Genomic DNA, 72089 nt, shown 5'->3' on the forward strand with positions numbered 1-72089 from the left:
ATGACAGGTACTCAAAGATAATCAGTTCTCATCGGGTTTCCCTTTATTCCCTGTAAATTCCTTGTTTATACCAAAGATATTGGGACCCTCATCTGAGGCATAATTTCTTTTCTGTGTTTAAACATGGAAGTTAAAGTTGTTAAATAAAGATGGTACTATCTGGCCTGCTTCAACCCCACTGTCTTTGCATGAGAATCCCTTGAAAATCATCCCAAGCCATTCATAAATTCAGGGTTGACTGGAGAATTTGAATTCCTATACACTATAACTGATATCTTTGCCCCTCTACAATACCTAAGGCAATACTATAAGCAAGGTGTTTCCTTATTTAAGAGAATATTTCCAAGTTAGTTGTGGAGACACTAACAATACATTGTGATTGTGGCATATGGTGGTTTTTGGCCCTGTGAATGACAGCTGATTGAATGTCAGCAAGCAGAATTGAGCAAATTTGATGCTGGTGATAAAACATGGTTGTACCAACAACAGCTGTGTCATCCTTCAGGGAGAAGCTCTGGGTAACTGCTGAAAAAGAGAAAGGAATGGTGCAACCCAAAAAGTTCAGAAGCACTCAGATGGTCTGGTAAGTTAGGTTTTGATCAAATAAGTCCTGTAAAATACCGAAACTATGCTTGTGTTTAAAGTAACAAAACATATAGACACTTCTCTAAGAAAAGGCAATGATTTAAGCCAATGCACGGAATACTCTGATGTCTCTGATGTCTCTGATGTCTCTGATGTCTCACAGCCTCCTACTAAAGAATTTAGGGTTGGGGCACCTGGGTGGTTCAGTGGGTTAAGCCTCTGCCTTCGGCTCAGGTCCTGGGATCCAGCCCCACACTGGGCTCCCCACTAAGCAAAGAGCCTGCTTCTCTTTTTCTCTGCCTGCCACTCTGCTTACTTGTGATCTCTTTCTCTGTGTCAAATAAATTAAAAAAAAAAAAAATCTAAAAAAAAAATCTAAAAAAAAAAAAAGAATTTAGGGTTGAATAGGACCCTAATGTGTCCCACTCAGGGGTTTCTCACTAGAAGTACCAGAGGCCTAGTAGCATTTACACTTTTATTTTAGTCTTCTGAAAACAAAATATAGAGAGTAATGCTTAAAAAAATGTTGGTAGGAGATTTCACAATTAGTCAATACTCTGACGTTTAGGTCTATAAGACTTCCAATTTGTGACTAGTTCCTTGCATCTTAAGAGTAGTTGAGCAAAGGGGCGCCTGGGTGGCTCAGTGGGTTAAGCCGCTGCCTTCGGCTGAGGTCATGATCTCAGGGTCCTGGGATCGAGTCCCGCATCGGGCTCTCTGCTCAGCAGGGAGCCTGCTTCTCTCTCTCTCTCTGGCTGCCTCTCTGTCTACTTGTGATTTCTCTCTGTCAAATAAATAAATCTTTAAAAAAAAAAAGTGGGAATTCATTAAAAAAAAAAAAGAGTAGTTGAGCAAATACATGGAAAAAGCTCTTTTTAAAAATTTTTTCCAAGAACAAACATGTCATGTATGGAAACAATCCTTTGCTATATTGACAACCATATAGCTTTGTATTAAGTCAAGGTGAAGTCAGGAAGAGCACGCTCTGAACAACAGACTGTAGTTTTTTTGTTTTTGTTTTGTGAAAACATTTTAATTTCTTTCATTGCTATGCCCCTAGGTAAGTGTTTCTGAACCATAATTTGTCTTTTTCTGAACAGACTTGATGTGTTTTGTGGAAACTGTTTTTGAATAAAAAGCGTCTTCAGACGGGGCAAAAAAACCTTTCAACATTTTTGCAGTTACACAAAAAATTGTATGAGGCACTCAGCACATTCGGTTTGGTCAGCAATTCAGTTAGTCCTTTGGCAACTGACTTGTGTTTTATCCCCCATATGGCTCTGTTTTGAAAAGAATTATCTCATTTTCTAGTCATTCTCTTATCTCATCTGCAATGTCAATTATCTAAATAAAACATCTTAAATATGATGCAAATAGGCAGAATTCTTTCCCCTTCTGAGTCATAGCTATAGCTCTGCTTTTGTGCAATTAATTGGGAGATAAAATTAAATTTTAAATAGGAAGTCAGAACTAAAGATGCCCAGTTTAACCACCAGCTCAACTGAACAAAGCTTCATTTTTATATTAACAAGCATATAGCACGGTTTTCCTCCAGACACCCAAACCCAGCAAAAATGTTTATGTCTCTCTTAAGAATGCTGTGGAACAGATTTATTTAGGCCAGCGGCCTGGGGCAGTGAACTGAGCCCTGTCTCTAGAGATCCAAATTGTAATCCTCATCTCTAACTGGTGTAGGACTCTTATGTAATATGTTTTCGGGGAATCAGTTTTCTTACCAAAAATGAATATAAAGGATGTTAGGATTTCTAGACTCTCTTTTGGTATGCCTAAATACTGGCATATGTAAGGTTAGGAATTCAATGTGGATTGATGAGATATTGTTTCCTCAGATTTATCAATGTTATCATCAGACCTGCACCTAAGGCCTTATCTCTCAGCCCCACCCCACAGAGGTGCCGGATTCCTTTTTATTTCTGGCAAGTCTAGGTCAATTTTTTTCTTAACTCTCCTCCAGAGGGTTTCTTACCTCATTCTCTTCCCCTTTCATTATGTTTACTTCATTTTATTCCTACTTTGAAATCTTTTAGAGCTTACTTTTAGCATATTTCATCCTTGTGAATGCTGTTAAATCTAAAGTCATATTTTGTATAAATCTTTAATAATTGTTAGTGCTCTGTCGCTGCTTTATTCGTTTCAGCTCCTTTTATTTGGTCTTACAGTACACTGCAATTAAGTGTATTTTTGGTGCCTTTCTGGTGACTATAGTGCCTTATGGCCTAGCCTCTTTCTCCTTGCCTTTTTTTTTTCTTTTTTCTTTTTTAAAATATCCACCTAAGTCTTAAAAGTTACTAGTATGACCGTTTCTTAAAAGTGTAGCTTTAAAAGCACAAAATGAATTGAAACCATGTCCATATCTGAAACTGAATAAACATTTGACTTCCTCACTTAAAGTTTTTTTTCCACTGACTCAGATTGGGAAACAAAAAACAAAAAACAAAAACCTTTATGTAGTCATCTAGATCAAAGTCCTACCATTGAGTAGTATGATAACCGATACTCATTCAAACTGTTAGGTGCGCAGGCGTGTCGCTGGGAGGGACTTCACCAAGATGACAGCTGTGTGTTTCTGAGGTCTTTTTGTCATTGGAACTCAACTTTTAATTTAAAAAAAAAAAAAAAGCAAATAAAAGTGTAGGTTCTCATTGATTATACCTACTTATGGGCCAAAAGAGCTGGTTATTATCCAACTCACTCATCATGAATATCATTGTACTTCCTCAAGTACTTTTGGCTTCATTTCCTGTATTTCCTGTTACCTGTTTGATTGCATGGGGAAGTTTGCAGGCTGAGGTCCATCCAGTACAGGGCAGGAAGCATGCAATTCAAAAGGCCACCTAGAGCTGAAGACGGGCTCCAGTTCAATGTTAGGTTGTTTCCCTGAGCTCACTTTTGGGTTCTCAAATATTGCGGGTTTTTAAATCTCCTATTCAAATGCCATTAATTTTGAAAATGTAAACTACCATGGAGAAATACAGTCCCTATGTCCACTGTCATTTTCACAGTGTCTAATGGGTTTACTAGATAAAAAATATTAGTTGTTCTTTAGTCTTCATAATATTTTTCAAATTTCCACTTTTGGTATTGCTTCTCTGGGTCACAAGCAGCAACTTTCAGGGTCTTCTGAGAAATGTTTCCTTCTAAGCATAACAACTGATGATGATAGTTCCCAAAAACAATGTGATTCACCTGGAAAGAAAAGGGATCTGGGAATGAGCCACAGAATGAATTTGACAACTGAAATATAAAGAAATGAAAACTAATAAAAAATTTTTATTTTTGATTTATTAGGAATTCTTCTGAACTAAATGAACAACAGGAATATAGTCTTTGGACTGTATTAAATTTGTCTCCATCTCAAACTAACTTCTCACTTCTTTAAGCTACAGGGCTTTTAAGACTTTTATGACTTCCTTAGGGAGGAAACAAAAGATTTATTTTCTGATGGGTTTGGTAACTGTATTATTTAAAAGAAATAACTCCATATGGCATTTGCTATATTTGATAGACGATGGCTCTCTAACTGATGGTGGTCATGAAAAAACAACCATCACAAAAAGCAAGTCAGTTAATTTCTTAATTAAGTTCATACCTTTGAAAGCAAACTTAGAATACAAAGTGCCAGAAATTATGTATATATTTATAAGCTATCCACCATAATATCTGATAATATGTAATGCCTGATGTTCAGAAAATCCAGATGTAATTAGAAAAAGATCAAAGGTATTTCAGAGTTCTATTATTTGTTAATATTTATTGAATATCCTAGAAATAATAGATAACCAACTTAGAACTTGCTCATGACTTTATAATTTTTTTACCTATTAATCCTCTCGTTTTTTCCATGACTATGACAAAGATAATCTTAATTATATGTATATTATTTTGAAATGTTTTAAAAAATATAACAAATAGGGGTAATTTCATAATAGTGTATTTTAAAGATATTCCTACAAAACCACTGTCATCCTTGTAGGACTTTGGAAATATGATGTTTGAGTGTGCTCACGGTTTTGTAAAGGAGTTGGCCTTGAGCAAAATCATCCTGGATTATCTACAACATTCTGCCAGTGGATTGTAAAGAGGTAATTGAATAACTTGTCCCCAGTCTAAAGATACTTGATGAAGGGACAAGTGGTGGAGGGTCATTCCATGTCACAGTACATAGGAACTACCTATGAAAGAATTTCCTCTTAGGGGTCTATAATCCATAACACTTGGAGTAGGCTGGCCTAGAGAATATCTTTTAAATGCAGATTAGAAATGTATAATTTTAACAATTCATTGGTATTCAGGATCAAACTCACTGTTACCCTATTTCCTTCTAAGAAGCTCTCAATTCCTAATGCTAAAGGGAAAGACATGTTCCTGTTATTCAGTCTTTTGCTCTGTTTATTTTTTTAAAGACTTAACAAGACATGGAGGACTCAGGAGGTTTAGTATGAAAATTACCAAAACACTGAAAATATAGGGAAAACTATTATCAAGATATTAATCTCCATGACATCTAGTAGCATGGAAAGGGGAACTTAAGGCAGAAGAAGACAGCTGTGTGACATGCTACAACTTCATAAGCACAAACAGCATCGGGAAACATTGAATTATTGCCATCTTAATTAAATCACTGTCTTACTAATTGGCTTGCCATTTAGAGGGACCAAAATTAAGCCTATATGAAAATCAGCTAATGAAGGCTTAAGTTCTCAATGGGGCCAACCCCGTTTATAAATAAGAACTTTGTGATTTAAGGGCTGCTGCCTCCTACATATTTTCTAACTAGCTTGAATTTTTTTCTGGTAACAGATTCATTTCCGGAGATTAAAAATGTGTTCTCATTCTCATCCTTTCTCACCCCTGGCCCAGCCTCCAGCTTTCTTTGGCATAAGGTTAAGGAAGCAGAAGGTAATATTTGATAGATGTTTATGGATTTTTCCAACATTATGCAACATAAAATTAGTAACTGGTACACTATTAATTCCTAATTTTCCTAAATAACTCAATGGTAGTCATTATCACTAAAAAGAAAAAAAAATGCCCAAAAGGAATTGAAATATAGCAGAGAAGATTGAAAGGGAGAAAGACTGGGAAATATGATGTTGACCCCAAGTAGAAAGAAAAATGCCATGAAGGGAGTAGTCACTGATTGTGACATCAAAAGAAATGGATGCACTCCAAGGGGGAAACAAAGTGCTTACTTTGGCGACAACCCTGAGCAAAATGATGGTCTTCATATACCCAATGTATTTTGTGGATTTGGTGGTCACTTGCAGTGAGATAATAGAAAGTTTAAGAAGGTTGACCTGAAATTATTTTTGTCACCTCAAGATCTTACACCAAAACTTATCACTTTGTATCTTGTTAAAATAGAATTGGGGAAACCGATCAGAACTTTAACATTTATCATTTTGAAGGTGAATAGAATATAGCAGGGGTGGACTGGTAAGTATTAATATATGGACCTCTGGAAAAACATCCCTGGATTAGTAGCATAGGGTTGTGTAATTCCTCCCACCATGGCTGGTTTCAAGCTTTCAGGGTGATGTCACTGAATGTGATGTTGGGAAGTGCACGAGACACACCATCAGCTTCTTGACAAGCAGGTGGGAGCTGCCTCCACCACCTGTTGAGGCCCAGGTCTCTGGGAATGAGGAGGTGGGGGGTGAGAAAAAGTCTCCCTTTATGGAAAGGAGTTAGAACGCTGAAAAGCAGAGTCATTCTAAAGTGCAAAGCTTATAGGAAGAACACTGCTTCTTGCTTTCCCTATGTACTTTCCTTCAGGCTTCTCTGATAACCAGGGAGAACCAGTTCTAGCCCATAAGCAGGATTTTTGGCATTGTTAGTTGACTGAAGTGAATGACTTATAGAAACAAAGATGCTGATAGCAATATAACCAAAGCAATGGGTGGCTTGTGTTTAAAAAATAACAGATTTGAAATAAATTTTGTAAAAGAATAAAAGGACTTGACAATTTGCAAAAATATCTGTTTATCTCTCTGTATGAACTTTTTACATTGCCTCTTTTGCCATAAACACATTGAAAGCTTCTGACTGAGGACGCGGACAATGGGAGTTTTACGTCCCATTTAACCGGAAGTTGGATTTGCAATAAAGAAGAGGTACCCATATTTTACTTACCAGCTCTGGTTGGAAGACTGATGTTGATTTATGCAGCCATCTTAGCCCTTTGTTTCTATTATCACAAGGGTGCAGCCTCAGGGCCCCGGTTTCAGGCACAGGAGCTAAGCACCACTCTCCATGTTTAATAAGTCTTAGCCAGGTGTAATTGAATTGTTGAAGCTGTCGGGAAATGAACAAGGAGAAGGTCACTTTAGGCAGCAGATACAGGTAGGGTCTCTGCCAAACATTTTGGTTAGCGATGGTTAAGGATATAGGCACTTGGGTCAAATGTTTTGTACCCAAATCCCAGTATTGCCACTTTCAATTCTGACAGCATGGGTATATTATTACCATATTTAATTTCATTTTTATTATTTTTAAGTTGGATAGCAATAGGGAGTATCTCAGAGAGTTGAGGTAATGACTGTGAAGTTACTGTAAGCCCTCAATAAATGTGAGCCGCAATAATAATAATTATTTAGTACAGTTAGTGTATATCTGCAAATGGAGGTTATTTCAGGTGGTCTGAATCCTAGACAATCCTAGACAATCCTAGACAGGTGCTTGAAGTAGTGGAACATTCAAACCATCTGTAGCCATTAGGGCCATAAGGAGATCCAAGTCACAGTCCTAAATTGCTTTGGTGGAAATTATTATGCTTCTTTGTTTAAGACTATCCAGATTACTGGATTCCTGGAGGTTTTGTAAGAAAGGTTAAAAATCTTTCTTAAGGCTAAAAAAAATGTTCCTATTTAAAGAAAGGTTAAAAATCTTTCTTTGCTGATAGCAGAAAGAATTATCAGGTTCTGCTCTGTTAGCATCCTGTGGTTTGTAAGAACTACTCTTGGGAGAAGTCCGGTTTTGGGGAGTTGCCAATGTCTAAAATAAATACTGATTCAGGTAATGGAACCATGTTTTCAGTTTTTATAAGTAATTTTTCCAGTTACTTACACCCTAGTATCATCTGCCTGGTCAATTTATTCTAAGTCTGTGGGTCTGCAGGAAATTTGTTTTTTCTCACCAATGTGAACATAAAAAAAGTAGACGGCTGGTAAAAATCTATCTAAATGCCTTTGTGTAGAGAATCATTTGTGATGTAATTGAGATTTAACTTAGATCATCAGGTATGTCATTGGGTTAGATCTCACCACTCAAAGGGTAATCTCTGGACCAACAACAGCATCACCTGGGAGCTGGCTGGAACTGCTGAATCCCAGCCCCACCAGGAACCTATTGAATCAGAAATCTATATTGTAACAAATTTCCGGGTGATTTGTATGCACATTAAAAATTGAGAAGCATGGTCTTATGTCATAATAAAAGGAAGTTAAATGGCTACTAAGAGAAGCTAGGCATTACCTTTAAAAGGGACATCTCAAACGGTTGAAAAGTTAATAGCTAAGGGGACTTTCTAGGTAAAGTGAAGGTTAAGGCTTGGTGGTTCAATCCTCAGCCTTTATTCCTTTCGAGCTTTTTTGGTTGAATGCTATAAACTGGTTTGGTATTAAACTTCATTAATTCTGCCAAAATAAATTAACTTCCTCCAAGTCCCTTTACTTTTTGTTATTAAAACAAACTACAAGCTAAAAATGAGGAAGAAGACAAAAAGGGAGATGGGGGTTTGTGGAAAGCAGGGGCTACGTATTCATACTTTTGCCTCCCAGTTTCCCCTTGAGAGCCTCAGTGGTTATCCAGACCACAACTTGGATCTTCAGAAAAAATCCTGGTTAATCAGGTACAGAAAATCACAAGAAGAATGCGTCTTGATGGATTGAATTAAATAATACCTTACTTTCATATAATTTGGACTACTTGTGGTTTTCTTTTGCAATTTATGATTTTATTTCCTCTTTGAATTGTTAATATGAGTTGTATCTTTCAAATGATTTCTGACACGTTTCTCTTCCTTCTACCTCCTCTCTTTCCTAATTAAGAAAGAGCTTCCTCAGCCGCAAGTTTACAGTCTGTAGCTGAATTGTAGCAACAGAGAGGACAAAAATGTCTTTCCCGCTTTAATTCAGAGGTAGAGGGGAGATGTGGTCAGAAATAGAAGCAATATCTCTTAAGTCAAAGCAAATAGGTAAGCCTGGGGAAACCTAGATTCTAACCACAAAAGAATTTCTTTACCAAAGAGTGATCTACAATTTTAGGAAGCTGAGTTCTACTCATGAATTGATGTTTCTATGAGTTCTATTTGGCATCCAAACCAATAATATCTGCACAGAATGAGAATGGGTGGGGAACATACACTGAAGAGGGAGGTACCACCACTCAGAGCTCACCTCCAGCTCGGCAGAGTCCCTGGTGAGCTGGTCTCCCTGGCTCTCCTTCCTCCCCTTCCCATTGTTTTCTGAGTTTGTCAGAGATTGTTGAAGGGTTTCCACCATGGATCATGGATTATGTAATTTGCATTACTCTCAATATGGATTCAGGAGAACTGAATCAACAAAATGGCTCCCTTAGATTATTTGAAAATATTCTCTGCCTTTATTTCCTTTATTATTTTTCCTTTAGATGTAATTTTTATTTTTCACATTTTTTGTCTTTATTATTAGAACAGTAAGCGTCTATGGAGCACTGAGGGTTAAGTACTGGTCTATATGCTTCATCTGTATGACATAATTTGATCCGCAAACCTGATTTAGGGGTTGGCTCTGTTATAACTGCTGTTTACCTAAAAGTTAAAGGATTTGCAATGTTAACACACTTGAAAGTGATGGAGCAAGAACTGGGTCCCAGGTGGGTTGACTTTGGTATGCACAATTTTACTCCCTTAGTCACTATCTTTACACTGAGTGGTGGGCTACCTTATCACCAACCTTATGATCATGCAGCAATTTATAAATTAATTATTGTTTGTACAGCAAAAATGAATTTCTCAAGTGAGCAGTAAATGTACCACACTTGCACTTATCAGGTACACCTGGGCCTTCTATCAACTGTGTCTTTGATGAGAGAGAAAACCCAGCCCAGCGGGTACCTTGCTGCTCGCATCACAGTCTTCCAAAGTGGCTGTGGTGTTTTCAATGGAAATGCATTTGCCCAAGGCCACATTAATAAGCTAGGGAACAAAATATAAAATATGCATTAAGAAAAAAATATTTTAAAGTAGAACAAGACATTCAGAAAGCACAGACTATAAAACTATAATAAGGTTAAAAGATAGTTAAGTTGATAGCTTAGCATTACTTAGCACTATACGATTTTATTGGTTGCTATCTCTAACAGAGACATAATGTAATCTTGCTAAAGTACAGCTTCAATCTGTCAATTTAAGCCTATGATTCAGCCTCAGAGCCAACAAACAGAAGCTTTTGATTAACCCTTGCCTGGAATGCTAAATAGAGAATGAGCAAAAGGTAACATGAAAAGTAGTTATTTTCTTGTCTCAAGTTTTTCTGATGCATACATTAAAAGTCAATGCACAGACTTGCAATTTAATCAAGCCAACAGTTATGGGCTCTGTTCCCGGTCTGACCCCTTCAAGCAATTTCACTGCTTAGGCACTGAATCATAGATAAATTGAGTCCTTCAAAGAACAGCAGATTCCAGCTGATTCCCTGTCAGAATCTTCCTAATGACTCAGGCAAGCCACAATTCATTACAGGAAAGTCATGAAAGCTAATACAGAGCCAACCTTAAAGGCACTTTCTGGCAGGCCCCCAGGTTTTTAATGGATTTGCAGGGTCAAATATGGAGGTAGCTTTCTATAAGTCACCATTTAATGCAGAAAAATGTTGATTCCCTTGCCCCCTTTGACATCTTGGGCAAGGCTAACGAGATGGTGAGTTAATAGTGCAATTTAGACTTCTTAGATTTCTGGAAGAGCAGTGTAGAGTCAAGTCTACACTCAGAAAAGCCTTCTGAGCTGAGAGGTGGCGAAGTCTATGTTGGCAAGGACACTATTTGTGCCCCCTCCTCTTCTGAGGGTGTTGTATGATATAGCTGTGTAGCTCAGAGTTGAAAGCCTTTATAACAGGGTGCTCTTGGGGTGGCCTTCCCTTTTACATGCATAGCTTAGCTTGCAAGAAAATCAGGGGCATCTTCGGGGACCAGAAAATGCAGAAAATGAAGTAAAACAAAACCCTTTAGAAAGTGGGAAAACTGCAAATATTGGTAGGCAAGGGACCAACATTATTAAGGACAGGAGAAAAAACATGGGTAAGCCAGAGGGTTGGAACTGCAGTCTTTCACATAAAGATGGACGACTAAAGAATTAGACCCTCAGTAGAACCATGTCCTGGGAAAAACAATTTACCCCGTAGCACAGGGAGACAACATGGTAGCTAGAGTCTCCCTTGGGAATCTGAACCTTCTGTGGACCTTCATCTGGGTTTGAGATACAAGTTTACTCTACTTCCATTGGATAGGAACTTTGACAGCCATAAAAATAGTACCAGGTTGGGGGTCCCTGGGTGGTTCAGTTGGTTAAGCATCTGCCTTCGGCTCAGGTCATGATCCCAGGGTCCTGGGATCTAGACCCACATCAACTCAATTCCAAGGCCTGCAGCAAAAGGCTCATGCTCAGTGGGGAGTCTGCTTCTTCCTCTTCCTCTGCCCCCTCTGCCAGCTCACCCCCCCCAACCCAGCTCTCTCTCAAATAAATAAATAAAATCTTAAACAACAACAACAAGTACCAGATTGGTTACTTCTTGGGTAGCTGGCATGTGAAACAAATCTAGAAGGACAGAATTTCCATCAGAAATCTTCAAAGAAAGCTCTATTCACAATGTAGAGTGACAAATATGGGGAGAGACTATCCACCAGTAGTAAATGGAGTGGTCAGGACGCACAAAAGGAATTAACTTCAGAGAAGAGATTTAATAGAAATGCATGAACGTAGGATAATCCTGGAGATTAAAGAAAGGAAATGTGCTCCAATTGTTCTCTGGATTTTAACAGAGATAAACATAAACTTCTGTATTTGTGGATTACCCAGAAAACATTCTCTCTTCCCACGGGTTTAGAAACCTGGTTTCAATACAGCCGAACAGGTTGTACTGCTCCAGAATCTCACAGAACTTCCAGAGAGCTAAACATGAACGAGGGAATGCAGCGTGAGCGGCTGCCAAGTGTATCTGGCCCGGGATCCTATTTCTGGCAGCACAACTAACATTGCCCAAAGCAGTGTATGGGAACCCCTGGTTTAACTGATTTCTTTGTATTTATTTTGTACAGTCCCGTCTGCCAAGCATAGAAAAGCATTAGATAGAGGGGGAAATTTTTCTTTCCCTTGCTTTCTGCCACGCTTCGCTTTCTCTGAAGATTTGTTTCCCTTCTTCCCTACCAGAAATTTCTGGAGAAACTACTTTTCTTCACATAGAAATGATTCATGAACTCCCAAAGAGTTGTTACTTTTTATCTCATTATGAATGGTTTTAAAAATTGATTCTTCATTTATTTTCAAGAAATTATATTTATGATTTTATTGTAAACCATTTCAATCTTTTTGAAAAAAAAATCAGTCAGTATCTAAATTTTAAATCACCCATTTTGAATTATTTCACTTTCCAGTTGAGGAGGTGGAGTTCCCCACAGTTTATCACAGAATTACTAAACCTTGGGCTATAGGCTATTTGCTAAGCATCTAATTCAATACAAAGACACATTATTAGTGAGGTTCTTTCTTTCACTAAGTATTTGTGGTTCAAAAAGATCTGATGTGTTCTTATAAAAAAATGAAAAGGAAAAAAAAGACCTTGCACTGGATTTAAATTCTTAAATTAGTTGAAAAAAGGAAAATGTGGAGCAAATAACAAAAAGCTGCAGAGTTTATTTTCTTGGGACTTTTCAAAACTGTCCAAAATAATGGTCAAGTTAATCTTAGTCTGAAATGTCTGGAAAATAACTTTTAATAAAAAAATAATAATGCTCCTTACTGGTTATTTCAGAAGGGAGGAAATGATATCTTCTTTATGATTTGTGTAAGGAAAGCAACAAATAGAATTTTTAAAAATAATTTAAAAATATTTTCTGCATTTTAATATATTATAGCTCAAGCATCAGCGGAAGGCTGTTTTAAGAGCGTTTCAGAAATTTTCATGGGAATGCAATTATAAATTAATCTCACAGAGGAGGCAAAAGGTAGTTTTTTAGTTCCCTCTGGTGGTTAAAGTTCAGTAATGCTCTTGCTGAGAGTCTGTTAGGACAGGAAAAAAAATTACTATGGTGAGAATTTCTTTTTCTCTTACTCAGGAGTTAGAATTAAAAAAGAAAAATGTAAATTTATTTTACAGACACAATTTTGAACAGTGTATAAATCCAGGATATTCTTTCTAATGGGTTACTTAGAAAAAGACACCAGGTTGAACCACCAGAAATAGTTGCTATTCTCTTTTGACCTATAAAAATGACAATTTTATACTACATTATGTTACATACAAATAGGTCACATGTACTGGTTTGTCAGTTGAATTTTTTACATTTCCTCTCTTCCATACTCTTCCAGAATTCTCCCCTGTACTGTCAGGGAGAATGGCTCTACTAAGTCCTTGTCATCAGGAAATTTCCTAGGCGGAGAATGATTGGTTTGTACAATTCACTTTCTAGGGAGAACTGAACAAAAATGGCCCAAAAAGCAGGCTTACTGATGATCAAGTCTTAGAACCTCTTTTATGAAGAAGAAGAAAATTCTTAAAGAAAATGAAATAATGCCAGGAATATTTTTAAATAAAAATAAATGAGAAAATAATAACGCAGATAAACCGTATGCATGACTGGGAAAGAGCTCTAGGTCAAGGCTTGACTAATCACTTCTAAACCCATTCTACGGTAAATAACCTCATGTCTTGCCATCCTCTTCAAATTAAGCCCCACTCCTAGAATGGGTTTGAAATGGCTTTCATCCAGGTTCTCTGCTTTCTTGCTTTAATTTCTTAGCTTTGTACTCTGTCCAACCTCTTTTGTGTGGTTTCTTCCCCTTTTGGTACATTATACTGTGCACTGGAATTTTTTTGGTCATTATTTGACAATTTCTTTTATATTCAACCCGTCTGACATCTGTAAAAATGGAATTAAATCATGTCGTCCCATTGCTTAACCTTACTCAATAACCTCCTGTTACATTCGGTAGAGGGGGCGGGAAAAGAAGAAAGAAAAAGAAAAAGAAAGAAAGAAAGAAAGAAAGAAAGAAAGAAAGAAAGAAAGAAAGAAAGAGGGATGCCTGGGTGGCTCAGTTGTTAAGCATCTGCCTTCTGCTCAGGTCCTGATCTCAGGGTCCTGGGATCGAGCCCCAGGTCGTTAGGCTCCCTGCTCAGTGGGGAGCCTGCTTCTCCCTCTTCCACTCCTCCTGCTTGTGTTCCCTCTCTCTCTGTGTCAAATAATAAATAAAACTTAAAAAAAAAAAAAAAAAGAAAGGAAGGAAGGAAGAAAAAGAAAAAGTGGAGGGAAGGAAGGAGAGGAAGGAGGAGGGAAGAAGGAAGGAAGCAAGGAAGACCCTTATCCTGCCTGCCAGGACTATGTGACCGGACTTTCTCTCTGCTCCCCTTCATATCGTCCCATTCCTCTCATTCATACCCTGACAACATTCATCTTCTTGGCAGTTCTTCAGGGCCTGGACAGTCATCTATCTTAAGAGATTTTGCACAAAGGTCATCCTCTGCCTAAGACTCTCTCCTTCAGAGCTTGGCTGACACCTGTCTTTCAGGCCTAGGCTTCAACATCTCCTCGAAGTTGAATACTCTACCTTAGAAAGATTCATCCCTAAGACCAGTTCCCTAAATGAGAGCCGTTCTATTTTTTTTAAACATTACATACTCGTACCTTGTTTTCCCTACTCAACTTTAAGCTCCACAAATAGGAATCAAGTCTGCTTTATACATCACCCTATAGTATGGTTCTGAAATGCTGTCTGGTTTATTGATACCCAGTAGATATTTGCTGAGGTAATCAATGAACCTGAATGCCTAAAAGCTTCCCTCAAGTTCACCTATATTTAACCCTTAACAGTGTTCTCTCATCTGCGCTCGTACTTGGTATTTACTTGTAATGTAAACCTTTATTCTTTTCCACACATTTTCAAGAACTTTTAAACTTTATTTTTATGGAGTCAGAACTTAATTGCTGCTTGAACTTACCACACCCTTAGCCCTCACAATGGGAGCCTTCAAATCAGGAAAAACATTCTCCAAGTACCATTTGAAACTTTTGCATTTTAGTTTTTTTCGAAGTTCCCGTTGCTCGGTGAGGTTTCCAACATCTAACCCTTGGTCTATGAGGTGGTCCCCATGGCCATAGAATAGCTCCTTGTATTCATCCAGCCAGACCTCAGCAACCCGCACCAAGTTCCGCTCTACTGTCTTCATCCGGTCTTTGGGGAAGGAGTATGGATTGTCATTTCTGAATATATGGCCCACTCGGGAGCAGGGAATGATTTCAATTTCACCACCACACATCCACACCTGAAACAGTTTGATAATAAACATCAATTATCAAATGATGTCCCCAAATCATGGGCGTTAGTTAACAATAACAAAGAACCACCTGGTGACCACTCCCTCCTGCCTCCAGTTTGAAGTAGTTTTGTCCAATAGTTTCAAGTTAAACTCAACAGGTTTATTTAGTTTTGTACATTGCTGTGGACCATTTTAGGATTCGTTATATATATATATATATATATATATATATATATATATATATCCCTACCCTGTAGTGTCCTTCTTATTTTACGAAGAAATTCTCACTGAATCCCAAAGTGTAAAATATGGAATATGGATTCCTTTTTTGGTTGGATTAAGGAAAGGAGTATATATTTCTGTTTTCAACTTTCCCTTCTCATCTTGGGATGACCCATATGGAGCACAACTTGAAAATGAGCTCAAAATAATACCCCTTTTATAATATATCACCCCATTCCTCAGGAAAGCAGTTGCCTTTTGGATTCTCTTTACTCTGGCTGCTGCCAAGACTTGCTTAGCTGTTGATCAATGGTTATAAATACCCAGAGCTATCTGAAATGTCCAAAGTTGCTGCACCATTGCCTGTTGATGGCCTGCTCTAAAGGCACTTTTTGTACTTCTGTCACTTGCGCAGTCTAACATGACCCGTTACTCAGTGATTTCGTTACTTCTGATATACTAGAAAAACATTCCTGGAGATATTTTGTATGAAGTATGAATCCCACAGCACTTATACAGAATGGCAGACAGTTATTTCCCCCATAGTCACATGTAGAAACAGTGTTATAAAATACTAGGGAATTCTAATAAATTTCAGGAGAGCCATTGATTCAACCAAATTTAACCTGTGATATTAAAACATTAATCTAGAGGCCCTAAAATTTCTGTGGAATTTCCTCCCTGAGGCAGTCCCATATCTAATTATATTAGTAAAATAAAACCAAATGATAAAGTCTTAATTGTAGAGAGAATTTGAGGACCACTTGGTAATACCTTGAATGAGAGCTCCATATTTTCTCCACCCCAGACATCAAGCCCAGGGTCATATGTTCCAAGTTCAAAAAAGTAATTTTTATCAATAGAAAACAATCCACCTGCCATGACGGGGCACCTACAAAAAGAAATGTTTGTGTTTTTAAGCTTGCATGTCATGGGAATTCACTTTTCAAGTGGGTCCCTTGTGCAATTGTGATGGCATTAAGAGATATTTCAAAATAGCTACCAAGCATGGGGAGGTCTTAGAATGGAGTCACAAATAGCCCTGAAGTCATCATTCCCTGGTTCATGGTGGCAGAGCTTGATTAGTGTCAGGAAGGATGGGGCTTGGAAGTAGAATTCTTATTTGCCCTTTACTTTCTGGCACAAACTCTCCAGATAGGTTATTTTTAACAATGTTTATTTAACAGTGCAAAGGGAGTACCAGGCACAGTTGTATTATATATGTACTATCTCAGACTTTATGAAAATCCTACAAGTATGTACCATTAAGAAACTAAAATAAAGAAATGGTCACAGGTTACTATGATGTACATCAGGGTTCACTTTAGGTGGTCTGGTTTGACTCTATGATTTCTCACTCCACTCTACTGCCTCAACTGTAGACAGAGTTTGCTGACAGCTTATTAGGTGGCAAAACTTTTTAAAGCATGTCATATAATTGGATTTAATTCTTAGATGATAGAGGTAGCTCCTTTTTTAGTCTTAAGGCCGAATATGAGGAAATGAGATTCAAAGAGGTTAAGAGACTTTTTAAAGCTCACACCATTAGGAAGAAGTAGAGTTGAGATTTAAATCCAAAGAGTCAGATTCCAGAGTCTTCATGACTGTTATAGATTATGGGGGATAGAAACTACATTTGAATCAGCAACTGGACAAGGCAGTAATCACTTTCCATGGTGGCAACCACTGACCCAGTTGAAATTGTGTGGACAGCCTGTCTTGGGTTTAGAGTACAATGCAATTTAAGATAATTTCTGCCCCACATCTACTTCCCCTCCCCTACAATTTATGCACATATTCTGTCTGAATGCCCAAATGTCCTTTCTAGTCCATCCAGAATGCATTTTCTTCCTAATGTTACGTGGAATATAATCTGAACTCAATCACTACACTGACCTTCAAAGCGGAGTCTTATTTTTTATTTTTATTTTTATTTTTTTTAGATTTTATTTATTTATTTGACAGACAGAGATCACAAATAGGCAGAGAAGCAGGCAGAGAGAGGGAAAGGGAAGCAGGCTCCCTGCTGAGCAGAGAGCCCGATGCGATGCGTGGCTTGATCCCAGGACCGTGGGATCATGACCTGAGCCGAAGGCAGAGGCTTAACCCGCTGAGCCACCCAGGCACCTCGGCAGAGGTTCTTTAGATATGGGATCAGATTAAGTGTGTTAAATTCAGGCAGATATGGGTTTGAATCCCAATTTGTTCTTTTATTAACTGTACATCCCTGGGGAAATTACCTCTTTTAGGGTCAATTTCCTCATCTCTAAAATGACAATACTACAATCTCTCTCCTAGAGTAATAGAGAGGGTTAAATGCACAGTGTTTAGTCAAGGGTAGTACTCCTCCCTGACTTACTAGGAATAACAATTCTGAAGGGATCACACCTAGCAAGGAATGAGGCATGCTTTATTGAGGGTTAAATTTTGAGAAATAGTGCTACAATCCACTGTGGCCGGAGGCTTTCTCTTGGCACTAGTCTGCTCAACTGCTCTCTCCAAGGGGGAAGGCTTTGGGATTCCTGCTGTTCTGCCTGAGGCTGGCTGCATGCTTGTTCTGCAGGTCTATAGTCTGGGGGAAGTGTTCAGAAGTTCTCACTTTGGCTTCAGGTCTAAGCTGTGTTCTTCAATTCAGGTTCTCCAGCAATAAAGCCTCACTTTTAATTCAAATCTTCCTTCTGTATCTATTTCTTAATTCATTCACAGAATTTGGCACCCCTCCCATGGAAAGGGTAAGATTAGAATTAAAAAGAAAATCCTGACAGTAGCTATTATTACAATATTTTTATTACTATTACTTACTCTTCTAATTTTTACTCATGTTGGCTTTAACATTATGTGTGTTTATATAGCATTTATGCAGCATATTCAATTAGTATGTATTTCTTAGGTTGTAAACCCCAGAGAACAGGAAAAGTATTATTGAATTTCTCTGGGTTCATGTTGAAAAAGGTATAATTGACCATACAAAAATGAGTTTTGGTAGTGGGAAAGTAATACCTTAGGAAAACTTTGTTCACTTTTGATCATCTACTGGTTAAAGTTGTAATTCTTGATGGTCTACAGAATGACAGGAAATACTTGTTTTGTGAATAGCTTCCTACACATTTATAAAAAGATACATGATTGCTTTCTAATCTTAAATTTCACATACTTACCTTATTATATCTGTTTCTTTAATTCTGTTTTTTGCAACAATGTCTGGAGGAATTGTTCTCCAACCAAAGTTCATGGGCCACACAAAGATGCCTCTTTGAAAGTTGTCTACTGTCATGTAACTAACACAGAAAAACAAAAACCAAAAGTGCTCCCTGAGATCATCACATATACTTAATCAACCTGATACCATGTCTTGTTCAAATGAATGGAGCAAGTGCTTACACAAATGATTTTAGATTATCACAAACTTTTTAATAACATTTCAAGCAAATTTATGAGTGCAAGTCATATTAGTGACTAACTGGCTGGATTGTTAGTTTTTAACTTAACTTTTAACAATGTTCTGACTATTTTTGAGGGGAAAAAACAATTTAGGAGCAAATGTGTTTTTCCCACAAAAAGATGAACTAATCTTAAGGAAGGTAGATATTTTCTGGGTTCAGGTACAGCTGACTAGAAAGAGGAAAGAACTGAACAATGAATATTAGGATTTATTGCTATTAAGAGTTAAGTATTTTGATGACCAAATAAACTACTGGATTGACTTTCTCTGATCCCAAGATATCTATTATGTATTTTCATTTATTTAAATGGATGAACTGTGCATGGAATGGTCATATGTCATTCCACATGTCATATGGAATATGACCAGTACTTTCTGCTATTGTTAGTTAAATATAACTTAGAAGTATCTTGTAGAATATGACAGTATTACCTCATATCTTTATCATTGATGACTTCAATTACTGGACAGGCTACTTTCTTTCTACTTAAATAAACTCTTTCCAGAAGAGGTTCCAACCAACCAACATTACATTCCACGTGAGAATCTAAGAATGTCAACACATCACCTAGAGAGCCAGGAACAAAACAAAACAAAACAAAACAAAACAAAAAAACAAACAACATTTGAAAATGCAGATTTACTGAGTGTGTGTACTTCATGTCCAAAGGTCTTGGGGATTGCTCCAGAAAGGTGATTATAAGGGAAATAGTCTTCTAGACTTCTATGGTCCCTAGAATTTCATTCTATAGTGAAATAAAATGAATTTTGTTTCTAGAAGTCCTTAGGGCAAGCATCATTTTTGCTTGTGAAAACTTGATAAGCCACTTAGAATGGATAGCCAAGACTTTGAAGGGAATCGTTAGTAGTAAAGGTGGCTGCTTTGTCTTTTCTAAGGAGGGTGGGTCCCATTAACCTGGAATGGGGGCCTGTGGACCAGGCAGAGTTTGGTATTCCAAGGTGGGCTTTAGGAATGACAAAAAGGAGAAATCATTCTACATAACAGGGGTGAAAACAAAAGAGGAAGAATCAGCAAAGCTAGAAGGTAGTGTAAAAAGGGTTACAGGGATAAGGAGGGAGAATAGTGAATAGTTTAATGGGGACAGAGTTTTAGTTTTGCAAGAGGAAAAGTGCTCTGGAGATTGGTTGCACCACTGTGTGAATATACTTCAGAGTACTGGACTGCACTGAAGAAATAACTAAGATTTTATGTTTATTTTACCACAATAAAAAATCCAAAGCTTGCAGGAGAGAGAGAGAGAGAGAAAAGAAAAAGAAGGGCGCCTGGGTGGCTCAGTGGGTTAAGCCGCTGCCTTCGGCTCAGGTCATGATCTCAGGGTCCTGGGATCAAGTTCCGCATCGGGCTCCCTGCTCAGCGGGGAGCCTGCTTCTCTCTCTCTCTCTCTCTCTCTCTCTGCCTGCCTCTCTGCCTACTTGTGATCTCTCTCTGTCAATAAATAAATAAAATCTTAAAAAAAAAAAAGAACAAAAAACTTGGAGTCCAAAAACCAAGCATTAAAAATTCTTTTTCCTACTAGTTGTGTGAAGTAACACTTTCTCTGTAGCATCTATATTGTTCCAAATGATTTTATACAAGTGGTGTGTGTGTGTGTGTGTGTGTGTGTGAGAGAGACAGAGAGAGAGAGAGAGACAGAGAGAGAGAGAGAGAGAAGATGAATAATAACCTGAGGAATCTGGGTTATGTTATGACCAAAATCCTAGATGTGCTTCTTCAGGCCCAACTATAGCCAAATTACAAAGGCTTTTCCGGCAAGTCCTCATGTGTGGAGGCTGTCCTTTCACACCAGATGTGGTCTGCAGCCAGTACACCACAGCCTGTGAAGGGACTTGCAGTCAAGAGGACATGTTCTCAGCATAGCTTCATTCCTAGCTCAGGTTCCTCCATTGGAGACCTCCTTTAGGCCAAGATCTCTGTCTTACTGCATGGGAGCTCAGGAGGTCTCCAAGACATTTTCCTCACCTGCCTCAACATTCAGTACTTTCCCACTCCAAGTCCTCTCCTTTTCCCACTATAGGCCCAGGCTGTAATGCATATAGGAGGAGCCTTTTGTTCTGGGCTCCTTAGGCCGTGAGATGATTCTCACATCTGCCCAATCTACCAGCCCATTTCTATATAGGGAAACATGGAACATTCAGGGAGTCAGAACTTTCTTCTGTTTCAATTCTTATACTTCCTAGTTATATTAGTGGAGGAAATACAGATTTGAGTGTCACTTTCCTTTTGGCTTTATTGTTTGAATTGAGCACTCTGCCCCCTGGCTGCTCCCCTCAGCTCTTGACAAACCTGTAACAACATCAGTTATCTTCTATTAAGTGCTTACTCTATGCCAGACACGGTCCTAAACATTCTTCATGGTTGTCTTGTTTAATCCACACAACAAACCTGATGTATCAATCTAATTTGTCTTTCCCTTAAGAAATGAGATGTAGGTCTGAGTTTTATTCCCATTTAATAGAAACAAAGAACTTAAGCACTTTTTTCAAGTTTGCTCAGCCAAGTGGCAGCTTGATATCAGAAAACACATAGTTTATTCCATTGCCTGTGTTCCTAAAAAAAGAAAGAAAAAAAAAATGGCCATAAAGAGGCAGGGCTATGAGAATGAGAAAGCTTAAAGTTAGCCACTAAAAACGATAAACTACCTCTTAATTAGTGGTTCCATATCTTATTAACTGATCAACAATGGTATTTTCGCATGAGGGTAAAGAAACTGACCTTAGCCAAGGTCTTGCTGAGGAATGTCCTTGAGAAGTCTCCAGGCATAACCAGGCTGTGCTAGACTGAAGTCCCTCTTCTCTTACCCCCAACTCTTGGAGACAGTGGTTACAACCCCTATCATGCTGGTGGAGTCCTATTTTCAGTGATTATAGGTTAGTTGATTATGGTTCATAATCAACTAAGGGTGTTATTTTGCACAGCCTGCTCCCTGTGTGGGAAAGTTCATAGGGGTTATCTAGGTATGTAGGGTATGCAAGCATGGCCTGCTTAAGGTCCCACTTGGCTATGAATACCATATGCAGAAGATAACCTCCTTTTTCTCACTACTTCAGTGACTGTTGGTCCATTCAAACTAAAGAGCAGTGTCTACCAGACTACCAGTCCCTGTCCCCAGAATAAGCTGGCAGGGTGAAAGATGCCTGGATCAACTTTCTAAATCTCTGGTGGCAGCAGGATGGGTACCCAAACCTACATTCACTTCCCACCTGGCCCAGATTCCCATACAGATTTTCATTCACTTGTTGCCAGAACCCAAAGGAAGCAGCTTCTGCCCAAAACATAGACTGGAATTTTATACTGTTTTATTTTGGGTGAGAAAAGAATCCTCCCATGCATGAATGTCATTGCTCCACTTTCAGACACTTTCACTTAAAATAAGATCTCCGGAACTAGACCAGGGAGCTGTCTATGTAGCTGACTCTGGCTAGGACTTCTACTTGTAGTGGGTATGATCTGTGGACATTTCATACACTCTTCCTAACCCCAAGTGTCATGGTGAAATGAACATAGGATCGAAGCCACAGAGCTCTGCTTTCCTTAGCCACACTGGTTAATTACTTACCCTTTCTGAGATTTACCTTATGGGGATAGTTCTAAGATCTATCTGAAACCTAAATTTCTTATAAATAGCTAGTGATATTACTGTTTTTTCAATGAGTGTTTAAGCTAGAGCCCAAAGAATTTTATATATATTTTTTAAAGATTTTATTTATTTATTTGAGAGAGAGACAGTGAGAGAGAACATGAGTGAGGAGAAGGTCAGAGAGAGAAGCTGACTCCCCGTGGAGAGGAGAGCCCGATGCGGGACTTGATCTGGGGACTCCGGGATCATGACCTGAACCGAAGGCAGTTGTCCAACGAACTGAGCCACCCAGGTGTCCCAAGAATTTTATCTTGATGACCACATGACAGGTTTTTCTGTTTCCTAAGTAGATAACAGTGATGCTGGATTGTTTGCAGATGGGTTTGATTGTAACTTATTTATTTATTTACTTTTTGACCAACCTAGAGATGCACAATGTACCAGAAAGCTTTGGTTCCTTGTTGAGTACAGGCCCCCCATTTCTATTGAGCCAACCAGCTTGGGATATTGTTGCCAGCACCAATTAGTGTTGGCATGTTGTGTTTAGGGTTCCTTGAGGGATGTGGGCCTGGCTGGTTGTTTAATTTTACATAATAATTTATAAGTGATGCTAAGGAAACCATCTGTTTTACTTGCAACAGAAACAAGTTGTAGAAATTTACAGAAAGACTATCGCTTTTCAGGAGACCTCAGGGCTGTCCAGGAGTTAGATGTCATTTTAGTTCACATACTTAAAGTTAGCCAACTGATTCTTTGGAATGCTCATGGCAATGTCATGTATTTTGCCAAATGCCCTTGTTATAAAGGAAATGAGAATCTGATCTCTACTCTGACTCTCCAGAGTGTACTGTTGAACCTGCCCATGTAGACTCAGAAGCAATAACTTGCTCTTTTGTTCAATACTCACATGAGATCTGAATGTTCGGCTTGTTCACCCTGTACCTCAATTACTGCATCTCTTTTTACTCCTGTTGGCTTCCTGCAGGACACTTCCCCTAGAGACCCACTGACCCTGGACCGCCGTTCAGATTTTTAAGTCCTACTTGAAGTCTCTATCTCCTCCATCTCAGGAAATGACTGATTGGACCCGATCTTTTTGCCTGAATCATAACCAGATGAAGAACCTGTCATACACTGGAAACTAAACATGTAGTGAACATTGCTAGTGTTCAGAGAGTCACTGTTTTGTGACTTATTATTTCATATTACATACTTTTGGAGAGTCTAATAAAACCCTGGGACCAAAATGGGGCCATCTGGATAGTTTCTGTAGGTCCTTGGATCTTTGTTCTCATCCTTGCCTGTGGCTTCCCCTCCCTTTTCTCTGAATCCTAAAGGAAAAATCCTTTAGGAAACAAAAGCTGTCAGGGCCTGTCAGATTTTGAATTCAGATTCTTGTCTCTCATCTCTGTTTGGTCGAGGCGGTCTAGAGAAAATTTCTGCCCTGGTATCTTTGCTGATCTCTGATTACAGAGACTTTTTAGGCCCACAATGTCTCCTGCCTGTGCTTTACTTGTGATGGCTGCGGAATGCCCAGGGAGAGTCTGGGAGAGTGAAAAGGCTGGCCAGCCCCACTTAGGGCCAGTCCCTGAATGGTCCTTGAATTATTTCCTCAGCCAAAACTGGTATGGGCTTCTGAATCCCTTTGAATTGCCCACAGGAGTCAGGTACACTTTAGGCCTTTTGGATGTATCCTTCAACAAAGTTGTTACTGATCCCAACAGAACACACGTTTCAACTCCTTTCCAAATTCAGGGATTGGTGTCCCTCCAATGCTACTCAAACTGTGGGCCACAGACCCTGCCATCAGACACAGGAACAGAAATTGAAAATGATTGCTTTAAAATTCCAGCAGGTTGCTGGAATTTGTTAATTTATTCTCTGTTTTATATATGTGTATGTGTATAACTTATATGTCATTATTTATGCTGTGTATTTATTTTATGTCATTTTTTATGTTATGTATTTTATCTATATACACATGTATATGTTATACATAATAAATTATGCATATATCTATATACATATTGTATAGATGTATGCACATATAATTGTGATTATAGCTTTATTTTTTCTCTCTTAGGTAGTTTATCTTTATTATAATTTACAAAGGGGTGGGTCCACAAAATTTGGAAATTAGAAAGAAAAAAAGTTCTTCTCTGATAGTTTGAGAAGCAACTCTTCACTAGACAGTGGCAAGCAATTAAGATGTACGTAGCTGGACTCTCCAAAGTAGAGTTGTGACCCATTAACAAGTCATTGCGACAATATGGTGGGCTTTGTCAGACTCTAAGAAACAAATAAAATAGCAAAGAAGGCATTAGAATCTGCTACACATGTTATTTCATGAAATGTCTACTGTAGTTATATGGGTAACATATATATATATAAGCACTGGGTTGTGATGTAAGATTTATTTCTTAACATGGGTCATGGTCCAAATAATTTGAGAATTACCCAACAAAAACTGAGCTAATGTGTTCAAGCATGTTAATGACTGACTGAGAGCCAAGTTTATATTTTTACATTTGGATTTTCTAAATTCAAAGAAATTATTTGCTGGCTGTATAAACACAAGTACTTGAGCAGGCCGATTTAGGCAGCTGCTTTGAGCGAGTTCATGCAGCCCATCTGAAGAGGACTCCCATGTTGTCTAACAGTTTGGACTCTTCTGGAGATCATCGCCAGCATGCTCTGTGCTCCAGGCAGGCACAGAGAAGGTTTTTAAAAGCAGTACATTTTTGGTTCTGCGCTTGTCAGCTTTCTCTACATGGATGTCTCATTTTCATCTCAAATTTACATGGACAAAATCAGAACTCAACTGCAATCCCAAATCTGTTCCTCTGGTTATTGCCCTACAGCCCACCAAGTTGCTCAGATACCAATTCTAGGGTTTTGTTTTGGTTTTTGGTTTTTTTGGAGGGACTCCTTTCATTATTGCTCTCTTCATATCTTATCTGATGACAAGTCCTGTGGTCTCCATGTCCACAATATAGTCTTACTCTGACCCTTTCCTTTCACTGTCCTTGTACCTCCCTTGTGCTTGGACAACTATAACAGCCTCCTTTTTTCCTCTCTAAAATTTTTAAATTTATTTGAGAGAGAGAGAGAATGAGTGATGGGAGTGCAGAGGGAGAGAGAATCTTCAAGAAGACTCTCCTCTGAGTGCAGAGCCACCTGTGGGGCTCAATCCCACCACCCACGAGATCACAACCTGAGCCGAGGCTAGAAGTGGACACTCAACTGACTTGAGTCATCCAGGCGCTGCTATGGTAACCTCTTAATTGGTCTCCCTCCTTCCTCTCTCCTCTTCCTAATACCTATTGTCTACAGGTGGTCAAAGTGAGCTTTAAATTAAGCCAAACAATTTTATCCTCCTCTTTAATGTACTTCATTGTTTTCATATGATACCAAGAATAATGCCTACACTCCTTAAACGACTCAATGCTTTACAAAAGCCCACCTTTGTCTTGCCCCACAGATGAATCTCCTGTCACTCTCTCCAGGCTCAGCACCCATCAGCCAGAATAAGCTTTCCTTAACTTTAATACAGAGAACATTTCTCCACCAGGACTTTGCACTTCTTTTTCCACTTGCCTGGGAAGGTTCTTCAACCAGATCTTAGCCCCAAACTTGCCCACTTGGCCTATTTCCTCACTATCCTATTTTTGTATCATTTGCGTGTAATTATTCCCAAAAGAAATCAAACGTGGATTTTTACTTAATGTTCCAAATACGGTTTATCATTAATAATCTTAGTTATCACCACAATGTCAATTTTGGTGTGATGTATTTGTAGTTCATTTTAGATTTCCATTACAGGCCAAAGAAATTTGTTAGCAAACCAATGGGATAAGAAAAGTTCAAAATTTGGGGCCTAGTTACAAGGAAGTATAACTAGATGAGCAGATAATTTATCATTAGTACATGCTTTTAAATGCAGGGCACCTGGGTGGTTCAGTCAGTAGCATCTGCCTTTTGGCTCAGGTAGTGATCCCACGGTCCTGGGATGGAGACCCACGTCAGGCGCCCTGTTCAGTTCATGCTCTTTCCCTCTCTCAAATAAGTAAATAAAATCTTAAAAAAAAAAAAAAAAAAAAAGAACATGCTTAAATTCAAGCTGGTGGAGATCAGTAATGCCATAGCTTAGGGCAAGAGTAGCTAGATGTCTAGAGGTAGGAAAATGTAGCAGATAAGAGTGCAAATTTGGAGCTAAGTTTTCTGGGTTCCAATCCTGCTGTAGCACTTACTAGCTGGGAGAACTTGGGCAAGTCATAACCTCTCTGTGCTTCCATATCTTCATCTGTAAAATGAGGAAAATTATTGTACCTAGCTCCTAGGGTTATTGTGAGGATGAAATCAATTACTGTACAAAGTATTTAGAATGGAACCTGGTACATAAGTTCAGCTATTATTACAGGGAATGGGTCTTTCCACAGAAGGCTGTGAAAATAAATCAATATGTTTGATTTTTTTTTTTTTTTAGAGTACTCATGGGCAGAAGAGATTTGGCTCCCCCCATTCACTCACCAACACCCACACCCTAAAAAGAAGCGAAGAGAAGAAGATTATATTGCTCTTTGGGAACACAGCCCTATTAGAAGAGCAGACATACACATAGGTCAAGGAAGAGAAAAGTAAACAATTCTAAGTCCACAAATACCAATGAGATGAGGTCAAAAAAGCATAGGCTTAAAGGGGCTCCAAGTGGTCCAATTTGGGACAATCTGAGTACAATAAATAAAGAAATAGATAAATGAAGGAAGGAAGGAAGGAAGAATAGACAGAAGAAAGGAAGTTAATAATATACACACAGAATTTTTTAAAGCATAAATTCCTGTTGATGGGAGCATAAGAGGGAAAGAAGAAGGAGAGAGAGAGGAAGGGAGGAATAAAAAGAGGAGGGAAGGACAGAGAAATGGACAGCCCCGGTGTAATAACTGATTCAAGTAATTATCATCAATGGGTGCAAAACCACTGAGTAAAATGTAAGGAAAAAAGTATTCATATGGATCAAAAGTATCACATTACAAATACTTCCTACCCCCCAAAGAAATATCTTGCTGTCAATATTTTAACCAAATGTTCAAAATTACTATCATCCACAGTGGGACAACCAGACATCATGTGTCAACGATTTGAAGCCATTAAGCAATTCGTAATTCCTACCACCTACATAGTAGAATATTACAAACTATTCATGCCAAAAACATTTATCCTGAGTGTAACATCAGGAAACAATGAGAAAATTTCAGAATGTGGCCTGGACTCTGAAAACACGTCAACTGGAAGTATTGTGTTGTCTACGCTAGAGGGAGGAGCTGGGGAAACTAAACAACTAAGTGTGGTGCATGAGACGTAATAAGATCTCAAATTTCAAAAGAGAGAAGTAGTTATACAAAACATTTTAGGAGCAATGAGGAGGTCTGAAAGAGTATAAACCAGAGGATATTTAGATAGGAAAGTGTGCTTATCTAAGAGAATGTCTGTATTTTGCAGAGATGCCTACTAAGGTACACAGCGCTGTAGTGTCATAATGTCTGTGAATTAAAAAGTTGAAGACAAAACTGTGTATTTATAGACACGTGCTTGTGTATATGTGTGATGAAGCACATGGTACAGAAAGTTCAAATTGGTGGCATGATGATGGCCATGTGGGTGTTCACTGAAGTATTATTTCAAATTTGCTATATATTTGAAAGCAAATAAACTAAAACGAAAATATAGGTAAAACAAAAAAGAATTGGCAGTTTCTTACCTGTTGCATTCTGTGCTCCTGCCAGCCTGGCTCTTATCAAGCCATGTCTCTCTTTGAGACGAAGAATCCGAACTTTTGGAAACTGAGACATGTATTTATCCAAATTACCTTTTAGGTAGTCTATATCACAGTAAGAACAGACAAGGACACATGTTAAGTAACAAGATGGGGATAATACCAGCAGTGGCTTCTCAACATCAAATTCCAGAAACCATGTTTACTGTAGTCAGTAAATTTTACTCCTTGGGGCATGATTTTATTTTCTGATGTCATTTTCTTGGGTGAATTTTTTTCTGTATTCAATACACCACGCTATCTGTTTCTCAAATTCCAAATCCTTTTTTTTAGTGTTGCCAAATGACCCATAGGAGGGCTTACCTTTTCTAAATATTTGTCAGGACAGGGGCAAATTTGCCCTGAGATAAATGAAAACTCAGGTTTCTGTACAAAATTCCTGGCTTACAAAGGCCCCTTCCAAGACCCAGACCAGAGGCTAAGCATTGTATGCAAATTGGAAAATTTGTGAAAGAAAGTTATTATAACTGCAATTGGTTAAGGGCACTGTCACTTCCCTACTATGACACCACCGGAGCCATACATCTTTTGTCTTTTGGGTGGCCAAGGAGGAATGCATCTAAAGGAATGTTGTTGGGGTTTTATGGGATATATTTACATGACTTGCAGTCACTTCTATGTGTAATTAAGCTATTGACAGATACCCCAGGAAGGAAAGGTTTCCAGAAGTACTTCTGCTGCTCACTTCCTTACTGACTTTGTGGGATTTTTTTTTTTTTTCCTTAAAGAGGACCCTCAAAACCATGTAAGCTAGATCTCTCCAAATGGTTCTTCAGGTCCCTGGATTTGTCATTCATAAAAAGACTATTATTTGCTTGGTGAATGGATACTATTTCTGTTTATGTTTTCAAGGCCCCTTCTCAAGATTTTCAACCAGTTTTTTGTTTGTTTGTTTGTTTTAAGGCATTTTAGTGCTAATGGACCTCAGGGTGATTATGGTAGGAATTCTGAGGCTGATGAAACTGGCTCATGCCATTTTGGTCATGAACAGAACTGAGTTGTTCTATTGGGGCTGTCCTCTCTTTGCTATTTTCTAAATTTTCTAACGTGCACTGCATTTTGGGAATTGGTAATGTGGTAGCTATGGGACCTCAGGTGGAAATGGACCATTTATATACACAAATTATGTGAGGACCCCAAAAGGAGATTCTTCACTTCTTCCAGACCGTTTCTGCCTTTGCACTCTATTGAAGCCTCATCTCTTTGGTTCTTTTGGCAATTTGTCTTCTCAACACTTAACACATAACTTGCTTTGCTATTGAAGAAGAAACCATCGGCCTTCCATTTCTTTGTTTTCCGTAGAGTCTAACTCTGACTTGTTATTATCACTGGGAAAGACATCCTATTAATTGTGAGGATACTAGCTTATTAGATTTCATAAAACTGTTGAGTATCTTCTCTGGTCTCTGGGATTTTAAAGTGCTCCAAGGAGCTATAGTTAGAAAATCATTTCTACATGGCAGAGAAGGCACTGCGGAAGGAAAGTCTGAGACAGCTAACTGAAGATAGAATTCACTTTCTATATCCCATAGATGCTTGGCTTTATGCCTCCAAAGCACCACATGAAACAATGATTTGATATTTTTGCCATCCACCCAAACTGCTATTGCCTCATATCGAACTTCAATTTTTCAGGAGTGGTTTTCCTACCTTTGGTGCTGAAGTCATCCACCAGCAGAATCTCCTTGATGAGATGTGGAGGAGAGCGATTAAGGACACTGTGAACAGACCTCAGGAGAGTGGACCACACTTCATCCACAAAGCACATAATGACACTGGTGGTTGGGAGGTTATCATGAACGAGCTGCTCTGCGCACCTGGGCCAGGACACAAGCAGGACTCATTTTAAAACTAATGAGATGGTTTTACAAGTCACAGAGGGCAATTGTATATAGGTATACATACACTCACACGCTCTGTTTATCTGTTCGTATATCTATCTGTTTGTCTCTCTGTTTGTCTGTATATCTGTTTATTCATTCATCCATCCAATATCTACTATATATATCAGTGATGATTTTATCATGTGTTTTTCTTGGGGAGGGTTATAAGCAAAATAGACAGCAGAGTAAGAATAGCCAGTAACAGCAGTTGCTGTGAAAGGACTAGCAATGCAAGACAAGATGTGAGAAGTCCCTGTAGCGGCAACTCGCTGTAGTGGACAGGAAGGACATAGGCTTTGCAGGTGGTTAGACACTGTTTTGGATCTCACCCCCAATATTTCCCAGGTCTTTATCCATTGATACCATGCTTAATCACTCTGTATCTCTGCTTCTACATCTTTAAAATTAGGTAAAGTTTCTTATTCAACAGAGCTTTACAGTCTAGTGAGAACACACATGAAATGTCTAGCACAGTTCCTGGCATAGGAATTCACCAAATGGTAGCTAGTGCTATCTTACTTAGACCATATACCACAAGAGAACACTCTGACTTATTTAATGTTACCAAGTAGTTTCTGATTGCCCTTCCAAAGGGCCTCCTGCCAAGTGCCAAAGGAAATATTTTTTCTCCCACCTTGCATGTGAGTGTATTTATGGATGTATATGGAGATATATAATTAAACTCTTCATCTTCTCTATCTATTTAGGGGTTACTTGCTGAGACTCTCTGTGCTACAGAGTAACCACAGTTGAAATAAGTCCTGGGATAGAGAGGAGGATAAGGCTACAGTGGGAGTTGGTATTCAGGTGGGTTGTAATTGGTCTTGTTTTTTTTTTTCCCCACACCCTGCAATGTGTACTGCCTCACTGCTGGCATTCTTCCATCCCCTGCCTGTTACTCTTCATAGGAGGGTGCCGAGTGGAACCTCACAAAGAGTATTTGCCATCCTCTAACACAACTACTGTTATAATGTCATAATTAAATTATAATGACCATAAATAAATATTATAGGCATGCTGTATTATTTCAATTTAAACCAACAACATCTCTTCCCTTTTTTATGGATGAATAATTAAAATCATGGCAAGGCAATTCATGATTATACTGTTAGTAAATGGCAGAGTTGGGACTCAAACTCTGTCCAGTTTGGCTCCAGAAATAGCCATTCAGGAAGCCTTAAGTTCTCAAGAATAAAAGAAGCTGGCAGCAGATGTAGCATTTTGTGGGAGCAGGCACTTCTGCCAGACGACATAGCTACACTTTGCTTAGTCCCTAAAAAAGAAATAGATAAGAGCAAAAACCATAGTAAAACCATATTTCCATGCACTCACCATTTATCAATAGTACTTAATAAAGTATTATCATGTAGATAACTATAACAACGGTCTGAGATCCATATTTTTACCCTCTTCTCTAAATAGAGCAAACTGAAGCTGGAGAAGTTAGATGGCTTATCCAATATGATTCACCTAAAAAGGATATATACGGAAATGTGAACAAATTGTTGTCATTCCACTGCACTATCCTGATTTTTCTGTACTAAGAGCATGGCTTTTGGAATCAGGTAAGTATGTGGTCAAATACCAGGTCCCCTAATTACTGGCTTAGATAAATTGTGTAACTCCTTTGAACCTGAATTTGCCCGAGATTAAGAACATCCAAGCAGAGATGAAGAATGGATTTATTGTGAGATTAAGTGCAAGTATTTTATAAAACTCACCTACTATTTATCTGACACACAGCAGATACTTAAGAAAAGATAGGCAAACCCAGCTTTGGTCTGTACTTTCAATGGTTCCTTAAAGTGGATAGTTATGATACTAACCTACAAAGCCTTATGAAAACATACATAGCCAATCACTAGCCCCAGAAATTCTATCCAGCAATTCTGAATAGTCCCTGAGAATCTGTGTCTTAAAGAACAAACAAACAATGTAAGTAAAATTCTACAAACAATTAGACAACCCACAAGTTGTGATAGGCCAGTTTGGGAATCTGAGCTCTAAGACAAAGTGGACTTAATTTTACTTAGCATTTGTAGATAATCTTAAGAAAAAAAAAAATATATATATATATAGAGAGAGAGAGAGAGAGAGCGCTGATGGGAGCATGTCCCAAATCTTCAAGTGATGTAAAATCAAAATGATACATTTTTACCAGATACCCTGATCTAGTAATCAGGTACCCAGTGTTAACATCAACTAGTAGGCAACTCAAACTGATCTGATTCTACATTAGAGATCAACGAATTGGCATTTCTAAATAATGTGAGATATTTAAGGGCTGTATTAGTTTCCTGTGGCTGCTGTAACAAATTAAAAAAAAAACCCTGCTTATCAGTTTCTTTCTCAATTTATCTCTTTCTTCTCACATTTAACTATGAAAGAAAAGAAATACCAGTATACACCCTCAACATCTGACTTGGAATTCTCTTCAGTTAATTATCCAAGTGCATGGCTTACAATTTCTGCTTCCACACAGCTATTGGACACAATTTAGACACAGTTTCTGCCACTATCTTGCAAGGGTCATTGTAACTCCTGTTCCCAGTATTTGTATTCTACATTTACTTCTGAACCCTCACAAGATGCACTTAGAATGGTTATATTTTTTTACCAACATTCTATTCAAGTCGGTATGTGTATTCTTAAAGAGGACAGAAGTTTTCTTTTCTGTACTTCTCACTTCCTTCTAAGCCCTCACCTGTAGCATCTTTAACATGTATGTTTCTACTAACAATTTCTTCAAGGCAATCCAGGCTTGGCCTGTTGTGTTTCTCAAAATTTTCCCTGCTTTTATCTATTATTCGATTCTTTCGATATTACTTGAATAATCCTTCCACATTTTTAGGTGTTTGTGACATCAGCAACCCACTCTTTGAAACCAAATTATATTAGTTTCCTCTGGCTGCTATAACCAAGTTCATAGCTTAAAAAAACAGAAACATATTCTTTCATGGTTCTGGAGGCCATAGCATTAATTTATTGATTTTATTTTTTATTTTCTGCATCCAGAATTTCCTGCTTACTACAATGCTTCTAGCATAGTTACACATAATTAATATTTGACAAATGTGTATTAAATGGGTGGATAAAAAAATGGAAATGGAATGGAGCTTAAATCAAAATATTAATGGTGGAAGAAGAGACATTTTTCTTTGAGATAGGAAGAAAAAAGGTGGTAATGTATACAGATGAATTTATGCACAGAGAAGTTGAAAGAATTTGTAGCTCATGTTGGAGGAAAGGTTGTTTGTTAATGTGTAGGGCTTTGAGAAGAATAGAGAGTATTTCGAACTGACACTATGAATAATGGGAGGGAGTAATGGCCAACTACTTATGAAAGGATTTCTGAGGGGCACTAAGTGCTTTCCTGAATTAGAAGATCTGAAAATTTTAGTCAAAATGCTGGTGTGATTTACTCCACGAGGGTCTGTCAGCCCAATTTAGGAGGAGATAAAAGAAAATTGGTAAATTAATCCAAGTCTAGGGGTCATCAGAGCAAACGAAATAGAAAGAAAAATGGTAGAGGATTTTGAGGATACTGGTATAAAATGGGTAAAAGTTCCATCGTGAGCTATATGTTGGGAGAGAAGAAGTAAGCTAAGAGGAGTTTAATAGCCTGAGGAAGACATCAGTGACTCCCTATGACTTCCTCATCTCTAATTTTATAATGCAAATGGATGGAAAATGCACATTTTACACTTAAATACTCCTTACATGATTCGGTGCTAAGAAAAATAAACCAGTTCTAAAAAGAAAGGGTCAGCTGCACAAATTCTGCCTGAGCCGTCTGAACCAACATGCCTCTCTGTGAAGTCCTGAGAATTGCTTTACTGTTAAAATTTGGTTGATATTAGAAAATCTAGTTATAAACGAGAATACATCGGGGAGTTAACCTTGTAGTCTAATGCTGATGAATCTTCTCATATAATAATAAAACAGTAGATTTCTGGTCTCTTTTAGAAGGAAGTTCCAAGAAGTGTTGTCACGTAAGCCAGTATGAAATTAGAGATTGGAAGAGCTCTCAGAGATTTGAGATTTGGGGAGAGGCACCTCCATAACCAAATATCTGAGCTTCCATTCTCCTCAGCCCATCATGGTGCCTTAGTTTTAAAATTAGAAATCCAAATGGGTGGGGTCATGAAGGATTCCACTAGATGCCAGAATCGCAGGAAATAAGCAGGAAATCTGCCAATTATTGGCAGACACATATTTCAGATGCATTTAAAGAACCCACTGAAGATGACTCTGTGGGAGATTATATTGTACATGTCACACTGGTGCCTGGAAAAAGAGGCAGCATCAAAGGATGGGGAAAAGGGGCACAGAAGGAGCTGAGAGAGACTGGAAATACAAAGTTACAGAGTGTGCCTTGCTTTGGGTGGCTGAGAAGCCGGGCCACGCTAACAATTATATGTACCTGTTTGCCTGCACAACTCAGCAGGGCAAACAAGTTTCCAGGTGTCTAGAAAAACTAGCAAGCTAGCTTTGTTTAAAGGTGCAGTATACCAGACCAGAAGGGCTTTCCACATTAACGCCTACACCCTTTTTATGTACTGACAGTCATCTAGGTTACTACAGGTTGTGAAAAGAATTTCAAATGATCCTCCAATGACCAGCTAAAAGCAAATTTCCTTTCTTACCATTTGCCTGTTGGAAACCCTGCTTTCTGCTGTAGTGAAGGGAGGAGTTGCAGCTCAGGTGAAGTCTCATTTAAATGCAAGCTATTCCTGGGTTTGTAATCTTTTTTGAGGTTAAGAAGTCATATTTTTATTCTAGATGTTCATCCATTTCACAAGTCAGGTGTTTAGAGCCCACAGACTCCGTACTATTTCTAAAAACTAAGCCAATCTGTTCGGTTTGGGAAAAACTAGGACTTACATCATGGCGGCCAATCCAGGTACTTACCTAATGGAGGCTCTGACATGAGGTCAGCTGACCAGCGCATGGCTGATACTACTTTGATGGAATCGCTTTTTGGACTTTCTCTAGACTTGAGAAAGATGAGAAGGGACCGAGTTTTGATTCCTTTCTGACACTTACTGGCTGCGTGACCACAAGTAAGCCGTGTAACTGTGCACATCCTCAGTTTCTTTACTTTTAGGGTGAAGATTACAATGCTTTCCTCACAGAGTGTCTGTGAAGATTTGATGCAATAATGCATATAAAAATACTGTGTAGGGTCCATAGCAAAAACCCATGTGAGGACTTGAGAGTATCCACAATGCAAACACACACATTTTGACTGGGTACAATGACCTTTTCTCAGGCAAACCTTTAGTTCAGATCTGTCAAGGGCTCGTCAGTTATCAAGAGACTCAGGGAGTGATGTGTTTTGCCTTTTTGGCTTGTGAGTGCTGAATGCTCAGCCACTAACCCGATTTGAATGTAGTCTGTCCCATAAAGAAGGTTTCAAATCATAAGATTGGGGAAATGATAACATTCTCTCATTTTTATGAATTTTTCATTTTATTCCGAAACCATCAAAATGTACTATGTGGGTCAAGTCTCAGTCTTCTCAGGTTTGAACAGAAGGTCGTGGAGAATATTTCTCAAGTCCGATTTGCAATTCAACTAGTGCCTGGAGGTAAGCCTTCAGGGGCCTTCACTCTCTAAGCTTTGCTATCTTTGGGAGGATCAGAAGGGGGAATAGGGCATCCCACTGAGGAGCTTCCTCCAGAATTATATTCTTTTCTAGGAGATGTTTGATATATTGGGGCTTCTTGACTTCTCCCTGATAATAGGGTATAGTTATATAAAAAGTTTACTTCTGTGTTTTGTTCTTTCTAGAGTAGACAACCCTGACATTCAGTCAAAATTGCCTGACTGCTAATTTAGAAGATTTCAGGCACACTCACCACCTCTACCCCAAAAGCCTCAGCCAGCTGAGGCTGTGGTTTCTGAGGTCGCCTTATATCCATCAAAGCTACTGGACTCTGGATCAACATTTCTCAGTTTAACAATCGGCTATTTTGAGCAGTCAGCTGTTGGAGTGAAATCAGCATGAAAGGGAAAAGAACAGCGGTGATGTCATGTGGCAGAAATAGTTCTGGGTGACGGTCAGAGCACCTTGGGGGTAGCTATGACCTTGAGCAAGTCACTTCCCTTCTCAGACTTCTCTTTAACCCAAGGGACTGGATTAGATCAACTTTGATGCTTCATCCAGTAGTAACATTCTGAGATTGTCTATGCAACCTGAGCCTTGTTCACCTGTAAGTGCTTCCCTCTGTGTCACAAGACCCTTGAGAAAAGGTACGTCAAGTGGTTTTATTTTCCACATTTTCTCACTGGTCCTTAGAAGAACCTTAACAAGGTTCTGAGGGGATCTGTGTTCTGCTTACTTTCCATGATCTCATTTCCACAACACTCCCCAACCTCATGTCGGATTTCCTTCAGTTTCTTAATGGATTTTTTTTTTTTTCCGCTTTTCCCCCACTTCTCTGACTCCCTACCCTTCCGGTCTCTGTCCTCTCTCAGGCCAGGTACAGGGTCTCCCTTCCTTACTCTGGGAATACCCTGTGCTTCCGCAAAACGTTCTGCAGTCCTTGCCTTGGAGGCAGGGAGCTTGCTCAGATGGTAGATCACCTAGTGGGAGCTCAGAGCCATTTGCTGTGGTCGACATTTGCTTAGTGCTGTATAGAAAATACTTTCCTACCAATTTTCTCTCTGAGGAGGTAGCTGATAAACAACACTAATTCCTTTCACACAACTCTGACTCATGTGTAAGGAAGAGGAAGAGAGATGTTTTAATTTCTGTCAAAGTTGTATGATTCTAAGGAAGCAAAGGAAAAGGAAGGAGGAGATGTATCCTTATGGAAAGAGGACTGGGATTAGATGTTAGGAAGTTTTAGCAATTTGGCTATTGGCTCGCAGGGACAGCAGATACATGGTCCATTCTTTTCAAGCTTCAGCCTCATTTTTTCACCTGTAAAACATCTGAGAGATAATATGTCTTTCATAGTGTTGCTGTGAGGGTTGGTTGGAACAGAAGTGTGCATACACATACACTCATAAAATCTACACATGCACACACAAACACAGCATTGCCTAGAACATAAATAAGCCCTTTTTCAGTGAGGCCCCGCAAGCGAGAATCCCCTTATTCAGACAGCCTCGGCCAACACAGGAGAGGTGAGGGTAATGGTCACTCCGAGGCAGGAGGAGCTGGTTCGGGGAGAGAGCCAACCCCGGGTGGTGGAATCTTTATGGAGTGAGGAAGAATCAGAAAAGTTTGGGTTCCAGTGGTGTCGCTTGGGAGCGGTTGTACCCTGGGCCAGAATACCTTTCCTTGAGTTTTTTTTTTTTTCTACCTCCTCATCTCTTCAGGGGATGTAACGCTTACCAGTCTGGCACGACTGTTGTAAGGCTCAAGTGGGAAGGTGAGCGTGAAGGATGAACGGTCCCAGCTCCCCGGTATAGGGAGCCCCACTCCTCATAGGCAGTGAGCAGACAGCACATGGAAGAAAGACGACTGCCACCAGTGAATTATCGGCCGCTGTCTAAAAGCTCAGCTGCCTCTTCAAGGTCCAGTTTCTCCATAGGCAGCGCTGGGATGGTGACTGTCCCTGCCTCAAGGAACGGTTTGAAGGATCAGATGACAGGAGGCAAGTCGGAAGGCCCTTGTAAATACTGTTTCTCCGTACAACTCCTTCTCACACATGTCCATATAACAACATTTTAGAAGCAGAGCCAATTTTGGAGATAATTTAGTTTGGAATAATGTAGACTTTTTTTAAAACATAGAAGGGACTCTAAAAAGCTCCTTTCATTTTGAAAGCAAACAACAAAAGAGAGCTTCTAAACACTGTTATTTTTCCCCAATTTTCTGACCCTTGAGCAAACAGTGTTTCATTCTTGAGAGGCTCTGTGGGGAATGGGTCACCCAGAACAGCCCAACAGGTAGTTATTTTCTGAGACAAAGTGTACCCAGGGCAATACTGCAGCCAGAGTCTGATAAAATTAGGCTGGCGGTTAAATTAGGCACATGGATTAGATGAGTAAAAGAGAAGTGTAAAAGGTTCGAATTCCTACATTTTTTTCCCTCCTTTCTTTCAGAGACATTTCTGGGTCTTTGGCAGTATTTAGGGGGAAAAGTCACTGATCTGCTCTAACATTTCTCAGTTTTACATAATCAGGCACTATTTCATTGTTTTCTTCTGAGTTAGTAGCAGAAATGTGTTTTGTGTCCTCTGATTATCTTTCTCCTTACTGCTTTCAAGTGATGGGGAGAGTGTGATAAATGAACATATTGAAAGGCCCTGTGTCATCTTTCAGCTACGTTTAACCTTTGTTATGCTGTGGTGTAGCCTGTACCGTTTAAACAAATTTTGCTGTTTATTTCCTGCTCTCCGACATGACTTTTCAGTGAAATAGCACACTGTGCTCTAACTCACAAACACACAGATGTGCACCAATGTACATGTATACACACACACAAACAATTCAGAAGCACCCGAAATAACCCTTTTAAATCATCTTGTCAGATGTTTCTTTCCTGCTCCTGCTTAGTTTCCCAGGGAGCTCCTGCAATCAGTTTTAGATAATATTCCCTTTTCACTGTTAGTCAGTCTCCTTTCGTCAATTAAAATATCCACACTGTGTAAAAATAAAGAATACGCACTTCATTTAACTTTCGAGTTTCTGTTTTCTCCCAGCCAGATAAACTTTCAGGAGCCTGAACTTCAGAAACACATGTGGTCGGTTTATGTTTTCTCTCCTGACTGCTCCTCCTCCTCTAGTAATTTATTAGTTACGGTTTTTGACCTCAGTAGGATTGAGAGGGGAGGAAGGAGTGGAAATTAACGTGCTAGAAAGGTTTTTCTTTCCCCTCAGTAATTTAGACTGGTCTGTGGCAAACGCGTGGTGCTATCCTTTCCTTTTCCTATGTTCCCCAAGAAAAAGTCTCTGTAGCTGTGTGGGAAGGAATCAAGTCATTGGTGGACAGTCCTGGCTCTGGGCTAAGAGAGTAAACATCAGTTTTAATTGCTTTATAAAGGAGCTTGCCGGAGTTCTGTAGAAAAGCAAAGCATTTCATTAAGCAACCGAGTAACCTCATGACGACGCAGCAGTGGTAGGACAGCATGCTATCATTCTTATTGTACTTTAAAAACTAAAGGCTGGCAGCAAAAAAATAATTTTGAGTCATTTTTCTCTAAAACATATTCCGGAAGTGCACTCTTAAAATAAGTTTACTTTTGGAGTGTTATCTTAACTAGATCGAGGCAGGCCAGAGGACAGACATCTTGCCATACAAAGGCCCTGCCTTTCTCATAGATAGGACAGCGTTTTAGCAAAATCTGCGTGTATTGATTATTGCTGACTGAAACGAACTTCAGTAGTTGAGAGCAAGAACTGTAAGGATGGCTCTTTATTAAAAAAAAATAAAATAAATATGGAACTTTAAAATGACTATATCAAAAATTTTTATTTGAAGCATATTTTATAGGCAAAAGTTCTAGGCAAAAATGAAACTGTATTTTACTTATGGACACCAAGCATTGTTATAAACAAAATAAGGAGATTTTTCCTCCCCTGAAAGTCAAAACATTAAAAGGAAAAACCAAACAATGAACTTATGGACTGAAGAACAAGTATGAATCAATGAATAGATCATAGTGTTAGAACAGGATGTATTTACCTTAAGCCAGATACTAATAACATACTCTATATATCCAAAATGAAAAATTAGGAAGCCATTATTAGTTTATAAAAAGAATTATTGCATGCCGTATTTGAATGATTACCTTTCATTTATTGTTTTAAAATAGTATCAATTTTCAAAAAGCATTTCTGAGAAACATATCTTTTAAAACCATATCGTTGGGCGCCTGGGTGGCTCAGTGGGTTAAGCCGCTGCCTTTGGCTCAGGTCGTGATCCCAGGGTCCTGGGATCGAGTCCCACATCCGGCTCTCTGCTCAGCAGGGAGCCTGCTTCCCTCTCTCTCTCTCTCTCTCTCTGCCTGCCTCTCTGTCTACTTGTGATCTCTGTCTGTCAAATAAACAAATAAAATCTTAAAAAAAAAAAAAAACACACCATATTGTTCAGGGCCAAGGAGGCAGAAAATGAAAGAAAAGACAGTTTCCTGGAGAAGCTTATACTTTCACTGAGGAGGCAAACAAATTCTTAAGGCTCTCGTGAAGGAAGAGCACATGATAGGGAGTATTTCAGTGACTGTGGGCGCATTAAAGGTTGTTGGAATTTCGAGGTCACAGTCAAATCATGGTCTAAGAGGAGATAAGCTGCAGTTGGGTTTTGAGTAATGTTCGACCAGTGTGCGTGGGAGGAAAGGGTAAGGATTCTGCAAGGTGAGGCTGGTGGGGCCAGTAGGAAGGCACCAGTTAAGAGGAACATCAGTGGATGGTACTGACCATGATTGCAGGAAAATGTCATGAGATACTTTCCTAATGCAGAGACCCCACAGTAGAGAGAAGGTCATATGCAGAAAGCTCCAGCTATCATGCAAGGGACAGAGGTTAGGGTGACACTGAAAAGGAGATCGAGAATAATGTTCATGACCCACAGGGGTCCTTGTGCTTTTGGAAGAGGCCATGACTGAATCTCAACAGCTTAGAAATGGTTCTCTGGGACTCAGGAGAATAGGAGGGAAGAGGAGCTTTGGAAAAGAGAGTTTGATTTTGAAAAGAGAGCTGGTGAAATTGTCCTGGACATCCTGCTTGTCTCCTCTCCTTCTCAGGGCCAACCTCATCCTGGCGCATCAGTTAAATCATCCTTAAGAAGATATTAACTTCACTGGTACTGGTTAATATTTTTACTCAGGGGAACTGAATTTAAAGGAACGTACTAGCCAATCTAGTAAAAGGTTTTCATCCTTTATTTGGCTCAGTGTGTATTCAATAGGCAGTTAGTTATGCCAGTTACTGTGTTAATCGTTCCATAGCGGTGCATTTTGGAAAATGTAAAGAGCAGTGTGGAAGATATTCCCCAGAACTCTTAAAATTAAAGGGCTTCAGTGGGTTGCTACTGTGGCTAATTTCAAGGCAAGCCCTCCTGTCCTCCTGTGTCCTTATAGATCTCTCTGTCTCTCTCTGTCTCTCCCTCTCACATGTTTTCTTATTATATTCTATGACAGTTTTCCCCTTCTGCTGACTTCTAAAATGTATTATCTTCAAAAAATCTTAATGTGTGCATTCTTGTAAGCCATTTCAGATACTTTCTGAGCAAGGCTGAAAATAAATAAAATCAAAATAAGAAGACTTCAAATCGTGCCAACCTGATGAATCAAATGTTTTTCGTTTGTATTTTTTCCCAACCTTCATCCATATGAATCCATAATTGGCACATATTTATAGTCAGGGTGTTCGGATAAAAGAGAGGAAAAATAATTCACCCTCTTTCAAGGAAGAGTGGCACACACGGGCTGTGAATACCTCAGCGGGCCCTCTGCCTAGGATCCCTGGTGGCTACGGAGTCACCTCCCTCCTGTTGGCGTGGAGCATCAGGGAAGCAGCTTGCGGAGAGCGCCTATGTTTAGCCAAGGTGGGTTGTGTGATAAGAGGGAGGGGGCCCGGCCACATGCTGGCTGACTCATGCTCTCAAGCACACGTGTCAGCATCTCCTCAGCTGGGACAGCCTCCATCAGATGACTGAGCCTGACTGTGACTTTTATGCCACCTTCATCTTCCGCACACCAATTTTCAGAACCTAATAGGTGCTGGGCACCGCTGAGCCTTCAGTAGCTCAGAGGACCAATAACTTCATGATTACTTGCTGCCGGTCCTCACACAATTGCCCTTTCTCTGGTTTGGAACTGCAGCCTGAGCTTCTGTGTAGTGCCTGACTCTTCCCCAGGTTCCAAAGCAGTCTGTCAGACCACCGAAAGGACATCAAAATGGAGCTACTTGACCTACTGCTTCATTCTGTGGCATTTTGTGTTCCAAACTGGCAAATTTACATATGCATACATAAATATATGTGTGACATGTGATATACAGCATTTCAGATCAGAGCTGGTCCCACATAACTTTTAGGATCCTTTTGGGGGGTAATCAGCCAGCGATAAAGAGCACAGCCTAATTCTGAGCATGGATTTTAAAAATTTCTTTACATTTACTGCTCTATGACCACAGACAATATAACTTCCCATGGCCTCGGTTTTATCATCTTTATTTTGGGCATATTTGTGTTGTTCCCCATGTTCTGAGTTTTAGGAGAAAAGGACATGAGTGGCACGGTCCTTAGCCTAGCAGGTATTGGTGCTTAACTGATAGCTACCTGCCAGTGGCCGAAAGAGTTGAAGATAGATAGATAGATAGATAGATAAAACATCATCATGAAGAGGCTCCTCTTACTAATATGAGAGGCTCATCTATACCTGCCTTCCTCCTAGTAACTGGCCACTTAGATCATAAACAAGAGTTTTTCACTGAGGCCAAACAAGGCCATTGGCTTACCTACCCAGGTGTTAATTCTGAATTATGACATTCCATAATTCCAACTTGAAGGCAAGCATCGTTTAGCTCAGGAACTGACGATCAAGGCCTACATGGAACCGTATTGTCAATTAATGGATAGTGAACATATGACTACTAAAAAGAACCAGGAACCGGGCTCGTGGGTGGCTCAGTGGGTTAAGCCGCTGCCTTCGGCTCAGGTCGTGATCTCAGGGTCCTGGGATCGAGTCCCACAGAGGGCTCTCTGCTCAGCAGGGAGCCTGCTACCCCTCTCTCTCTGCCTGCCTCTCTGCCTACTTGTGATCTCTCTCTCTGTCTAATAAATAAATAAAATCTTTAAAAAATAAAAATAAAAAAAAGAACCAGGAACCAAACTGCATTTGGATCAGATGAGATATTTGTGATTTGATCCACATCCCTGTGGTGTAGTTACAGGACTTTAATTCATTGAAGAGCTGGCTCGTGTAGGCTCATTGGGCAGCTTTGGAGCTGTGCTGCCTTGGGAAAGTGATAAAATTTCAGAGGGCCCTCATCTATGAATTTGAACCCATCATATCTACTGGCTCCTATCTGGGGGCTCTTATGCAGTTCATGTGATGTGTATGCAGGCTCTTTGTAAATGGTGAAATTCTAAACGTATAAGTGGTTCTTGATATGCTCTTATACATCCTGCAGATGTTACAAGCTATTGATTGATTGCTTTTCCCAACATTATTTTTCCCTCTATAACTAAACTCTTATAATATCTACCATCCCACCTACAAAGGATATTACATTTTAGGGAGTAAAGTCATTTCTTCAGTTCCTATTATGGTGATCATTACTCATGATTAGGTGGAATTCTGCTGGTTAGAATATAATTCCAGGGAGGCCTAGAAGGCTCCTTTTATTTGTGCTCATTTCCCAAATATATTCCTGACACCCTTGCTAATAATGTAAAGTTCTGAAATTGGGAATCCATGTCATTGTCACTATTTTAATGGAATTACATTTTAAGTTCTACCATTCATATAGACCTTATTAGGAATTAAGTTCATCAATAGTCTTAATAGGTTTTCAGTAGAGGAAAGGAATGGGGCATAAGCTAATAAGGGTGAGAGCCGAAATCTCAGAGAAGTTAAGTGTAGAGAGAGAACACAGTGGGTATGCTCTATCTGAATTTTTCTCTGTTTGAATGGTGGACTATCTGGGCTCTGTCTCACGATTAATGTTGCTTTCCTTCTCTAGGTGACCAAAAATATGCAAAATTACCTAGAAATAAATCTTCTCTACAAGGGCCAAAATACTTCAGGTGGAAGAAAGAGAAGAGAAATGGATCTTACCCAACAGGTCTGGTGTCTTCAATGGCTCTGTCCACTGGGATCAAATCGCTGAGGTAGACATTGAAGTTTCCTTCTTTCCATCTTCTTTCTGCCTCCTTCTCCTTTCCACGGGGAACCACTACAGGCCGTCCAAATTGGCCTGGAGCTTTGGCGTCCCTTGGAGAAAGTGTCACATCAATTCTTAACACATGGTGCAGTCCATGTTCTTCAGGTAACAAGGCTTTTATGTGACTTTGGTTGAGTTCTGGAAGTTGGGCCTTGGCAGTCAAGTCAATTCTTGCTGGCTCTAGCCCCTCAGCTAAGGCTTGATGAGACTGAGTTACCATTGCTCTCTGTGGAGCAAGTGTGGGGAAAGATGTTTCACTTCTATTCCCAGAAATGTGTTTCCCTCGGCTTTCACCCAAAATAATAGGGAGCACAGTTTTGTTTTTAAGACTGGGGGCCTGTTTGGAGTCTGTCTGGAGCTCCTCCTCCTTGGTTATAATCACAACGTGGCTTTCAGAGAAACTGAATTTCTTCCCACCAGCCACTTTGGCTCCATCATCCTTTGGCAAGCCTCCCAATAGTACTTCGTTAATAGATTGCTTCTTTGAGCGATTTGAGTTGGCAATAAACTTGGAAAAGGGAAGGCTCTTATTGGCTCCACGTTTATTTGAATCTAGTTCTCTGCTCTGAGTCTCAGTTTTATTTAAGGCTATGGCTCCCCTAGATTTTGGCAACAATGGGCCGGCAGGGTGTGTCCTCTCATTTGCTACTGCCTGTGATTGCTGCTTTGATCCGTCAGTATTAGGTCTGATGGTCACATTTGGATTTCTTTCGGCTGCTTGTTTTGATGTGTCACTGCCGAGACCATGACTCTTCCAGGCTTCCTGGTTTACACCGGCAGGTCCCGTGTGTACAGAGATTTCGGCCAAATGAGTTTCTCTTGCAGCTATGAATGGGGTTTTCTGAGTCCCCTGAGTTCTCATTTGCTTTGCCAAGCGGCGAGAATAGGCTTCAGGTCTGAGGTCCTGCCCTTCTGAGTTCTGCTTGGTAAAACTCACTGGAAGGGTCTGTAGGTACTCAGGATGCCACAAAGGGGCAACCTTGCCCCTTTCTGGGGCGTTCTGCCTTTTTCTTTCCTTCTGGGTTTGGTCCAAGTCATCCTCAACCTTGAGCATACTCTTTTCAGTTTTTCTAAAGTTCTCTTTACCCCATATGCCCCTCCCGTGTCCCCTCAGTGGGGGCTTCATCTCTTTTATGCTGCTGTAAAGGATCTTCATTTGGTCTGGCTGAACTCGGAATCCTACCCGCTCCCTCCTGACGATGTCTTCCTTGAGGACCCGAGTGTTGATCTCACTGAATGACAGGCGGAGAGCTGCCATGTCAAAGAGCAGCCAGATGACAGAAGCGACAAATATAAATGCCAGGACTCGCCCACTTCCTCGGAAAAACTTTCGAATCTTGTTCATGGTGCAGAGGCTTTGCTTGCTGCCTACCCTCCCTTGGAGCCTGCTTACCTTGAGCCGAGAGAGAGCTGAAGTAGCAGCGGAGGCAGCAGAGTTGCCAGAAATGCCCCCTCCCCTGAACACAGCAGGAAACAGCAGTCCAAGAGGAGAAAGCTCAGCTCCTACTGCTTGTCAGTCTCTGCCTGCGTGGCATTTCCCAGCGGAGCATCTGTGCCTGCTCAGCTGGCCCCTGGCTAAACCGTGCTAAACACTGTCCTTAGGTCACTCTGGAAGCAGTCAATTCCAGCCACCAGACAGTTCAACATATCACTTGTCTCCCCGAGCCCATGTCCACCGTCCTATGAGCCCAAGAAAAGGTGGGGGCCGGGCTGGGGCTGCCACTTCTCTCCTGCCAGCGCTCTGCTCCGTCTGCACGCTGTAACTCAACACCACTTCTCATAAGGAAAACATTTCAAGCCATTACCCAGAAAACTTCATTCAGCTCTCACCTTCCGTGTTATGTGAGAGTGTGTATGTTTTTTTGGCAATTAAAGGGAAAGAAAACTTGAAGGGCATGTGTTCCTGGTTTGTAACCCCACCTACCCCATGCCTGCTCATTAACCCTGTTGTGTCCAGGTCTCTGAATGATCTGGTCCAGCAAATAATCTCTGACCTTCCTGTTTTGGCTTTGAGAGGCAACAGCTTAAAGAAGGGGTCTAACATGATCTCAATTCCAGTAGTGGATATTTAATTATTCAATGGTTTTCCTTGAGTGAAAAGCAAAACGTTTCTTTAGAAGTCAATGGTGTTTTAAAATGACTCTATTTTCATTATTAGATCGACGAGACATCAACTTAGTTTGTCATACTGTTGTAAAAGCTTCTAAACTCTTACCCTCAGTTACCACATTTATCTTGTCACAGAGCAGTAACAAATACCTTGCAGAGTGTCCTGACTTGGGGAGGCACTGGGGGGCTGGCAGAGCAGTGGTCGCCATGCAGGTTTCATGTTAGGCTCACTCTAAAGAGGTCCCCCGGCCCCTAATTTTGATTGATTGATGGGGGGCGAGGGCAGCGACAGCAGTTGGTCTGGTGTTGTGCTTTTTTTTTTTTTTTAATTCATTTATTTGACAGACAGAGATCACAAGCAGGCAGAGAGGCAGAGAGAGAGAGAGAGGAGGAAGCAGGCTCCCTGTTGAGCAGAGAGCCTGATGCGGGGCTTGATCCCAGGATCCTGAGATCATGACCTGAGTCGAAGGCAGAGGCTTTAACCCACTGAGCCACCCAGGCGCCCCAGGTGTTGTGCTCTAAGAAGCTTCCCAGGTCTTTATAATGTACAGTCAAACGTGAGAAATACTGGTTTAGAATAAAATACCTCTTATTTTCTTTTAAAGGTTTTATTTATATATTTGACAGAAAGAGCACAGAAGCAAGAGGAGTGGCAGAGGGAGAGGGAGAAAGAGACTCCCCACTGAGCAGGGAGCCCAACATGGGGCTCAATCCCAGGACCCCAGGATTCTTACTGAGCTGAAGGCAGCTGCTTAATGACAGAGTCACCCAGGTGCCCCATGTTTTTTGTTTGTTTTTGAGCACTGCTTATAATTTTTGTGAAATTCCCTCCCAGACAGAGTAAAACTAAATCAAAATCTGCATTTTTAACATCTCCTGTTAAAAACATTACCCATGAAGTTTGAGAAGCACTTTCCAGGAGCCCTGTTCTCCTGGGAACTTTGAGGGATCTGTAGACGGCAATACCACTTATTACTCTAGTGTTGGGAGCCCATAGTGTCTCTGTTATCAGGTAAATTTAGCCCCCTACAGACTTGGGAAGGGAAGAAGGACAAAGTCTGAATTCTCTATATGTCTGCATTACCTTCTGTAGCATTTGGTCTTTAAATTTGTACCTTGCCCCAAAGGAGAAAAGCCTGATAAATGCAGCTGTGGTAACATGTGTCTTGAATCCGTGATTCTCCTTTTTATTCAGTGCCTGCTTACTCTGGTTTGGATTGTCCACATGGAGGACAGCATTGGTATCTCAGTCATTTCCTGCCTGCTATGATTCATCCACCTTTCCAATATTTGTTATGTTTTATGGCTTAGGTCCTGTGTTAAGTGTTGAGAGATATGGAGTAAAAGGACATAGCTCTTGGGCATCTGGGTGGCTCAGTGGGTTAAGCCTCTGCCTTTGGCTCAGGTCATGATCTCAGGGTCCTGGAATCCAGCCCCGCATCGGACTCTCTGCTCAGCAGGGAACATGCTCCCCCCGCCCCCGCCCACCTTTCTGCCTACTTGTAATCTCTCTCTCTGTCAAATAAATAAATAAAATCTTAAAAACAAAAAAGGACATAGCTCTTGTCTTGGAGATCTCACCCTCTATTGGTGGATACAGACAGGTAGGAGGGTTTACAGGGGACATGATAAGTAATATGAGAGAATAATCTAATGGATTCTATAGGGATCTAGCTAAGTTCTGGGCTGCATGAATAATTTTTGAAGAAACTATCCTTAGACTTGAGGGGTGAATGAGAACATAATTGTTTCTGCTTGTATTGTGGTCCAAGAAAAGAAATACTATTTGGATGGTGAAAGGCAGCTAAATTAGCAAAATCATAGAAGTGAAGACAGAGTACATACAGTACATGAGGGGAAAGCACAAATGTCTGAGAACAAGCACGACTGGAAACATAGGCTTTGCCATGAATGGGCATGAGTTTGTGTGTGTGTGTGAGGGGGGATGGGCCCAAATGTCCCAAACACTTTATTAATCTCTTTCATTTGAATATCTCACTCAATCTCCAAAAAACCCAATAGAGGAGATGCAGTGAGAACTATCACTCTATTATCAAAGAAACAGAGCTGCGAGAGGTGAAACCACTTGCAGTAGAAAAGGAGGATTTGGATCTGGAATAAATGACCGTGCGATGCTATAGTCCATGTACTTAAATGCCACATGGTACTGCTTCTCTCTAGCTGTCTAATCTTGTAAGTTAGTTAATTTTGTATGTTTACTCTGTGATTTAAAAAAAAGAAAATAAATTCTACCTTGCAGGTAAATGTAAAGATTAGAGAAAACAATTGAAATTTCTTGTTATATTGAACGATGTAGTGGCTGCCTCTGATACGGTTGCTGATATTTCGTGTGATAGGAGTATGGGGAGCATGGGGGAGACAACATACCATCTCTTCTCGAAAATCAAATAAGACTGATGACTGACATGCTTTTGGCAACAGGGCTAGAAGGATATTTGAGTATTTTATTTTTGGCTTCCTGTTCTTAATTCCTTTATTTTGGATTCGATCAATGAACAGTTTCACTATATGACCAAAATATTGAAGTAGGTAACTTTGTCTCTGCGTCCTAATGACTTTAAAATGCCACTGAATAGAACACCTTCGACATCAAACGTAGTACAACTATTTAGGATCCAAGTTCCAAAATAAAGTGAGAAATTGTTTTTCATATGATGGATATATGGTTTACATTACAATATTGCTTTAGATATGAAAGCAGAATGCTTTGGAATATTTTACTATCCAAGATTTAAATCTTGTCCAACCACATCCCCAACTCAAATGGCAGCTGGAATTAGTCAAACTCCTGTTAGAAAAGTCAACACTTATTACATCCTTACTAATCTTGACAGCTTTAAAACACTGCTTGAAAAATATCCTAAGTCTTTTATATTTATTTGATCTAAGAACAATGGTTTCTTTCTCTCTCTCTCTGGTCTGTCTATATAAATTAAAAATATAAAGCACTTGCAACAGGAGGAAAAATTGCTAAGAAAATTAAAGGAAGGTCTTGGCTTATCTACCTTAGGCAAAATTACTTACTAACTCTGGCTTAGTTTTGAGTTTTAACTGATGTAGAATACAGAATAAGACATGAAGAGTACATAAGAAAGAAAAGAAATGTTGACCTAGTCCCTTGCAACAGAAGGAGTAGATTGGCAGATTTGGTCTAAAGTACTGACTTGACCATTAATAGACATGATCATGGATAGGATCACACAGGAAGGAGCTCCTTTAAAGGCCTCTTCCAGCCACTTCTCCATTTTTTCTCCCTGGCGAGTCTATAAGAATCTGTAGGAATGACAGAATTTGGTTATAAGGTACATTATAGTCCTAATGCGATGGATCTTCAGGAACCCGACAATAATTTCTGGTGGCCTCCAGGAACTATACATATCTCCTCTTTTCCCTCTCTTATCTGGACATATGGTGTTCATACCAATGACAGAGTGTAGATAAAAAGAAATAGAAAACAAAGAAATTAAGAAATTCTATACTTAATAGAAGTCAAAACACATATTATCCAACAGAAGACCTTTCATATAGGTAAATGATGCTGTTTTTTATTTTAGTTGTATTTATTTCCATGTTACCATCATAAACCTAAATAGAGGGGTGAGTTGACTATTTAAGATACTTCTGGCTATCATCCTAAATCATAGATTTAGCTACTTAAATTTCTTAAAAATCTATACATACTTAGTTGGAGTGACTATCAGTCAAAAAATATTGAGTAATGAAGTAATCCTTGGGAGGCTTTTGGAGGTGCTATTCTAATTTTCATTCTGACTTCAACTTCTAGTAAAAAAATAAAAATAGGGGCGCCTGGGTGGCTCAGTGGGTTAATGCCTCTGCCTTCAGCTCAGGTCATGATCCCTGGGTCCTGGAATCAAGCCCCGCAACAGTCTCTCTGCTCGGCAGGGGACCTGCTTCCTCCTCTCTCTTTGCCTGCCTCTCTGCCTACTTGTGTCTGTCAAATAAATAAATAAAATATTAAAAAAAATAAAAATAGTTTAAGCTTTTTCTCTATAAAATGGCTATATCAAAGAGGGAGTGCTCTCCTTTACTTGGTTGCTGTCAAATACCATATTAACAAAAACCTTTTATTGAAAATTACTGAATGCCTGCCACTAGGTTCTCCTGGACTAGATCACAGACTGTTCAACAGGAAAGCTCTGTTTTTAGAGTAGGATCTGAACCTTTATACTACTTCTATGGCAAATATCTCTGAATCATCCTCATTGTTAATTGAAGATTAATAAACACGTTTTTATTTCTAGCCTCAAACTTCCCTAGTGGAAATACAGAATCTTAGAAGTACTGATTCTAGTTCTCTGGATTTGCAATAGTGTTACTTTTTCAGGATATTTGAGTGTTGCTTGAATATATATGTATATTCCAATTAATATCTGTTTTCTTTAATGATTTTTACTTAACTGCTTAGCCCTAAGTACAAAAGATATAAAAAGGAAAAATGCATCTAGGCATATATTTTATGGAGAATAATGATAATTTATAGGTGTATCACTGAATTTGAATTTAGATTTAAATTTAAAGAATCTAGTTAAAGACAATATAGGATGAAGTTATTATTCATTTGAGAAATTCAAGTGGGAAAGTCAAATAAATATTATGCATCATTTTGGTTTCTTATTTTAATATGGTCATTTTTTTCCTTCAAAATTCTTTTTTTTTTTTTTTTGAGGAAAAAGGTGTATTTAGTAAGATACCACCATCCTGTGAATAAAATCTACAAAAAAAGAGAGAAGATTGAAAATTATAATTTTGAGACTGGAGTTATTGCAAAATCCATGGATAGACTAAAAATACAAATCAGAATCTTATTCTATTTTAACCAGTTCTTCCAAAGAAGATGGTTGACTATAAATTCTGGCAGCCATCTAAGCATTGGTGTATGTCTTCTTCTTCAGAAGTTTTGGAAGCTGATTAAGAAATAGAGCACTACATCGAAAACTAATGACGTACTGTATAGTGACTAACAAACATAATTTTAAAAAAATGGCCTCAGTGGCTAAGGCCCACAGAAGGAGAGCTGCTGTAATATTCTTTTAGACATTTGTTCTTGAAAAAGATTGCCTGGGGCACCTGTGTGGCTCAGTCAGTTAAGCATCTGCCATCAGCTCAGGTCATGGTCCCAGGATGCTGGGATGGAGTCCAGCATTGGGCTCCCCACTCAGCAGTGAGCCTGCTTCTCCCTTTCCCTCTATTGCTCCCCTTTGTGCTCTCTCTCTCTTTCTGCATCAAATAAAATAAATAAATAAAATATTAAAAAAAAAAAGAAAAAACAGTGTTGGGATTCTTCAAAAAAAATTAATAGAATTACCTTATGATCCAGTAATTCCACTATTGGGTGTTTACCCAAATAAAACAAAAATACTAATTTGAAAAAATATATGCACCCCTATGTTTTTTATAGCATTATTTGTAATAGCCAAAATATAGAAGCAACCCAAATGTCCATTGATAGATGAATGGATAAAGATAATGTCACACACACACACACACACACACACACACACACAAACACACACAGGAATATTACTCATAAAAAGGGAAATCTTGTCATTTGCAATAACATGATGGATCTAGAAAGTGTAATGCTAAGTAAAATAAGTCAATCAGAGAAAGACAAATACTGTATGATCTCACTTATGTGGAATTTAGGAAACAAAATGAATGAACAAAGAAAAAAAGACAAAAAAAAGACCTATTTTTTTTTCTTTCAAATTTTTATTTAACTTCGGATTAGTCCACATATAGTATTGTATTAGTTTCAGGGGCAGAATTTAGTGACTCATCAGTTTCAGATAACCCCCAGTGCTCATTACATTAAGTGCCTTCCTTAATGGCCATGATCAAATTACCTTATACCCCACCCCCACATTCCCTCCAGCAACTCTCAGTTTGTTCCCTATAGTTAGCAGTCTCTTATGGTTTGCCTGCCTCTCTGTCTTTACCATATTTTATTTTTCAACAGATTCTTAAATACAGAGAAACTGGTGGTTGCCAGAGGGGAGGTGGGTGGAGGGATGGGTTAGATTTAAAGGGATTAAGAGTAGAGTTATCTTGATGAGCACTGAAAAAATGTTTAGAATTGTTAAATGATTATATTTATACCTGAAACTAATATAACACTGTATGTTATTTATACTTGAATAATGTATGTGTGTGTATATACACGCATCTATATAAAACTCTGTGTGTGTGTGTGTATGTGTGTGTGTGTGTGTGTGTAACAAATATTTATTGAGTACCTACCATGCAGTAGGCTTTGGGAAAACAAAGAAACTGAAGCTCATAGTTTAGTGTAGTTCTCAATTTTCTTGTACATCAAAAAAGCTCATGGGGAGCAATTGTTAAAATATAGATTTCCGAGTTCTATCCTCAGAGATTTTGAGGTCAGATGTAGGACTTAGGAATCTAGATTTTTAAATTAGATTATTGGATGATTCTGACACAGGTGAACCAAGAAACATGCTTTGAAGCTCAGTGGTTCAATGGCAGAGGCAAATATATTAATATTAAAGGAAAAAAGTGAAACAAGCAACTGATTTATTGAGGGTGCTTGAGAAAGCTTCTGGTGGTGATGACTAATGAAGGATAGTTGGAAGAAAGGCAGGCAGGAACAAGGGACCCCTCTATAAGAGGAAACCATCCTTAAGAGGATTTTGCACCACTCTGGAAGAAATTTTGCACCCTTTCCCACTGGATTTATAGGTGACAGGTGCATGGAGGGTTAATCAGATTAAAAAAGCCTGCCAACAAGTCCATAAAACCCCCAAGATTTAGAAATTCTGGTGGCAACCCTCTCCCAGTCCCCTCCCTCTACAGGAGCTTTGTACTATCACTCAAAAAACTTCACCTTGCTGCCCACCACTCTTCATATGGTCTACCTCTTCATTCTTTTGAAGTGGCATGACCAAGAACTGTGGGCATTGAAGGAAAAGAAATCCCAAAACAATTGTGTGTGAATTCACCTTATGGATAGGGAGGATTCCAGACCCAGATTCAGGGCAAAATTTTGCCAGGGTCCCTTTCCAAGAATGATGGTGAAGGCTTTAGAAGTATGTGAAGGAAGGGTGAGAGGGGTGGGGGAAACAGAACTCAATGCTTAGGAGTGATGAAGTTTTAGAATGTAAGTGAGGTTTGGTGGGGTCCAGAGCCAATGACCAAGAAAGAATTCTTGAGACATCTTTGGTGCAAAATGGTGGCTTATTATAGCATGGGGACAGGACCCATGGGCACAAAGAGCTGCTGCCCCTGGGTTGTGAGGAGTGGTCCATTATATGCTTGTGAGTTGGGAGGGGGTCAGGGATGGTGTAAGTCTCTAAGGAAATTTGGAAGCAAGGTTTCCAGGACCTTGAGGGGCTAGCTATTGTTGGGAAAAAGTTATTTATTACTGGTAATAAAACCATTGTCGTGAGACCCTTTAGATGTGTATCAGTGGGCCATATGTTTGGGAATGATTGTCAACATTATCGTGGAGGGTTTAGAGATAAAAGAAGTTTCCAAAGGAATTGTTAAAGTAGACTGACAGGACCCTGGCTGAGGGTAGGGGTCAGTCAGGCTAGGATTGCTCTTTGCCTGTAATAAAGCCCCAAGGTGGAGGTAGTTGAGTCCCTAAAAGAATGTCACTCTGCCTGTTTCAAGGCCTTGTCAGTGGGTAAGGAAATCTAATAATTTTTCTTCTGCTTCTGTTTCCCACATCAGGAGGGTTTGGTAATCAATTATAATTTCTCCGTGAGTGGGAGAAGGAATATGGCATAAATGCAGGGAGTACAGAGCAAACTCAAGATTTCTACTCAGGTGACTGGGTGCATATATTTTTATCCAGTGATTCCCCAACTTTAGCATGAACCAGGATCACCCAGAGGACTAGTGGCCCCACTCCCAAAGTTTCTGATTGAGTGGGTTTGGAGGGAGTCCCAGAATTAACTTGTAATTTATGATAAATTCCCTAATGAGGCTAATTGTGCTAGTCAGGCGACCACACTTGGAGAAACATTGGCTTTTGCCAAGAATGAGGACAGTAGAGGAGAAATAAATGTGTGGAGGATGATGATGATTTTGATTGGTCATGTTGAGTTTCAGATACCAATGGATATTTGATTAAATATGCTCTTTGCTTAAAAAAAAAAAAGTGTTTTGGATTTCAAGAAAGAAGTCATGGCTCAAGCCCTCTGTGGAGTCATAAGCATATGTTTAATATTGTATGCATAAGGTTACTCTAATATGGCAAAGAGCACAAGCCATGAAAATGGCTGGGAAACTTGTATAAATAAGGTAGAAGAAGTGTACAATAAAAAAGAATGAGAAAGAATAGCAAGCAGGAAGTCTGGACAAGAATAATGTCATGAGATCCCATGGAGGAGAGAATGGAAGACAGTCAACAAGGTCAGAGGTGTCTAAGAAGTTAAGCCAAATATATTCTAAATATAGTCTTTTAGATTTTTTAGTTCACAGTTCTTCAGTGGGCTTCCAGCGAATCTGTTTCTATTGAGATAAAATCCATATAAGAAAATTAAATTAAAGTGAATAATTTAGTGCCTCTTAATACAGTCACAGTGTTGTATAAGCACCACCTCTATCTAGCCCCCCAAATTTTATCATCCTAACAGGACACCCACATCTTTAAGCAGGACCTGGAAAACCGAATCTGCTTTCTGTGTCTATGTATTTACTTATTCTGGATATTTCATGTAAATGGAATCATACAATATGTGACCTTTTCACAATTTTCCAGGCACTGAGAATACAAGAGTGAATAAACCAGAGAGGTTTCCATCCTCTTGTAGTTCACACTCTAGGGGGAGATACACAACTAAATTACCTGACAAAAAGTACAATTTTAGTTATTGATGCATGCTAGAGAGTGAAATAAAAGGGAATAGAGATGAAGAAGGATAGAAACCATGCATGCTTCTTTAGAGAGATAATATCTAAGCAGAAACATGAACTAAATGAGAAAGTGTATGAAACATCCTGGGGAAGAGATTGCAGGTGAAGAAAGCAGAAAAAGCCAAGACCTGAAATTGAACCCAAGCCTGGAGCGTGGGGTATGGTTAGAAATGCGAGAGCAGCTGGAGTGGAAGGGGTGAGAACTGGAGTTAAAAGAGGTGAATTTAGGGGCGGCTAGGTGGCTCAGTGGGTTAAAGCCTCTGCCTTCAGCACAGGTCATGATCCCAGGGACCTGGGATCGAGTCCCGCATCGGGCTCTCTGCTCAGCAGGGAGCCTGCTTCCTCCTCTCTCTCTGCCTGCCTCTCTGCCTACTTGTGATCTCTGTCTGTCAAATAAATAAATAAAAAATCTTAAAAAAAAAAAAGAGGTGAATTTGGAGAGGTAGGCAGGAACCAGATTTCCTAGCTAGATTATTGTATATACGATTGAATTGGCTGAAAGAGTGGACTAGAATTCATGGCATTACATAGATTACTTCAGTTAGTCTTTTTAAAAAATCAGCTGGGTGGAATAGGTGCTAATATCTCCATTTTACAGGTAAGAAAACTGCAGCACAGTGAGCTTAAGTAACTTGCCAAAGCTCACACAACCAGTGAAGCATGGGTGGGTATAGAATGTGAACCCAGGTAGTCTGGATCCACACCAGTTTTTCTCAATCTCCTTTTCATTATCAGACCCCATTCCTTGGCAGAAAAATAAATTAAAACTCTCCCTGAAGAAATAAATTAATCACTAAGAATTACTATTTTATTGAGTAGAGTTGAACTTTGGAAGACCAAAAACAGTTGTAATATTTTAGAACTTTTTGTCTACAAAGAACCAATTTTTACCCCTTGAAGGGCAACATCATTTCTTTGAGAAAAAAAATGCATGCACTGTACTGTAATGCCTCTCATAAGCACATAACTTATGGTAAAATGTATATAAATCTTATAAATAAAGGAATACTTTTTCTTATAAATAAATAATGTCTTTTAAATAAACACCTTCATTGTAAAATTTTCTTACAAGTAAAGGAATAAAAAGGAGGAGACAGTAACTTGATGAGACTGTCTTTTATTTGAGGATGGAGATTACCTGAATGTTTTTCAAGAGTAAGGCAGGAAAATGGTAAGATGGAAGATAAAGTAGAGATAAGGCCTTATCAGACGAAAGTGAAGTCCTAGAGGAGACATAAAATAGGCCTAAGAACTCAGGTGGATGATTTAATTCATTAGCAAAGACTAGGGGCATGTTTGATTTTGATATTGTAACTGTTTCAGGGCAGATAAAAATGAATGGAAGCAAAGGAAGTTGGGGGAATTGTGCCCAAAAGCTTCAGATTGTTTTAAATAAGTACAAGGCAGACAAGACAAGTTGGGTACCAATGAGAAAGGGGTCAATGCACTTGGCAAAAGGTTGGAATCAGTTATGAAGAGAAAGAAAAGGGTCTAACTCAGAACAAGAGTAAGAATTGTCAGAAAACTTTGCAAGTCTTATTGACATTTAAACCAATGTCTCTAATCCAGGGGAAAACAGATCGAGTGACAATAGAACAGAGTGGGGATCTGGACAGTCACACAGCATTCATGGCAGAGTGACAGAGGGTGATGGGAAGCAGAAACAGAGTGGTGATTCCTTTCTTTTCTTTTTCCTTTTCTTTTCTTTTTTTCTTTTCTTTTCTTTTCTTTTCTTTTCTTTTCTTCTCTCTCCTTTCCTCTCCTCTTTTTTCTTTTTAAGAAGACTTCATACCTGAGGTGGAGCCCGATAGTGGAGCTTGAACTCACCACCCTGAGATCAAGACCTGAGCTGAGATCAAGAATCAGAGGTTTAATTGCTTGAGCCACCTAGGCACCCCCCGAGTGGTGATTTCTGACCAGCTTGGTGGGAAGCAGGATTTCATGGAACACTTCTTACCTCTTACAGGAAGTGGAATGCCTGGATCTTGAAGAATTTTATAGAACCTGTACAGATTAGAATAGGAAGTAGATACTGTTTTTGTTTGTTTGCTTGTTTGTTTTTTGTTTTGGTTTTTTGGTTTTTTTTTATTTTTTATTTTTTATTTTTTCTGTTGCTGTTTGCTTTTTTTGGTGGAAGGAGATATACAATGATGACCGCAGATGTGCAAGGGATTTATCTTTTGAAAATCTATTACCAATGATATAAAAATTCTTCCTGCATTACTTTTGGCAGAAACTGGATTAATCTTCAGCTGCTCTTTGACATCACTCACTTAAAAGTTTCATTGTCTCATATGTAGAGCTTGGGTTAAGAGAACAGAGATGTGGGCAAGTTTTTGGCCAAAGCAAAGTTGCCAGCTGCAATGGAATGAGCACCTGGTGCCCCCAAGGAGCTCCACATGCCCGTGTAGGGCCCCCTCTGTGGTATTCTCTGTGTCTACACAAAAATGCCTTCAGAACATATCCTGACACTGTTTTCTCTTCTCATCCTTCCTATTCTGGAATCTTCCTGTTCTCTCTATCACCTCCATTTTAGCAAAGAAAAGAGGAGTAGAAAAAGAAGTGTCAGGGGAGGAGCAGATAGCAGGAGCTATGGAGGGCATACGAGGGCACTTTTCATGTGCTGTGAAGAAGTGGGATGAAATTAAAGCCTTTCAAACACAGCAAGATGCTGTTTCTTCTTTCCCCCACTCCCCCCACCAACTCAACTTCTGCCCCCAGGAGAAAGATCAAAATAACTTTCTGTGGGATGAAATGCTGACAATGACTTTGGATCCAATTACATTATCATAACCTGGAAACAACCCTTTCATTTGAGGCTTGCTAAAGTACTGAACTGTGAAACTGAAATCCCAATGTGAGAAATGAAAGAGATTTGAACTCAAGGCCTTTTGGACATTTCCCTCAATATCAAAGTAGATTTTTCAAATCTGCAAACAAGATAGGAAAGGGTCAAGTGATGCACTAACTGAGAAATGGTGGAAACAATACCTCATTGGAAATGAACCTTAAAAAGGAAAAGACAAATAGGTTCAGGTTAACGTCAGGCTTGTAGTTAATCACAGGATCTGAATTTTGTTTACATCATCACACAGTTTCAGAGTTACTCAGGTCCTCTGATGCAGCGTGTCTAAGTGAAATGGAAAATGAAGATTAATTAATTACTCAATGCTGGGCACATTGGCGATGGAAGTATGCAAGCTCACTCATAACTGAGGTATGAAAGGTAGAGACAGCTAGAGCGCCCACCCCCAACCAATTCCAGGGGGATGAAATAAGTCTGGAATAAGGCAAACTCTCCCTACATATTGAGGCTAGACTGGAGCCACACAAAGAAGGAACACTTGAGAAAGAAGGAAAGATGAGCAACATGTAGATTTTCCACATGTGCACATACATGTGTCTGTATGTTTCCAGGCAAACCCAGAAACTCCACATGTGGTTTGTTTGTGTACACATATTCATAGTTACATGCATATGTATGGATGAGCTTATAGAGCACACCCAAACAAATGCACACCACATGTGCTGATTTTGAGCTCTGTAAAAATTACTATTGAAAAAGAAATGAAACAGGGCGTTTAGAGACATTGGTCATTCTACCAGTTATCCTGTTTTTTGGAGGACATATTGTATGTTTTGCATATGTTTATATTGAGTAAGAGAAGACTCAGGGGCAACATGACAACTGCTTCAAAATTTGGGAGCAATATCATGTGAAAGAAGGATGTAACTTATTCCATATGGTTCCAGGGGGTAGAAATGAGGCTGAGGCGTAGCAGATTTCTATTCTAAGTGAGAAAGACTTTCTAACAATTAGTACCATACAAGAGAGACATGGATTCCTTCTAAAAGTAGATAATGATCTGCCTAGCTCTTGGAAATGACATGTGGCAGAGGCTGCATGGCCATCTGTCACAAAAGTTGTCGGGGGCATTCTTCCATTTGGTGGGCGTTGGGACTGTAGTCATTTGCTGGGCCATCTCCATTCTGAAATTCAATGCTTTTTGAACATACATAAACATATTTTGAGGCAAGTCAAGTCAGATAATGGTTTTGGCTTTACGACTATTTTTATCTTGTTGAGAAGCTCACTCCTATCTCAATAGATCCTACAGATAATGATAATTTTTCCTTCTATTTGGCTTCCTTGAAGTTTTATATTTCTGTTCTTTTTTTCTTTGTCTTTCCTTCATCCTGTCTATGCCCTCTAGATGTAAGGAATGGAGTAAAGGTAATGTTTGTTGAGAAAGTAAAATGAGGAAGAAAAATGTTTAACTCAATTATATTTTCACTTCAAATTCTGGCTGTGTATGAGTATGTGAATATGCATATGTGTATGTATATGTGTGTAAATCCTCAGTGAGCTGTGCTATTGCTGGGGAAATAAGGCTCGTAGTGTTTTTAACCTAGACTATTTCTCTCCCAAGTGGTGTTTGGAAAAGCTGGTGCTTGAGAAGCACTTTTTTTTTAAATTTATTTTTTATTTATTTTCAGCATAACAGTATTCATTATTTTTGCACCACACCCAGTGCTCCATGCAATCTGTGCTCTCTATAATACCCACCACCTGTTACCCTGACCTCCCACCCCCCCACCCCTTCAAAACCCTCAGAGTCCATAGTCTCTCATGGTTCACCTCCCCTTCCAATTTCCCCCCAACTCCCTTCTCCTCTCTATCTCCCCATGTCCTCCATGCTATTTGAGAACCACTTTTAATTGTCATAATGCCTGGGGACTTCGACTAGCATTTAATTGGGAGAAGGAGTGGAATGCTCAGTGTCCTAATATAAGTAGGGACAGTTTAATCTAATCAAGTATTCTACCTCCACAAATGACAATAGAGTCCCATTCATCCCGTAGGAGAAGGTTTTGGAGATAGACCATCAGTTTTCGTTTTGTGATCTTGGACAAGTACTTTAACTTTCCTGGGCTTTTGTTTTTGTCATCTGTGGACTGGAGGGTAATAAGGGCATCCACCTCACAAAGCTGTGGTGAATATGGAATGAATTAATGAGCCCAGTGCTCAAAAGAGCACAGACAAAGAAAACACACTCAATGAGGGTCAGCAATGATTTTAATTTTTCCAAAATGGCCAGAAATGGACTATTTGGGTTCATTTTACACACTGAGTATATGTGAGTTTCTACATGCTTTAATTAACCAGTTTTCAGGGAAATAGAACATAATGAACCTGTACTTACCAAAGTTTGGCCGATGGAGCCCTTCAAGTTGTGGAGTGGCTGGGACATCAACATGGACGCATATGGGCAGTAAGCATTGGCAAGGTAAAATTAGTCTTTCTTTTCCTTCTCATACATATGCAAAACATTCCTAAACATTTCCCTAACACACACATGCACACACACACACACACACATCCCACACATAGTTGTAATTAATAAAATGTGAATTCATTTAAAGTCCTAGGAGTTTTGTCACTATGTATTTGTTCAGTAAGTGGATATAAGCATACATTTACAACATGTAGGGACAACAGAATTTTGAAAAAAAAAAAAACAACTTTTTTTCTTTAATTCTTTATGCTGGAACAGTTTGTGATCCATACCATAGATCATTTTAAATTCTACACTGATAATGAAGATTATTTTCTTTTTAAAGAATGACTCAGAAGGCATTTCAAGATTTGCCGTATCTCAAGGTCAGAATCATGGACATTTATGATAATTCTATCATAAACCAGCTCTGGGAGGCACATTTAATTAAGGAGAATCTGTTAAAATGTAGTACTGATGTAGAAATTTCTCTTAGGGGAAAAAAGAAAACCTCCTGGCATTAGCTTGTTTACTTGTCATTTTTAATCTATTTTATGCAAACAGGGTCAAGATCCTTCAGAATAATGTGTATTTTGGTACAAAGAACAATATCTCCAATTGATTTTAATCCTATTTGTTTAAATAATTTCTCCCATTTTGAGTGGCCATTTGGGGAGAAACAAGTGTGTATGATAGTGTGTATTTTCTGAACTATATTATTCCCCTTTAAGATGACTATTGTATTTTTCTATAAATCTATATTGAAAAGTGTTCAAACTTTTCCTGCCATTCCTGCATGCACTTGCTGATCTACCTGAGGCACATGTAGCCTGCATGTGTGGATGCCTCATAGTCCATAGAAAGAATGGAGACATTTTATAGTTCTCTAAAATGTATATTTACCCACTTTTTGATATTTGTTATGAGGATTAAATGACTTCTTATGAGTCAAGGGTTAGAAAAACACAGACAAGTAAAGCATTCATCAAGTGTCAGCTACAATTTTTATATTACTGAAATGGCTGCAAATGAGCTATTTCGATTCATCTTACATGTTGATTATATGAGAATTTGTGTATGCCTTAACTGGTTTTCAGAGAGCTGGAACATGATGAACCAGCCCTCAAAAAATTCCATGGAGAGGATAGAAATAGTGTATAATTATTAAATTAGGAGTACTCTATGTATCACTCTGGTCCAAGATCTTAATAGTGGTGGCAGCAGTGAAAATCGGGGGATAGGAAGTTTATGGGAACTGTATGTACTTTCTGTCCAGTTGTGCTGTGGAAATAAACCTGCTCTAAACAATGAAGTCTATTGGGGTGCCTGGCTGGTTCAGTCAGTAGAGCATGGAACTATTTATCTTGGGGTAATTAGTTCAAGCCATCATGTTGGTTGGGCATAGAGTTTTCTTAAAAATAAACAAACAAATAAATAAATAAATAAATAAAGTCAGTCTATTAAATGCTCAAACATACTACCAGAATTAAGACTGAGCTTGTAAAGTAACAATAATAATAATTGAATAACTCAGGGTTTATAAAATCAAAAAATTTATAAAATTTTATAAAATCAAAACTTTAAATGACTTCTTTCCTCTCCTGTGTACCTTCACCCATAAGTCCACTAAAAGTGTTACCAGAATTTGACTTAATAAGGAGTTTTATTTACTGGTGTTTGTCTGCCTCTGAGGAAGCCCAGCTTAGGAAAGAGAGCCAACAATGGTCTTCATGGCTATATGATTGGCTTGCTCAAGGTACTGTTGTTCTTCTGAAGTGTTCTAGGTTCACTGGTTTACATGGCCAAGTTTTGGGTATAATTTGCTTTGTTTTCTTTCATCTTTACTGTTCTGTTCGTTAGTGCTTTTGTGCATTAAAGGTCTAGTTGCATAAAAATAAATGAGAATTTACCCTGTGTTTATTTTTTGTAAAAAACGAAAACATTGAATAGAGAACCATATGTGGAAAATTCCCTTGGTGGGGGGGCACCTGGGTGGCTCAGTGCATTAAAGCCTCTGCCCTCGGCTCAGGTCATGATCTTAGGGTTCGGGGATCGAGCCCCGCATCGGGCTCTCTGCTCAGCAGGGAGCCTGCTTCCCTTCCCCTCTCTCTCTCTACCTGACTCTCTGCCTACTTGTGATCTCTGTCAAATAAATAAAATCTTAAAAAAAAAAAATTCTCGTAAGGGCACAGCCTGATATAGTAAAGTACAGAGTTTGAGGTCACTGATTCTTAAATTTATATCTCAGCTGTGTCGTTTTCTTGTGATGGAGCTTAGACACCCCAGAACTTTCATGTGCAAACTGTGGATTTTGATGCCTATTTGTTAAATTTGTTGTGAGAATTAGATATAAGTAGGGTAAAAACACCTAGCTCTGTGTGTGGCATATAGTAGATGCTTATTATATGCTAGGGTAACAATTAATGCCAGATGATTTTTTTAACGTTTTATTTAAATTCACTTAGTTAACATATAGTGTATCATTAATTTTAGATGTGCAGTTCAGTACTTCATCAGTTGCATATAACATCCAGTGCTCATTACATCAAGTGCCCTCCTTAATGCTCATCACCCTGTTACCTTCCCTCCAGCAACCCTCAGTTTTTTTTTATACTTGAGTCTCTTATGGTTAATCTCCCTCACTGATTTAATCTATTTTACTTTTCTCTCCTTTCCCCTATGATCCTTTGTTTTGCTTCTTAAATTCCACATTTGAGTGAAACTATATAATTGTACTCTTCTGATTGACTTATTTTGCTCAGCATTATACCCTCTAGTTCCATCCATGTCAATGTAAAGGGTAAGATTTTATCCGTTCGGATGGCATGCATCTATATCTATGTCTATATCTATATCTATATCTATATCTATACCTATACCTATATATCTCACATCATTTTTATCCATCCATCTATCGATGGACATCTGGGCTCTTTCCATAGTTTGGCTATTGTGGACATTGCTGCTACAAACATTGGGGTACAGGTGCACCTTTGGATCACTACATTTATATCTTTGTGGTAAATACTTAGTCGTGCAATTACTGGGTTGTAAGGTAGTTCTACTTATATTTTGAGGAACCTCCATATTGTTTTCCAGAGTGGCCGTACCAACTTGCATTCCCACCAACAGTGTAAGAGATGTCCCTTTTCTCTATATCCTCATCAACATTTGCTGTTTCCTGACTGGTTAATTTTAGTCATTCTGAGTGGCCTGAGGTAGTTAGTATCTCATTATGGTTTTGATTTGTATTTCCCTGATACTGAATGATATTAAACATTTTTTCATGTGTCTGTTGACCATTTGTATGTCTACTTTGGAGAAATGTCTGTTCATATCTTCTGTCCTTTTCTTGACTGGATTTTTTGTTCAGAACCTTTGGGATGCAGCAAAGGTGGTCTAAGAGAGAAGTATATAGCATATTTCTCAAGAAATAAGCAAAATCTCAAATACATAAGCTAAACTTACACCTAAATGAGCTGAAAAAGGAAGAGCAAATAAAGCCTAAATCCAGGAGGAGAGGAGAAATAATAAAATTAGAGAAGAAACTGATAAAATAGAAACCAAAAAATAAAACAAAACAAAAAAACCAAAAAACAAAAACCAGTAGAACAGATCAACAGAACTAAGAGTTGGTTTTTTGAAAGAATTAATAAGTTTGATAAACCCTAGCCAAACTTATTAAAAAGAAAAGACAAAGGATCCAAATAAATAAAATTATGAATGAAAGAGAAGATTACTATCAACACTGCAGAAATACAAACAATTATAGGAAGATATTATGAGCAACTATATGCCAACAAATTAGGCAGTCTGCAGGAAATGAATGCATTCCTAGGAACATATAAAGTACCAAAACTTAAACAGGAAGAAGCAGAAAATGGCAACAGAACCATAACTAGCAAGGAAATTGAAGCAGCAATGAAAAACCTCCCCCTGAAAAAGAGTCTGGGGCCAGATGGCTTCCCAGGGGAATTCTACCAAACATTTAAAGAAGAATTAATACCTATTCTTCTGAAGCTGTTTCAAAAAAAAAAAAAATAGAAATGGAAGGAAAACTTTCAAACTTGTTCTATTAGACCAGCATTACCTTGATCCCAAAACCAAAGACCCCACCAGAAAGGAGTGTTACAGACCAATATCCTTGATTAACATGGGTGCCAAAATCTCACCAAGATACTAGCTGATAGGATCCAATAGTACATTAAAAGGATTTTTCACCATGACCTAGTGGGATTTATTTCTGGGCTACAAGGGTGGTTCAACATTTGCAAATCAATCAACATGATACATCACATTAATAAAAGAAAGGAGAACCATATGATCATCTTAATTGATGCAGAAAAAGCATTTGACAAAATCCATCATCTTTTCATGATTAAAATTCTCCACAGTATAGGGATAGAGGGAACATACCCAAATATCATAAAAGCCATCTGTGAAAAGCCCACAGTGAATACAATTCTCAATGGGGAATAACTGAGAGTTTTTCCCCAAGGTCAGGAGCACAACAGGGATGTCCACTTTCACCATGACTGTTAAATGTAGTACTAGAAGTCCTTGCCTTAGCAATCAGACAACAAAAAGAAATAAAAGGCATCCAAATTAATAAGAAGGAAGTAAAACTCTTACTCTTCCCAGATGACATGATACTTGATACTTTATGTGGAAAACCCAAAAGATTCCACCCCAAAGTTTTTAGATCTCATACAGAAATTCAGCAACATGGTAGGATATAAAATCAATGCACAGAAATTAATTGCATTTCTATACACTAACAATGAGATAGAAGGAAGTGAAATTAAAGAATCCATCCCATTTTCAATTGCTCCCAAAACCATAAGATTCCTAGGCATAAACCTAACCAAAGAGGTAAAGGATCTGTATTCAGAAACTACAGAATACCTATGAAGAAATTGAAGAGGACATAAAGAAATGGAAAAACATTCCATGCTCATGGATTAGGACAAATATTGTTAAAACGTCTATACTGCTCAAAGCAATCTACACATTCAGTGCATCTCTATCAAAATACTATTGACCTCTTTCATAGATATGGAACAAATAATCCTAAAATTTGTACAAAACCAGAAATGCTGAATATCCAGAAGAACGTTTGAAAAGAAAACCAAAGTTGATAGCATCACAATGACATACTTTGAGGTCTATTACAAAGCTGTGATCATCAAGACAGTATGGTACTGGCACATAAAACAGAAACATAGATCAATGGAACAGAATAAAGAACCCAGAAATGGACCTTCAACTCTATGGTCAACTAATCTTCCACAAAACAGGAAAGAATATTCAATGGAAAAAAGACAGTCTCTGCAACAAATGATGTTGGAAAAATTGGGCAGCCACACGCAGAAGAATGAAACTGGACTATTTTCTTACCCCATACACAAAGATAAACTCAAAACCAATGACAGAACTAAATGTGAGACAGCAATCCATCACAATCCTAGAAGAGAACACAGGTAGCAACCTCTGTGACCTCGGCTGCAGCAACTTCTTGTTACACATGTCTCCAAAGGCAAGGGAAACAAAAGCAAAAATGAACTATTGCAACTTCATCAAGATAAAAAGCTTTTTCACAGCAAAAGAAACATTTGACAAAACCAAATGACAACTGACAGAATGGGAGAAGATATTTGCAAATGTCTTTTCAGATAAAGGGCTAGTATCCAAAACCTACAAAGAATTTTCAAACTCAACACCCGAAAAACAAAAAATCCAGTCAAGAAATAGAAGATATGAACAGACATTTCTTCAAAGAAGACAAGAGTGGCCATTCAAAGAATGACCAAGAAACACATGAAAAAAAAGGCAGTTGCTATTATTATCTTGATGTTAAAATTTTTGATAAATGAGTTTTGTTATTAAAGTATTATCACTTGTTTTCAATTATGACACTATGGAGTAGTGTCTGTAGCAATAATGACAACAACAAAAAGATTGGAGACTAAGCCCAATAATTTGCTATTTAGGCAGGAGGCAGAATCCCACAGTTCCCAGATAATAATGAATGGCCAAAGACTTCAGAGACAAGATACATGAATACTACCTTGTGTGACTGAGATGTGCATATGATGAACTTACATCTACACATCATAATCACTCAAATTCCATAGTTCACATTACAGTTCACTCTTAGTGTAGACATTCTGTGAGTTGGATAGATGTATAATGACATGTATCCATTACTGTGGTATCATACAGAATACTTATGAAGATCATATTTTCACTACCCTAACAACCTCTGTGCTCACCTATTCATCCTTCCTCACATCCACTCCCTGAAAATCAGTGATTTTTTTTAACTGTCTCCATAGTTTTGCCTTTTCTATAATGTCAAATAGTTGGAATAATACAGTGTGTAGCCTTTCCAGATTGGCTTCTTATACTTAGTAATGTGCATTTAAGCTTCCTCCATGTCTTTTTATGGCTTGATAGCTCAACTTTTTTAGTGCTGAATAATATTCCACTGTCTGGATGTATCTCAATTTATTATCTATTCACCTAGTAAAGGACATCTCGGTTACTTTCAAGTTTTGGCAATTATGAATAAGGCTGATATAAACTGCTATATGCAGGTTCTTGTGTAAATGTAAATCATTTTCAAATTTTCCTTTAAAAAACAAGACTGTATAAACAAGTAAAGAATGGGGAGAAAGAAATACCTTTACCACAAAAATTTTTTTAGTGTCAATACTGAAGATAGGCCTCCATGGATGGAATACCATCATAGTGGGCTGACTTGGGGGATATTCTGAGCAAAAGGGACTTTTGCCTTTTCTTAAAACACTTAACCCAAGGAGGTCACTGATATTGCTACATTGAGGAATTTCCTTGTTAAAATTCAGTGGTTTTCATTCTTTTCAATTTCAGAGTTTGCTTTAATTATTCTATTAAAGAATAGCCAAAGTCAATAATGCCTACTGCAGTCTGACAATATTCTGATCTGTCTCAAACAGCAACTATAATTACTGAAACCAACTTTTTCACTGATCAAACCCCTTTTCCTAACAGATGCAACATTTAATATCTTGACCATGATTTCATATTTCCTCACTAGGCAAGTTCCTAGAGGAAATGCCATTGCATGGTTCTGGCAAACTCCACTACTTTATTCTTTGAAAATGGTGCCCTTGGAGTTGTGCAATACTTTCGTGTGCTGTGTAAGCACACAATATTTGTCTGCTTTCATCTTGACTTTTACTCCATTCTTCCTTAACCTGTGCTTTTCACTTTCTGTTCATATACCCCATTCAGCTCAATGTTCTATTTGGCAAACCACAATAACATTGTCCATATTAACTAAAATAAAATGAGATATTCTCATTTAGTTTAGTCTCAGCACTGAGTTCTAGGGGGTAGAGGGGAGTGGGTAAAAAGCGTCATGATTATTTATTCTTTGATAAATTTGCCCTGATTACATGCTTCCACTTGCAGCAAAAGTAAATTTTACAGGTGGTTAAGTTACCTATAGTACATTTTTATGTCTTTTGAACACAGTGGCCAGCCTTGCAGTCAATTTATACTTAGACATTTATATGGACGATGTATCAGCATAACCACCAAATGTCATAAGCCCCTCAAATGGACTTGGTTTCTGTTTTGTTGTTTCCTTCAAGTTATATAAAATATTGGTCATTTTTTTTTAAGATTTTATTTATTTATTTGTCAGAGAGAGAGCGAGCGAGAGTGAGCATAGGCAGACAGAGTGGAAGGCAGAGTCAGAGGGAGAAGCAGGCTCCCTGTGGAGCAAGGAGCCCGATGTGGGACTAGATCCCAGGACGCTGGAATCATGACCTGAGCCGAAGGCAGCTGCTTAACCAACTGAGCCACCCAGGTGTCGCAATATTGGTAATTTTTTAAATTCCCTTTTAATCATTAGCTGGAGAAACTTTCTAGTCACACAGAATATTTGTCTTGTTCTGCTATGAAGGATATCTCACTACTTAACTGAGAAACTCCACATCTTTGAATGCCAAAATACAGCTCTTCGTGATACTTTAAAATTGGAGTGGGACAGGCTTAACTAATCAATTTATACACACAAAGATTTCCTCCCTTTTCTCAAGGGAGGAAATGCTTTTCAAATAAACAGGAATATGTAATTTATTTGTAGAGAAACTCGGTCTATAGTGCTTGCAGTGGGCATATTTGGCCAGACTAATAGAAATGTTTTTCAGAGTTCAGGCCAAGAGCACAAAGTTTTAAAGTATAGAGGGTTATCTTCAGGACTCTTTATGAGAAACTATGGATGATCAGGTATACAACTGAGCTGTGTCAAATAACAGACATCATTTTCTCCAAACACTCCCTCCACTTTCCTTCACCTCTTTCAAACATAATAATCTTTTTTAAAATGAAAAGACAGTGACATAATAACAAGTTGCTATTGGAAACTTAATTTAGAGAACTTTATAATTGGTAGAAATGTACATTTTTCTCTTTCATTTCCTTTCAAAGAGAGTTTCTTATTTCATTTTAATATAGAAATAGCTACCGTATTTAATGTCAGGATATTCCAGATACTTTATTGAACCCAGTTTGAAACCTCAAGTCTCTGTGCATTCCACCACTCAAGAAGGGAAGAATTTTATAGCAGGAGACCATTTTATGATCTGCAAGTATCTGGAGACCTTTCCTTTTTCTCTTTTTTCATTTATTCATCCACAGTATCCAAGACAGTTGGGAAGAATGCAATTATCATTGTATTTTATTTTATTTTAATATTTTATTTATTTATTTGACAGACAGAGATCACAAGTAGGCAGAGAGGCAGGAGAGGCAGGCAGAGAGAGAGAGAGAGAGAGAGAGAGAGAGAAAGAGTGGAGGAAGCAGGCTCCCTGAGGAGCAGAGAGCCAGATGCGGGACTCGATCCCAGGACCCTGAGATCATGACCTGAGCCGAAGGCAGAGGCTTAACTCACTGAGCCACCCAGGCACCCATCATTGTATTTTAGATAATATGATTGCATAAATAAAAAATTAGAGCCACCTATTGATAAATTATTATGATTTGTAAATTAATTTAGCAAGATTGCTATGAAAGAGGTCAATTTAAAAAAATCAGTTGCATTTGTATATATGGCACACTGTAGGATCTGAAATAAACTTCAAAGATAAATCTTAGCTAACTCACCTAGCCGAATGCAAAATTTTAGACAGACTCAGAAGTGGAATTATTTTTAACCCAACTGAATTTGTGAAAAGATTCTATACCAGAAGACTGTATAATTCTCTGAAGTTTGTGCTATAGTCTTTTGCAGTAGAATCCTATAGGTATTATGAGTTATTTGGAGAACAACTTTAAATGAAAGAAGTTATTTGAAGAATGAGCCTATTTTTCTTTTATCTGGGCATATCAGTACCTATGCAACTTCTTTCAAGGGCAATGGACAGCCAAGTCTCATGCTGGAAAACCCATCACCAATAGTTAAAAGGTTTTGTTCTGCCACACTTCCTCCCTGCTTCTTCCCAGGTGTCAGCATCTCCTCGTGAGCCGGCTCTCTCTTTCCAAGCCCTCCCTGTGGTGATCCCAAATGTTGTTTATCAAATGGGTGTAATTCAACCCACTAAAATACATCCTTGCCAATGGGATTTGTGCTCTGAACTCCAACCCCCTCTGTTTAGTGACATATGCAGGTTGTTCTCAATCTGCGTCATGAAGATCTGTAGGCAGATGTAGGTGGTACCTAACACATGCAAAATTATTATTTTTTTTGCATTTTTCTTATATCATTAGAACACAATGGTAGAAAAGTAATCATTCCTTAGTTATAAAGGATTCAGAGAAAGAGTTGGTACTGGGGCTCTCCTCCAACCCCCATCTGTGTGATGTATCTTGCTTGATCTTTGGAAAGGAAAGAATCCATATAAGCTTTACATTCTGCAGTTGATTTTTATCCCAGGCATGCCTATTGTGTTTCTTCAGCTGGGCCACTCTAACGTACCACACATTTCTAACTGGCAAACAGGGCAGGAAAGCAAGACATGCCTGAATGGGATCTGGACCTATAATCATAACATTTACTTTCCACTCTTATGTTAATGTAAAGATGTGGTTGTTACTATTTACCTCTAACATTGAAATATTTTTAAAGTGGCTTCTAGGACTCATAAAATGTAAACATGTTTTAATTACCTAGCAACTGTCTATAAGTTTAGTAGACAAATGAGAAATATGAGAGAAGAAAATGAGAATATGATTCTAATAAAAAAAATTTCTATTAAAAATATCTTTCTCTTACCAGGAAGAACAGGAAACTCCCTACATATAGGGTTTGGAAAGATCCTCTGTTCAGTTAAATCCTGAGTTGAACAAAAGCAAAAAAATCTCCAAGTCTGTGACCTATGTTATTTCCTCTTTTTTTTTTTTTTTATAGAATTTTGAATCTAAGATGAATTTCAAAATGATTTGGATACTTTTTCAGACATTCCAAGTATTGTTTCAAAAGATCTTTCATAGTAGTTCAAATAAACATAAAAAATGAAAAGAAGATGAAGCTTGCTACATCTAAACAAGATCATTTTAGAAATCAAAATCATGACATTTGAGGAGGATCTAGACTTGGCAGAATTGTGCCTAGAATAGAAACAGTAGATTTTGGAAGTACTGGAAGACACGCAGTTCATAATGGAAGATTTCACCACATGATCAAATTGTTCAAATTTAAAATTGTTCTCCTTCTTCTAAATGATGTACATTTTGATCTCTGTTTTCCTGTTTTCAGATTCGGAGCTTAATACCACTTCACTTTCAAAAGTATTGTGTTTAATTTTTCCCTAAACATGTCAGATTTGAAGGGTGCTGGGTGGCTCAGTCAATTAAGCATCTGCCTTTGGCTCAGGTTCTGATCACAGGGTCCTGGGATCGAGTTGTACATCAAGCTTCCTGCTCAGCTGGGAGCCTGCTTCTCCCTCTCCTTCCAGCTCCTACTCTCTGTCTCTATCTCTGCTCTCTCTCAAGTAAATAAACAAAATCTAAAAAAAAAAAAAAAGTCAGATTTGGATTGTCTTTTCATGTATTCAGTGGGTTTTTGTATTAAATCAGATGGCTATTTTTAGAAAGGGGAGAAAGGTTCACATTTAGTATTTTGATTGATCTTGACATAAATTCCAAAGCCTTTCACGGTCTGTTAATGGATGAGTGAGGATGGACACTTTGTCTGAGTCCTTGCCTTGAGTTGTGATAGTCTATCAATTTGAGAGTGTTGCCAAGATTTCCACATTGTTTTCTAGGAACCCTCCTCAATATCTGTTTTCAAATGTCTAAGTTATTACTTGAAATATCTCTATTTATTAATATTAAATTAAGGCTTTATTTTATTATGTGAAAAATGACTTACGGCTTTAATATTCACATTTCTTTCTTTCTGTTCACTATACAGCCTTCAGAGCCATATCAGGCATAGAATATTGATAGTAGAAAATGTGCCAGAATGCTCCAACACATGATTTTTTGGTGTTATTTTAAGCATAAACCTGTTTCTGCAGCAGAGTCCATCATGGATTTTTAAGACTTACATTTAAAAATTTATTATGATTTATCATCTGAAATTTACACTAAATATACTAAATTTTTAAATCACTGGCAAACAGTCATCTGCCCCTTGTCCAGAACACATGATGATTTTGCTAGGTCGGGGTAATTTGGTATGACAGGCTCTCAGTTTGTTCTGACCCTGTCCCCATTCTCTGACACAGTGTTGACTCTGCCTGACCTCTTTTACTTCCTAACCCCAGCAGAACATACCAATTAGCCACTTCCAATGGGGTTCCTCAGCCCAGAATGTAGCCATCTTGGACAGAATCCCATAGACTTGCTTTGAACCTAT

General features: G+C 38.8%; 1 protein-coding gene across 1 annotated transcript; it reads right to left on the reverse strand.

Annotated features, from left to right (window-relative positions):
- Nucleotides 1-2082: 2082 nt before the first annotated feature.
- On the reverse strand, nt 2083-45773 carry GALNT5 (polypeptide N-acetylgalactosaminyltransferase 5). Its single transcript, XM_004743890.3, has 10 exons — nt 43829-45773; nt 29860-30026; nt 28135-28254; nt 19210-19345; nt 18494-18613; nt 16110-16227; nt 14796-15119; nt 9701-9781; nt 6739-6900; nt 2083-3792 (listed from the first exon to the last, which is right to left on the reverse strand). The coding sequence occupies exons 1-10, from the start codon at nt 45277-45279 to the stop codon at nt 3649-3651; spliced, it is 2823 nt and encodes a 940-aa protein (XP_004743947.1). The 5' UTR covers nt 45280-45773; the 3' UTR covers nt 2083-3648.
- Nucleotides 45774-72089: the final 26316 nt, after the last annotated feature.

The sequence above is a fragment of the Mustela putorius genome, unplaced genomic scaffold (genome assembly GCF_011764305.1).
Source record: "Mustela putorius furo isolate JIRA1106 unplaced genomic scaffold, ASM1176430v1.1 tig00003869_pilon_pilon_pilon, whole genome shotgun sequence".
NCBI classification, from domain to species: domain Eukaryota; kingdom Metazoa; phylum Chordata; class Mammalia; order Carnivora; family Mustelidae; genus Mustela; species Mustela putorius.

Coding starts and splice junctions, on each gene's coding strand:
- GALNT5 (XM_004743890.3), bottom strand. CDS start 45,279: ATGAACAAGATTCGAAAGTTTTTCCGAGGAAGTGGGCGAGTCCTGGCA. Junction 30,027..43,828: donor GAAGACACCAGACCTGTTGG/GTAAGATCCATT, acceptor GTCCTGGCCCAG/GTGCGCAGAGCAGCTCGTTC. Junction 9,782..14,795: donor TTGTGAGGGCTAAGGGTGTG/GTAAGTTCAAGC, acceptor TTTGTTCCCTAG/CTTATTAATGTGGCCTTGGG.